Raw genomic sequence first — 72,089 nt, 5'->3', positions numbered from 1 at the left:
ACCAGCTCACTTTGCCTCCTTGCCTGCAGTTCCATTCTCTGCTTTCATCTATGGTGCTCTAAGGGTGGAGGTAAAGCTGGAGGGCTGGGGCCACCTAACTAAGTTTCACCTGCTGGATCAGAGCTAGACAGTATTGGCTCTGCTTCAGCTGTTGGTTGTGTCTGCTGATCAGCACCCTGCTGATCAGCTTCTGTTAGCTCCCCTTCTCCTGAGGAGTCCTTAGCTTGTGGTTGTTCCAGGCTGGCTGCAAGGGGCTCCTCTCCCCCTGAGAAGTCTTCACTATCACTGAGCCCTGGCTGACTCATGACATTTCCTGTGTGGCTGGCAGGCTGCTGCCTGCTTGCGACCCTGCCTGCTGCCAGCTCGGCCACTCTTCCCTGATTGGGCTATCCTTTCAAGGATATTTGCATATATGGCCTGATCGGTCCTCGCTCCCAACATTCTAAACAGTATGTAGTTGCTATTGGGAGTCATTGAATGTGTCCTGATGTAAAATGCACCTTCCAGTCTTCCCCTAAAAGTTCACTCAAGTTGTCAATCTCCCTGTGGGGCCTGGCTTTCCTGAGTGGCTGGCAGGCTTCTGTCTGCTTTCACCCCTCCCTCTAAATAAAATAAAATAAATTAAAAGTAGTTAAATACCATAGTGAAACATGGGTATCAAGCTAGTAATTAATATAGCTGATGATAGTGTGGGAAATGGATTTAATGAAAGGGATTTTATGTACCTTATGTGCCTTCTTCCACTATTATGCACTTTTACTATTCTCAGGAGCTAATGTAGTATTTGTAATGCAACTTGCAAGAAAATGAGACTTGAACCAACAGACCAAAGCAAAATGTATGTTATACATGTAAATCACTGTGAGAAGTAAGATCAAAAGTACTGTGAAGCTTGCTACCAGGTAGATTGCGCTTAATAAGTACCTGCTTGTTTCTTGACACCTGTTCCTTACTGTGTACAGAAACCCCTTTGTGAAACTGTCTATGCAAAATGTTGCAATGAAAGCTAGCTAGATTAGCAAAACCTCTCAAGGCTGAAAGAGGAAACCACAAAGTGGAGAAGGGGTACTGAATGTAACTTTAAGCACATTCCTAGAGAAGGCAGAGCGCTTCTCTCCCACGGAACCCAGAGAAATATTCTCCGCTTGAAGCCCCCAAGGTCGCCAGAAGCGACAACGGGGCTCCTTTACTAAATGTTATATAGACCAAAGTAATGGGAATGAATGAGAAGCCTATGAAAGAGATGTGTGAGAAAGGAAGGAAGATGTTCCTTCCAGAGATAAAACCAAGGACATATAAGATAAAGGAATAGCAATCTGGTAATGCTGTAACTATGCTGTTGACCTAGGTTGTCTCTTCCAATCAGAATACCCTTAGCCACTTGTATCATGAGAGGTGGTCACCCACTTGAGCCAATGGGGGCTACTGTGTTTTCTGAGCCAATAGAATAACTAATATTATAATTTCAATCCAAAGGTATTAATTGCTTTGTACTGCTATTGTAGCTTTGATGAGCGTTGGGCACAAGGGGACCTTTTACTCTTTGTGTAACCATCTTTCCTCCATCATTTAATAAATGGTTATAGATTGCTTCATCCACAGGACTCCGCGTCTGTCCCTTATTATGATTGGCTAAAGGGACATTTGGGACACCAGTTGTATCCAACACAGAAAATCTTTGGCTTATGAGTGGGTTTGAAGGACAGAAGGAAGCAGAGAAGGGTGAGGATATGATGGTTACCAGGAGGAGGGAAAGAGGAAATAATGTGGAGAAGATGATACAGAAGAAAGAAAAAATGAGGTGTCCTTCTCAAGTCCTTCCAGGTTCCACACTGTGCAATTGGGCCCAGCATGGCAACTGGAAACATATAACTAGGCCATAGTTTTCCTGAGTAGAGGCAGTCAGAGTAGGAAAGGAAAGGAAATTGAAGTGGGGAGGAAGAAAAGGAAGGTTAGCTAGGGGTTGGGAAGAATAGAAGGAGGCAGGAAAAAGGAATATGCTATGGGGGTTTTAAAGGAAGAGAAAGAGGAAATCACAGGGGAAATTGTGAGGGAGAAGGAAATGAGATGACTGCCTTGCATCTTGATTTTTAGGGGGGTTTGCCTGAGTATGACTGAAGGAGAATGGTTGGGGAAAGAAACAACCACATCAGTCTCAGCTGCAATAAGGCTGTTCCAGAGGGAGGATTTCCCACTCCTTCTAAGAAAGGTAACTTCCAGCCTAAGATTCACTGGGCCCAAAGGCTCCTAAAGACTCTTTCAACAGGGGACTTGCTAGGTTCTTTTTCCAGCTGGCCCTGCCACCCACTATTGTCTCCTCCCCAGACATCTTCAATTAGACCCTCAGGAGTAGACATGGGCACGAATGGGAAAAAAACCCGAACAGGCTGTTCAGTGTTTGTTCCCAACAACGAACATGAACAGACAAACGGACCCAAACATCCCGTTAACTAACATGTTCGGTGTTCATCAGTGCCAGAGCACCCCCCTTAGCACTTAGAGAGCCCACATTCACAGGTAATGTGCAGAAGGCTCTTCTACAGCCATCACCCAAGTTTGGTCAAGATTGCAGTATGGATCTCAGAGTTATACATTCCCAAATTCGACACCCCCAGGAAACTCCCATTTAATACAATTGGAGCCACACTCTCCAGATCACTTTGGCCCCATGCAGTGGACCTGAAGGTGGGCTGCCTCCCCTCTCATGGGTGGGGGGTCTGGCCAGTGGCCAGCGGCACCCCCCATATGCCCACCAGCCAGGCCTCTGGGCCGGAGGACACTTATCCATTCACGCAGCAAGGTGGTTGATGACTACGGCCGCTAGGACTGGTGGGCTCAGGGAGATAGTGGCAGGCCATCTCCCCTCTCAGGGGGGGGGGTCTGGCCACTCGCTGGCAGCAACCCCATGTGCCCACCCACCAGGCCTCTGAGTGGGCAGACAGTTATCAGCTCATGTAGCAAGTTGGATCGCGACTGCAGCTACCGGGTCTGGTGGGATCGGGGAGGCAGTGGTGGGCTGCCTCCTCTCTTGGGGGTGGGGGGTCTGGCCACTGGCTGGAGGCACCCCCCATGTGCCTGCCCGCCAGGCCTCTGGGTGGGTGGACAATTATCCGCTCATGCAGCAAGTTGGGTGACGCCTGCAGACACCGGGCCTAACAGGCTCAGGGAGGTGGTGGTGGGCTGTCTCCTCTCTTGGGGTGGGGGGGGGTCTGGCCACTTGCCAGTGGCACCTCCATGTGCCCGCACACCAGGCCTCCAGGTGGGCGTACACTTATGCGCTCACGCTGCAAGGTGGATCATGACTGCAGCCACTGGACTGGCGGGCTCAGGGAAGTGGTGGCGGGCCACCTCCCTTCTTGGGGCAGGGGGGTCTGGCCACCCACCGGTGGCACCCCCCCATGTGCCCATCCACCAGGCCTCCAGGTGGGCGGATACTTATCCGCTCATGCAGCAAGGTGGGTGAGGCCTGCGGCCGCCGGGCCTAACAGGCTCAGGAAGGCAGTGGTGGGCCATCTCCTCTCTCGGGGGTGGGGGGTCTGGCTGCTTGTCGACAGCACCCCCCATATGCCCACACACCAGGCCTCTGGGTAGGTGGACACTTATCCGCTCATGCAGCAACGTGGGTGAGGCCTATGGCTACTGGGCTTGGTGGACTCGGGGAAGCGGTGGTGGGCCGTCTCCCCTCTTGGGGGCAGGGGGTCTGGCCACTCAGCAGCAGCAGCACCCCCCATGTGCCCACCTGCCAGGCATCTGTGTGGGCGGACACTTATCCACTCATGCAGCAAGTTGGGTGAGGCCTATGGCCGTTGGGCTTGGTGGGCTCGGGGTGATGGTGGTGGGCTGCCTTCCCTCTCAGGGGCAGGGGGTCAGGCCGCTGGCCAGTGACACCACCCATGTTCCCACCCGCAAGGCCTCCGGGTGGGCAGACACTTATCTGCTCATGCAGGAAGCTGGGTGAGGCCTGCAGCAGCTAGGTCTAAGAGGCATGGGGAGGTGGTGGTAGGCTGCCTCCCATCTTGGGGCAGGGAGTCTGGCCACTTGCTGGCGGCAGCCCCATGTGCCTGCCCACCAGGCCTCCAGGTGGCTGGACACTTATCCATTCATGCAGCAAGGTGGTTGATGACTACGGTAGGTGAGGCCTGCGGTAGGTGAGGCCTGCAGCCGCCAGGCCTAACGGGCTTGGGGAGGCAGTGGTGGGTTGTCTCCTCTCTCGGGGTGAGGGGTCTGGCCGCTTGCCAGTGGCACCCCCATGTGCCTGCACGCCAGGCCTCCGGGTGGGCATACAATTATCCACTCATGCAGCAAGGTGGGTGAGGCCTATGGCTGCCGGGCTTGGCTGGCTCAGGGAAGCTGTGGTGGGCTGCCTCCCCTCTCAGAGGTGGGGGGTCTGGCCACTCACTGGCAGCACCCTCCATGTGCCCACCTGCCAGGCCTCCATGTGGGCAGACACTTATCCACTCATGCAGCAAGGTGGGTGAGGCCTGCGGCCGCCGGGCCTAACAGGCTCAGGGAGACGGTGGTGGGCCACCTCCCCTCTTGGGGGTGGGGGGGTCTGGCTGCTTGCTGGTGGCACCCCCATGTGCCTGCTTGCCAGGCCTCTGGGTGGGCAGACATTTATCCATTCATGCAGGAAGGTGGGTGAGACCTGAGGCCACCAAGCCTGGCAGACTTGGGGAGGCAGTGGCAGGCTGCCTGCCCTCTCACGAGCTGGGGGTCTGGCCACTGGCCGGTGGTACCACCCATGTGCCTGCCCACCAGGCCTCCAGATGGGCGGACACTTATCCACTCATGCAGCAAGGTGGGTGAGGCCTGCACTGGGCCTCGTGGGTTTGAGGAGGCAGTAGCAAGCCACCTCCCCTCTTGGGGGTCTGGCCTCCCCTCTTGGAGGTCTGGCCACACTCCAGTGGCACCCCCATTGTGCCCGCCCACCAGGCCTCTGGGTGGGCAGACACTTATCCACTCATGCAGCAAAGTGGGTGAAGCCTGTGGCCTCTGGGCCTTGCGGGCTCGGGGATGCAGTGGCGAGCTGCATCCCTTCTCGGGGGCGGCAGGTCTGGCCACTCACTGATGGCACCCTGTTGACATAATGAGCCAAGAAGCATGTGTGCATCTTGCTGTTTAGGTCTGTCTGTCACAACTGATGTAAAAGATCTATTTGACAGGTCCTTGGATGATGCAAGAGCGAAGAAACAGCCTTTGTCACCTCACCTGATGTGCAGGGATTGGACACTGGGGGGTGCTATGGATGTATATAAGCCAGCTGTGTCTGGTGTAAGGGTGGAGCTTGTTCCATTAAGTGCTTGGCGAAGCACTTTGACACTGAGAACAAAGTCCTGTATATAAGTCACTGTAAAATAAATGTACATACACTTTTACTACTATAAGTGTGTGGAAGCCTTATTGATAGCTCAGCTACAGTTCTTACCACACTGCGCCAACACCCCCCCCCATGTGCCCACCCACCAGGCCTGTGGGTGGGCGGACACTTATCCGCTCATGCTGCAAGGTGGATCGTGACTGCGGCCACCAGGTGCAAAGACACTTATCCACTCATGCAGTATGGTGGTTGATGACTGCAGCTGCTGGGCCTGGTGGCCTTGGGGAGGCAGTGGTGGGCCACCTCCCCTTGGGGGTGGGGGGATTTGACTGCTCGTTGATGGTATTCCCCATGTGCCCACCTGCCTGGCCATCTGGAGGGTACATTCTGGAAGGTATAAAAGGTGGGTGATGTTGTTGGTCACCACAGACCAAAATGACGCAGCCACAATCTGCTAAGAAAATCCTCCAGCAAGATAAGTCGGTGTACTTGTGCACAGAAACACACAACATGGAGGGTCAGACACCAATATATGTTCACCAGATGGGGTACTTCACAGCATCGGGGCCAATAGTGTTGTCCACTCCTCGCATGGGGTAGAGTCCAGACAAAGCACACCAGCTGGACATGCATAGAGCATAGGACACCCCTGCAGTGTCGAAGCAGATGCTGGCTCCAAGATGACCCACCATCCTGCCTTCACAGAAAGGATGTGAGTTGAGGTGGGACCGATTCCCCCTGGTCAGAGGGGAGAGCCGGTGCAATGGGCATGGGATACTGTGTCGCAATACCATATGTACAACAGCAGCTGTGCTGGCCCTGTTGCTCAGGCAGAACCAGGAGAAACCAACCACGTTCCTGCATTCACAGAAAGCATAGGATGGATGGGACAGATAAGAGAAGTCCCCTCAGGGTCAGTGTGGTTCCACAGAGGGAGAGGGAGAAACAGGGACCATGAAATTTCCAAGGGAGAAAGGGGGACAGGATCGGGAAGCCCCTGAGTCAGTGGTAGCTCGCATCACCCACCTCCCTGTCATCATGGAATGAAGGGGATGGGGCAGTGCAAGTGGTTGGGAAAGGACTTGTGCAGTACCTGAGTGGGAGAGGAGGAAAGAGGGAACACGAAGTGGTCAGGGAGAGGGGGACCAAGGGGTTCCGGCCACAGTAATGAGCTGTAGCTGGAAGATCCTGCGAGAGTGATGGGAAGTGTTGGGGGAAAAAAAGGTTAAAAATAGCTTTAAATCATAGGTGCAATGGATCTTGGATCAATAGAGAGTCAGCACACGAGTTTAGCTTTTAAAAAACATTTACTTCTAAAGGGAAAAGGGTCACAGGTTGCCTACAAAACAAAAACACCTGGAGCTACATTTCTCACTACTGTTTACAACAAAGAGCTGGGATAATGGAATGGAGAATCTTCTTCTTCCTCCTTCTTCTTGACCCTGAAAGGACAGTCACCTGACCTGTTGACCAATAACAGTTTACAAACACTCTCAAGTTTCCCGGGCTTGCAGATTATTGGCTTTGTGCCAGGTTCCCTTTCCAGGTCAATCTAAACAATAGCATGGTAGGTAAACACATTAACCCCATAATGACTGAATCTCAGACCTTGCAACACACATATATTCCAACACCCCTTCTCAAGGTCTAGCATGGAAGTCATTATGCATTCATATTTAACAAACATCATTCAACTTTTCTTTCAGCATTAGGATCAAACATATTCAACATTTCACGAAGATACTCAAACTTAGTTTTAGACAATGGTTTAGTCAGAATATCAGCCACCATTTCTTCAGTACGACAATGTTCAATTTCTATTAGTCCCTTCTGGTACATATCTTTCACAAGTTCACATTTAAGTCCAATAGATCTGCTTCTTGCTTTAGTACTTTCTCCTTGGCATATAGTAATACACGCTTGATTGTCCTCAAACATAACTACAGGTATAGGTTCGTTTATTCCAAAGTCTTTTAGCAGGTTGAAGATCCACTCTAGTTCACTGCAGGCACTCGCCGCTGACACACATTCAGCTTCTGCTGTAGATTGTGCTACAATAGTTTGTTTTCTACTAGTCCAGTCTATCAGTCCATTTCCATAAAAGAATAGATATCCGCTGGTTGATCTGTAGTCACTTGATTCTTCTCCCCAATTGGCATCCATATATCCAACCAGTCTTGGTTTCTCAGATGGCGAGATTCTCAGCTTTAGGTCTGCTGTTCCTTTCAGGTATCTTGCTATTTTCTTTATCGCGTTCCAGTCATGATGATTAGGAGAACTTACTTTTCTGCATAAGATGCTAACAGCAACTGCTATATCAGGTCTTGTGGTTTTGCTCAAGTACAGAAGTTTTCCAATTGCTTCTCTGTATTCACCAATATCCCTAAGTGGTTTTCCATCTCTTTCTCTCAAGTAATCAGGTTCAAGTGGTATACTTGTCGCATTGCAGTTTTTCATGCCAATAGATTCTATAAAGTCCAATGTTTTTCTTTTCTGACTTAGAAGAAAGGTTCCATCTTCAAGTCTTTCTAGCTGTATTCCGAGGTAATGTTGTGCATCTCCAAGTTGCTTCACCTCTACCTCTTTGTTCAGTCCATCAACTATTTCTTTGATGTCTTGTCTGTCTTGGCAAGATATTATCAAGTCATCAACATAAATAAGAATGTACTGGTATTGTCCATTTTTAACTCTGGTGTACAGACATGGTTCAGCTTTTCCTTGCTTGAATCCTTGCTTTTGTAGTAGCCCTGATATTTTGTCATACCAGGCTTTTGCTGCTTGCTTTAAGCCATATAGACCTTTGTTGAGCTTGTACACATGATCTTCCATTCCCTTGATCTGGAATCCTTCAGGTTGCTCCATATAGATTTCCTCAGATAATTCTCCGTTGAGAAAGGCTGTCTTTATATCCAGATGCTCTACTATCATGTTTCTTGATGCTGCAACACTGAGTAGTGTCCTGAACGTTGCATGGTTGATAACTGGTGCAAAAGTCTCAAAGTAGTCAGTTCCATATTCCTGGGAGAATCCTTTAGCTACTAAATGTGCTTTGTATTTCTCAACAGTCCCATCAGCATTGTGCTTGATTTTGAACACCCATTTGCATCCAACGGTCTTCTGTCTGGGGGTAAATTTGTGAGAGTCCATACTTGTTTTGTATTTATGGATTGCAGTTCTTCTTCCATTGCTTCAATCCATTTGTCTCTTTCATCTGCAGGTAGTTTGCATATATCTTTCCAGTTCTTAGGTTCTTGGATAAGTTGCACAGTTTCACAGAATCCATACTTCTTTGGTGGGTTTCCTTTGTTGCTTCTTTCCGATCGTCTCACAGTGGTTGCTGCTTCTGTCTCCTCTGGTCCAGTCCCTGCTTCCCCTTCTGTTTGGGTAATCTCTTGAGAAGGTGGACTTGCCGGTTTCCCGGGTGTCACTGCAGGTAACCAATCGACCAATTCTACAGGAGCTGTTTCTGTATCACTTGGATCAGTTGTCACTGTGGATTCAGTTGCATTAGAAGCATGTAATAAATGGCTCTCATCCACATACACCACGTTCTGTTCTTTGACTCTGTGCTCTTGAGGATTGTAAATTCTGTATCCTCTTCCACCAGTGGCATACCCTACAATTAGTCCAACTTCAGCTCGAGGATCAAGCTTTCCTCTCCTTTCCTTTGGTATAAAAGCATAGGCCTTGGAACCAAATGCTTTGATGTGCTTCAGAGCTGGCTTCTTGCCAAACCAGGCTTCAAATGGAGTAATGCCTGTCACCTTTGAAGGTACTCTGTTGTGTAGACAAACTGCTGTGTTCACAGCTTCGGCCCATAATGCATTGGGTAATCCAGAATGTATAAGCATAGATCTGCACATTTCCTGTATAGTCTGATTCAGTCTCTCAGAACAACCATTTTGTTGTGGAGAGTGATGTATAGTGACTTTATGTTCAATGCCTTCAAATTGCAAAAATTTCTTAAATTCTGCATTGCAATATTCTCCACCACCATCAGTACGTAGGCTTTGAGGAGCTTTTCCAAACTTATTCTTAACTGTAGCAACAAAAGATTTAAATTTCTCAAGCGTTTCATCTTTGCTCTTCATCAGATATACAATGCTATATCTCGTTTTGCTTTCAGTAAAAGTTGCAAAATATCTGTTGCCGCCAAGAGATGGCGCTAGTGGACCAACAAGATCAGAGTATACAGTCTCTAGAAGTTCCTCATTATGAGTAGTGGACTTTCCTGTGTAGCTTGGGCTAGTTCCCTTTGCTTTAAGACAGGTTTCACATTTCTCTTTTGCTTTGTCACAAACAGGAACAAAAATTCCACAGTCCTCTAACAACTTTTCAACACTTTGTATGCCTCTATGGCCTGTTTTTACATGCCATGAATACAAGCACTTCCTGTGATCACAAGCACCTTGGCTAGTTTGATAAATCTGTCCTTCACCAGCATCAGCAGCTTCTGGTCTTTCACTAACATCCACAAAATAATGCAGTCCATTTCTCTCTTCAACAGCAAACTTAACTCCAGATTTCCTTTCAACAATTACACTTCTACTACCCATTCTCTTCTGAAGAACCACCACACAGTCCTTTTCCACAAGTTTCTTAGTTGAGATTAAATTCTCTGCTGCTTCAGGAACAAGTGCCACATCTTGAAGGGTAACATTTACTATTTCCCCTCTTGTTGTGCATAGCTTAATTGGCACCTTTCCAGTTCCTAGCACATTTAGTGGTTGTTTATTTGCTTGGAACAGTCTGGGTTTATCATCAGTATCAAGTTCAGAAAACAATTCACGATATTTGCAAATATGCCAGCAGCTTCCTGAATCGATGAGGAATAATTTCTTATCCTGAATATCTTCATCATCAAAAACTCTTTGTGCACAATCACTCCTGCCATTTCTCTGAAATCTGCCTCTAGACACACTCCCTCTGCTTCTGGCTTTGAAATTCCCCTTTTGGCTATAATCTCTTCTGCCACGAGAAGACGCTCTTTCAACATGAGTCTCTGTACTAGGGTAACGTGCATTTGATTGGCTAGCAATGGCCGCTCCATTATTCATTCGGTTTAATGCACAGTCTCTGGCCATGTGGCTCCTTCCACCACAAGAAAAGCAGTTAGTCTGTCTGCCTCTATATCCATTTCCCAAATTCAAAACAGTCATTCCATCAGACACAGCCTGCAAATTCCTTCCCTCTCTTGAATCCAGTTCCTCTCTTAAACTTGTCAACAATTGCTCCAGTGTTAAATTCTCTTTATGTCTCAAGAGAAGTGCTAAATTTTCATAGCTACTTGGTAAACTTTTCAGCAAGGCAACAACAACATCTCGCTCTTTCGGGGCCTCTCCGAGTTCTTCCAACTCTCTATACAATTTCATAAATCTTTGCAATTGGGCTGGTATAGAATCCCCTTCTTTAATTTTAAAATCAAACAATTCTGTTTTAAGGTAGATTATTTTGGTGCATGTCTGTTTTTCAAAACGCTTCTTTAAAGCTTCAAGCATCTCTTTTGCAGTATCAAAGGTATGCAAGTCCTGGACTTCATAATGAGATACTGAGGTCATAATTAATGTTTTGGCTAGAGCATTTTTCCTGGTAAATTCAAGCTTTATTTGAGGATCATCTGGTATATTTGCAGTTAGAATGTCCTCAGCATTATGCATTTCAAGTTGGCTTTTTAATAATGCCAGCCACCAAGTAAAGTTGTTTTTATTCAAATGGGGCATATTGAGACTTCCTTGGCTAATTTGAAATGGCTTTGGATTACTCACGACTCCCTGGTCAGAGGAACTCATTTTTCAGCTGTGAAGATTCAAGCACACGTGGAGTTAACGATCTCCTTTGTTCTCTCTGCCGTCTCTGCTCCGCTCCGAGGGTAAAGAAAACTTCCAATAGTTCTCAGCTGCAGTTTTCTCAGTGCAGACCAGTTTTAAGAAACTTTTAAAGACAACAAGATCTTTAAAATAGTCTCCTTTTCCCAGTTACAACTGAATGCAGCAAAAAGGTTTGGTAGAGAAAAAATCTGAGCCTTTGTGCCTATCTAGCTTAGTCTCTCTTTAAAGATCCATTTCAAAATTGTTTGCTTGTTTGGCAAAACAAACCACCATAACAAAATCACCAACCAAAATAACCAAAATCAACCATCCTCTCTGCTACCACTTTGTTGGGGGAAAAAAAGGTTAAAAATAGCTTTAAATCATAGGTGCAATGGATCTTGGATCAATAGAGAGTCAGCACACGAGTTTAGCTTTTAAAAAACATTTACTTCTAAAGGGAAAAGGGTCACAGGTTGCCTACAAAACAAAAACACCTGGAGCTACATTTCTCACTACTGTTTACAACAAAGAGCTGGGATAATGGAATGGAGAATCTTCTTCTTCCTCCTTCTTCTTGACCCTGAAAGGACAGTCACCTGACCTGTTGACCAATAACAGTTTACAAACACTCTCAAGTTTCCCGGGCTTGCAGATTATTGGCTTTGTGCCAGGTTCCCTTTCCAGGTCAATCTAAACAGTAGCATGGTAGGTAAACACATTAACCCCATAATGACTGAATCTCAGACCTTGCAACACACATATATTCCAACAGGAAGAACCCAAATCAGTGGCTGCTAGCATCACCCACCTCCCTGCCATCACAGAAAGGAGGGGATGGGACAGTGCAAGTGGTTGGGAAGGGTCATGGCAGTACCTGAGAGGGACCAGGAACTGGAAAGCTCCCAAGCGGGAGGTAGTTGGAAGGGGTCGGAGGGGTCCCAGACAGGGAGAGGAAGAAATAGGGCAGCGACAGCAGCTGCCATCGCACACCTTCCTGCCTTTGCAGAAAGGACGGGAGTCACGGGACACATTCCCACCCAGCTCAAAGGGGTCCAGTCAGTCCCATTGGCAAGGGAGCAACCATGCTGTGCAACTGTGCTGTATCCCTATACAGTACAATCAGATGTGCAATTGCAGCCAAGCTGTCCCTCATGACCAGAGAGGCAGCAGTAACATGATAGTCCCTATGAAGCGGCAGATGACATGACCCGCCATCCTGCCTTTGTGGAAAGAAGAGGATGGGCAGGACAAGAGAGGTCATTCATAAGGGTCTGAGTGGTTCCACAGAGGGAGAGGGAGAAAAAGAGATCAGCAGCCCCAAGAAATGAGGGGGACCAGAGCAGTTCCACACTGCTCAGAGACACCTCACCTATGCAGGCAGTATGGGCACTACTCATAACAGTTTGGGTGGCACCACCAGACACCAACCGCCTTCCCGGCTTCGTGGAAAGCATGGGATGGACTGGACAGCAGAGGTCTCCAAAGGGTTTGTAGAAGGAGAAATGGGGACCGTGTGAGTAATGATGAAATGTGCAGACATGAACCACCTTCCTGCCTTTGTGGAAAGGATGGGAGAGAGAGGTTGCTAGGAATGGTTAGAGTAGAAGCAGCCCCAAGAACTGGGTGCGGTTACCCACCACTCAGATGCCTAACCTAAGCAGGCACTACTCACTACTGAGTACTGCTTTTGCGGAAAGGACAGAAGTCAAGGGACCCATACCCCCCTGCTCAGAGGGCACAGTGGTTGCAATGGATTGGAGCACCATGCGGTTCAAATACATGTGCAACAGCTCCTGAGATGTTGCACAAGTGCTCAAAGGAGGCTGCCACCAGCATCACCCACTTTCCTGCCATCCCAGAAAGGAGGTATCATGATGATCTGGCTGTGCCACGAAGGCCTATCAAGGCATCAGAAGCCTGTTAGCAGTGGGAGTAGGCCTGCCTAAACCTGACCAAAACATGCCAGCCCTCATTCGAGATACTCGCCGAACTCAACGGGCAAGGGTGCGCAGTGGCGGCATGGAGAACCAAGGGGCAAGATGTTTTAGTAGCCTCCGGAAGCCCACGCACTCCATGATGGATAGGGGCAAGCCATGTAGGGCAATCGTCTCTGCCAAGATGCAAAGGCCCGCCTCCTGAGCCCTTAACCTCGCCGTTCTAAGCTGCACTGTCCCAGACCCCAAGGGAACAACCTCCATGAGCGTGGCCTGCCTGAGCGCTCCGCTCCCACCAGCATCACCCTCAGGAGAAGGATTCTTGCTTGGGGTGGATTCCGGTGACCCTCCAACTGATCCCCACTCAGAAGAGCTGGTCGCCCCCTTTCCTCCCCCTACAGATTTTTTTCTGGGTGCAGATGGAGACCACAGGCTTGGGTGGTGCGTCTTCAGGTGCCTAGTCAGGGCCATCGATGACAGGTGCTTCCGGTTTTTGCCCCTGCACACCAGGACATCACAGGCACAGAACCACACCACACAGGGGTCATTAGGAAAGGCCCGAAAGTGCCTCCATATGGAGGCATTGAAACATGGACCACCAACTGTCCCAGGGGAAGGAGGATGAATGGTTACAGGCTGCACTGTGGAGCTGGCCATGGACAACAGAGTGAGGGGTGACCTGCAGGCAGGAACAGGACGGAGAGTTTGGGATGGGGACAGGAGGGATGTTTCATAAAACACAAGCCATTCCTCCAGGGATCCCTCACCCATGGAAAGACCACTTTGGCCTCCTCCACAGCACCCCATGACCACCCGTGGCAGCCACCACAACATGAAGACTCATTGTGCCACCAAACGAGAATTAAGGAGGACTGAAAAAGAGAGAAGACTGTGAGCCCTCAGATGAGGTGCCCACAGAGCTTGGCCCCAGAGCCTGGCAGCAGCCCTGGAAACAGAGGCTGGGGCTAGAGCCCTGGCCCAGCACCCCCACAAGCCTGACCAGATAAGACACTGATACTGATAATAATACTAGTCAGGGTGAGCCCACAGCCGAGGTGCCCACTGAGCTTGACCCCAGGGCCTGACAGCAGCCCTGGAAAAGTAGGCTGAAGCTAGAACCGTAGCCCAGCACACCCAGAAGCCTGATCACCAGATCAGGCACTTATAATGATAAAAATAATAATAGTCAATGTGAGCCCTCAGCCGAGGTGCCCACTGAGCTTGGCCCCAGGGCCTGGCAGCAGCCCTGGAACGAGAGGCTGGGGCTAGAGCCCTAGCCCAGCATACCCAGAAGTCTGACCAGATCAGGCACTGATACTAATAATAGTAATAGTCAGGGTGAGCCCTCAGCCAAGATTCCCACTGAGCTTGGCCCCAGGGCCTGGCAGCAGCCCTGGAACTGGAGGCTGAGGCTAGAGCCCTAGCCCAGCATACCCAGAAGCCTGACCACCAGATCAGGCACGGATGATGATGATGATGATGATCAATGTGAGCCCTCAGCCAAGGTGCCCACAGAGCTTGGCCCCAGAGCCTGGCAGCAGCCTGGAACCAGAGGCTGGGGCTAGAGCCCTAGCCCAGCAAACCCAGAAGCCTGACCAGATCAGGCACTGATACTAATAATAGTAATAGTCATGGTGAGCCCTCAGCCGAGGTGCCCACTGAACTTGGCCCCAGGGCCTGGCAGCAGCCCTGGAACCAGAAGCTGGGGCTAGAGCCCTAGCTCTGCACACCCACAAGCCTGACCAGATCAGGCAATGATATTGATAATAATCAATGTGAGCCCTCAGCCGACGTGCCCACTTAGCTTGGTTCCAGGGCCTGGCAGCAGCCCTGGAACTGAAGGCTGAGGCTAGAGCCCTAGCTCAACACACCCAGATGTCTGACCACCAGATAAAGCACTGATAGTAGTAGTAGTAGTCGTCGTCGTCGTCGTCAGTGTGAGCCCTCAGCCAAGGTGCCCACAGAGCTTGGTCCCAGAGCTTGGCAGCAGCCCTGGAACCAGAAGAGGGGGCTAGAGTACTAGCCCAGCACTCCTAGATACCTGACAAGATCAGGCACTAATAATAATGTGAGCCCTCAGCCGAGGTGCCCACTGAGCTTGGCCCCAGGGCCTGGCAGCAGCCCTGGAACCAGAGGAGGGGGTTAGAGTACTAGCCCAGCACTCCTAGATACCTGACAAGTTCAGGCACTAATAATAATGTGAGCCCTCAGCCGAGGTGCCCACTGAGCTTGGCCCCAGGGCCTGGCAGCAGCCCTGGAACCAGAGGAGGGGGTTAGAGTACTAGCCCAGCACTCCTAGATACCTGACAAGTTCAGGCACTAATAATAATGTGAGCCCTCAGCCGAGGTGCCCACTGAGCTTGGCCCCAGAGCCTGGCAGCAGTCTTGGAACCAGAGGCTGAGGCTAGAGCCCTAGCCCAGCACACCCAGAAGCCTGACCACCAGATTAGGCACTGATATTGATACTAATAATAATCAATGTGAACTCTCAGCTGAGGTGCCCACTGAGCTTGGCCCCAGAGCCTGGCAACAGCTCTGGAACCAGAAGCTGGGGCTAGAGCCCTAGCTCAGCACACCCAGAAGCCTGACCACCAGATCAGGCACTGATATTGATACTAATAATAGTCAGGGTGAGCCCTCAGCCGAGGTGCCCACTGAGCTTGGCCCCAGGGCCTGGCAGCAGCCCTGGAACCAGTGGAGAGATAGATCCCTATCTAACAACGCAATAAAAAAATCCAGCTCCAATGCACTCTCCTTCTCTCTCTCCCAAAAGGCTATCAACAGCTCTGTCCCACTCCAGTGCTTGCTGAAAGTAAAAGCCAGACCTGGGTGTGCAGTGCCCTTTTATAAGCAGAGGTCTCATTGAGAAACTCAGGAGGTCTGTGGTTGGCAGTTAGAACTGCCTAACAGGGTTTGCAGGGATAAGACTGGAGTTCCCATGACCACAGAACACCCCCCTCCGCCCTCCCACCCCCCTGGTGTCTGCTCCCACATTACCGATTGTAACCAATTTGCAGCCCCACACTTGGAAGGAAGACCTGTCCATCAAGCTAAGTTGGGCTTTGATTGGGGTATCTGGGGCAACAGAGGGAGTGCAGACAGAGTTCAGGTCCTTCATTGCCGAGGCAATTGATTGAAGGCGCCTGAGTGTCTGGCTTCCCAAACGGCAGCCGAGTGCAACGAACAAGGCTTGCGACGACCACCTGTTCGGCTGGAGTGACACCTCACGAATGGCCTGTTTGTGAGCTGCCAAGCGGCCTGTTCATTGGTTTTTTCCATTCATAATGCTGTTCGTGCCCATGTCTACTCAGGAGTAAGTGAGCCTCTCCAGGTAAGGGGAAAGACTTAACCTGTGTAGTGAAGAGAATGTATACCCTACCCTCCACCATTATGAAAGCCCTGAAAGTACCCCAGTAGACACCTTTGTGACTTGCCTTGGTTTTGAAGCCTTTCTCCCCAAAGAGAATGGAGAGAGAAATTAAGTTAACCCTCCCCCAAATAATAGAAGCAGCTTTAAGTAATGAATGCCATCAGTCGTCATGGCTAGGCAAACACACCAGACTTCCAGACTTCAAGCCTTAGTGACAGAAAATAAAAGGCGGGGGAAGCGGTAGGCCTCTTTCCAGGGCTGTCTTTGCCTTTGAGGGAGGACTCATTGCATCCCAGCCTAAAAGCAACTAAGGGTGACTTGATACTACACGACTTGTATGATGCACCCAGGATGGGCTGCTTGCTATTGTCAACAGCAGCCACCACTGGAGTAGTGATTAGAGTTTCAGACTAGGGTCTGGGAGATCCAGGTTCAAATCTCTATTCTGCCATGGATGCTCATTGGGTGACCTTGAGTCAGTCACACATACTCAGCCTAACTTGCTTTATAAAGATAAAATGGATACAAGTAGAATGATATAAGCTGTGAGGGTCCCCACTTGGGAGACAGGTGGCATATATATGAAGTAAATAATTAATAAGTATAGATGAAGATGGGGGAAGATAAAAGGTAGATTGGTGGGAAAGTGGAAGGAGAGATGAGATGATGAGAATATGGTGGCTATCAAGAGAAGAGGAAGAGGAAGCTAGTGTGGGAAGGGGGATATAGGTGAAAGTGATGTGCTCATTGTACAGATTCCCCACTGTGCAACTAGGCCCGGCATGGATGGCACCGCATAGCTCAGCCCAGCCCAGCAACTGGCATTGTACGACTGGGTCAGACTTTTCCAAGGAGAGGCTGCCAGGGTGGAAAGGAAAGCTGAAAAAAGGGTTGGCTAGAGGGTGAGAAGGAGAGAAGGCAGCAGGAAAAAGAGTCAGGCTGTGGCAGCTTTCAGGGAAGGGAAAGAGGAAATAGAGAGAGGGAAATTCCCCCACAGCTCACTGTGGGGTCCCCCCCTTCAAATTTAAATAATGGAATATCTAATGTTGCTGCACCTGCAGTTATCTTTGGGTCTTTCAGATATTTCTCATTGTTTTTTCTTTGGTGAGATTGTCTCCTCTGTTAGACTGTAGCCATCATATCCTCTGGTTTTGCTGAACTCATCCTGAGTTGCATTAATAATATTTCTTTTGGCACTCAACAGTCTTGAAAATGACATGGAATAAAAAAAATAGAAGCTTCAACAAGATCTGACTTAGGTTGAAATACATTTTTATTGAAACTTTATAGTCCCAAGAATGGCTATTATATTTGCTGCAATATTAAATATATTTATTAAGAAAAAAATCCTAAACCTTAAAAGGGTTTTACTTCTGCCAGTGTGGATTTTATTCTAGCTCAAATTATAATAGTCATTATATAAGAAATTGCAATGTTTTATGTATTTTCATCCTTCTATGGACTTCTTAAAACAATATTTTGAATTACAAACAACAAATTTCTGCTGATGCTGCACAGTACTGAGAGAAAGCCTCAGCTGTCTATGATGTGCATTTAACAGGTTGAAACCAGAAGGGGCAATTTACATTGATTTCCCTTTCCTACTACAGATTCCCTGCATGTCATTCCTCACGGTCCTCTATCCCCAAGGAGCAGCTTTTTGTGGAGATTAGTAGGCTATGGGGTGGGGGGGGGGTCCATTCTGTCACTGGATCCAGTCTAATGATTACATAATACAATATCCAACATTGCCATTTGTGCCTGTTGTGCCAATTAAGCTGTCCATAACTTGCAATTTCAATTAGCAGTAGAATTACAACTAAGACGTGTACAGTTTGCATGTGCTGCTGGACCAAAGCCACTTGTTGGATACATAGGTGGTAACAGTTGCCAGGAATGCCTTTCACCAGCCTTGCTGGTGAGCCAGCTACAGCAGTTCTTGGGCAGGAAAGATGTTGCCACTGTAGTGCATGCCCTGGTAGTATCTAGATTGGTGGTGGTGGAAAGTGCTGTCAAGTTACAGCTGACTTATGGTGACCCCTGCAGGATTTTTCAAGTGAAGAAAATAACAGAGGTGGTTTGTCATTGCCTACCTCTGCATAGCGACCTTTGTCTTCTTTGGCACTTTTCACACTCAGTTTTTAGTGTGTTTGTACCTGATCCGCATCTCATGTTTGCAAGGTTTTCACACTTTCAAAACAGTCATGGGATGCAGTCCCACTTTTGTACACTGTATCCCCGATTTTTCCTCCTGCGGACATACCACAATGTTTTTTTAAGACTGTTGCCGATTGCCAGCTGGCCCACATTTTGTTAATGTGAACACTTTTGCCCCCTTTTTGCTTCTCTCCCTCCCTCCTTTTCCCTAGGAGCTGATTGGTTTGTGCAGAATTAACCACTCCCACCTTCCTCAGCTCTCTGTACTCCTTGTCCACCATTTTTTTAGTAAAGTGAGGAAAGGGTCATAAGGCTGCTTCTCCGTTGGTTTCCTTCCTCCTGGGTATGCACACACTCTTTTACTATTTTTTCCAAAGCCAGGAATGATTCCTAAGCTTGCTGCTAACTCCCTGCTGGCTTTAAAATCAAGGAAAGGGTTAAATAGCTGCTTTCTCCCTCCTCCCTTAGGGTATGCACACACACTTTTTTTTAAAGACAAGAATGGGTTGCAACGTTGTATCATTGTAATGTTACTGCACTTTCTTCCCAGCTTTAAAAGCCAGGAAAGGATTAAAAGGCTGCTTTTCCCTCTCTCCCAGGCATATTTCAGTCTTTGCCAAGGAGAAAAAAAAACCCAAGCGTTTTGCACAGCCCTTTGGAAACAAAGCCTCAGCTTGCCGGAAGGGGATGAATCTGCAGCATTTTAACCTTTTCCTGGCTTGATTTAAAAAAATAAATAAATGAGAGTGGTACATGTTATCCCCCAGAACTCTGCCACCAATTGCCTCTCCAGTGGGCAAGGGACAGCCCAATCAGCAAAAGGGGGGTGATGTGTTCCAGCATTGCAACGTTGCTACGCATAGTCATTTTTTTTTAAAAGTGTGACATGAATTGCAAAGCCCCGAAAGTCCGAAACTGCACCGAGGCTTCAAAGTGGGTTTGAAATGAAGCACAGAGGCCAAATCTAAACTGCAGTGGACAGTGTGAAATGAATGGGTGCAATGCCAAAGCCACTGCGACTGGGCAAATGCTCGTAAATGGTGGTTTAAACCGTAAGTGCAAAAAGGGCCTTTGAAGGTTTCCTGTCCAATAACCAAGGCCAACCATGCTTAGCTTCTCAAATCTGATGAGACTGGGCTTTCCTGGGCTATCCAGGTCATTAACATCTAGATAGATTACTGCAATGTTCTCTGCATGGGACTGCCTTTGAAGACTATCAAAAGCTACAGTTGGTACAGAATGCTGTGGCTGGGATGCTGATTGGAGTGAGTCATAGGGACCATATCACTCCGGTCTTGTTCCATCTAAACTGGCTCTCAATTTGCTTCCAGGCCCAATTCAAGGAGCTAGTATTCACCTTTAAACACAAATGTGTTGGGGCCAGCATTTTTTAAGGGCTGCCTTCTTCCATATAAACCTTGCTCCATATAAAATTCCATATAAAATTCACTCCAGTCATCTTTGGTGGCCCTGCTTCAGGTGCTCCCACAATCTGAGACTAGATAGGTGGCAGCTCAGAAAAAGGTCTTCTCAGTCATGGCACCAAAACTTGGAACTCCCTCCCCAGAGATATTCATCTATACCCCACTATTACTGTCTTCTGCTAGCTGGTGAAGACTTTTTGGGATTTTTGGCACACTACCAATAACTGTTATTGGCTCTCCTTTCTTTTTTTTGGTATTGAGTGTGTGGGTGTTTACGTAATTATTTTTTATACTATTTTAAATGTTATTTTACATTTAAATTGTTCAAAATATTTTAAATTGTTTAATGTTCACTGCATTGGGGAATGTATTTAGGTAGAAAGGTGGCATAAAAATGTTTTAAATAAAGTAAAATAAAATAGAATTTATGTACCATTCCAGCCATTCCAGAAACCGCCACCACCAAGTGGAAAGGTGAGGTAAAAAATATTTTAAGAAGTAAAGTCAATAAATAGTGAATGACATGTATTGCCCCAGTTACAGGGATCATCTTTGGCAACATTCAGTTAAGCCTTGATCCTTTCCATCTTCATTCTTACCTAATTCTCTTAGAGAATTGAAGATGGGGACTGTAAATAAACCAACTACACAACTTTGAGAGGATATGGTATCCTACACTTTGTCTAACAGCAATGTTTTGTTTTTGTCTTTAGATTGATTCACGTGTTATACAGTAGTTATGTCTGCTATGTGTGCCTTTCTTAGTAAATACTGACACATACTGAAGTAAAAACACATGAACACAAAGCTTCTATTGAATTTGGCTCCCTTGCATATGTCTGTTACATGTTTCCAGAACATGTCCCTCTTTCATAACTTTGCCATGAGAAATATCAGTGTACACACAGCAGACATACCTGTCTGTTAAAGTGGAATTGATCTTCATTGGCAGTTTTACTTGCCAGTATTAAATCTTTTAGCTTTGAAGGTAAGCTACTAATCAAACCAGTCCAAAGGCCTGATCTACAAACACAGCAGAATGAGGTGATAAGATCTGAAGATGGTGGACTGAAGTGCATGACTGCAGATGAGGAATGCAGTTTTTGAATACTCTCTGGTGTAAAAACTGCTTGTAAATGATGATGGTGATAAACTTTCACACATGGAAATGTTCTAACCTAGTCTGTTTTCCACTGAACTACTCTTCTACTTTCAGGGAGTTTTATCATCAGGAGGTTGGAAAGCTGCATTCTTTAAAGGCATAGACTGTTCATATATCTCATAAACTCTTGCATAGTTTGGTCCTGAGACAGATTATAAAGGAAAGAGTTAAACAGCTTTTAAATTCTGGGTGTTTTTTAAAAAAATATTTTCTACTTCACCAACCAAGACAAGCCTACACTGTGCAATTTGAAACTACTGAAGTGAACATATGTTTTGTACAAACATCATTGCATAATTTCTCATGATCATTTGAAGTCACCTCTTTGCAGCAATTAAAAGGCCTTCTCAGCTTAGAATCCAAGGCAACTCCAAAAGAATATTGATTTTCTCTTTACTGAGAAATGTGCTTCACATATTAGGAGCAAAAGCTGCAGACATAACATAATTACCTTTGTTCAGTGGCTTCTCTCTTCTAACATAAACATAGTCATTTTCATTGCTTGAGTGAATATTAAACAGCAAACCTTGTATCTTGCAAAGGACTCTGTTTGCAAGATCCTTTGGTGTATTTAAAGGAAGAACAACAATGAAATGATGCAGCTTTTAAAGTATCAATGGATCAGTTCTATTTGCTCTGTATTAGCAACATAGACAGATAACGAGTAGGCCCTCTAATTTGTTTTCATGCTGAATGGTATTGTGTCCTCTTTGCATCTTAACCATGATGTATTACTTTAGATGCAACCATTCATTTCTCTGCAGACTTAAGACCTTGACTGCCCTCTTTTTTATATTTAGCCATTTCAAACACCCCATATAGCATATCTATATCAAATAGATGATTTTTCCAGGCTGCATACATGTCTTGATTATATTAATGCATTAATTAAAAATGGTGACATCGTTACCTCCAAAGGGCATATCCTTCCTGACCATAAGAACAGACTGGAAAATCTGTTAAATGCAACCATAGTGAGATATTACCTCAGAGAGGTATATCCTGATAGTAATTGTGGAATGGAAAGTATGTTAAAACAAAAGCATCATTTTCTAGCAATGTCATTAGGTCAGCTTTTGTTTTTACACCTGCCATGTTTCAGTTTAATCACCTTTGTAGATGTTTCTTCAGCACTATAGATTGAGACTGGGTATTTTCCCCATCATTGGGTGTTCCTTTCCTCTTGATTTAAATAATAAATGATATGAGTTTTCCCCTAGTTGTTACTTCTTTACTGGGAATCTTTCTCTTGAGTCAGAACTCCTTGTGTAAACATTGTTCTGCGGGCATCCCAGTGTGTTTTAGTAAAGGGAAAAAATCTTACTGGATAGCATTCAAGCTTAGATAACCATTTAATCCAGATTGTAACATTCACAAAAATACTGTCACATGCTTGGAATGATAGTAAATCATTTAATCTATTTTTATTGCTTATATTTTGTAACAAACACTACCACCACCACCACCAACAACAACAACAACAATGTTCAATTTATATACCGCCCTTCAGGACAACTTAATTCCTGCTCAAAGCGGTTAACAGAGTATGTTATCATTATCCACACAACAAAACACCCTGTGATGTGGGTGAGGCTTAGAGAGCTCCAGAAACTGTGACTAGACCAAGGACACCCAGCTGGCTTCAAGTGGAGGAGTAGGGCATCAAACCCAGCTTTCCAGATTAGAGTCCCGTGCTCATAATCACTACACCAAACTGGCTCAAGGTGGAAGACCACCAAGGAAAACTCTGCAGAGGAAGGCAATGGTAAACTGCCTCTGCTCTTCACTTGCCTTGAAAGATTCTTGCTCAGGTCACCATAAGATAGTTGTGATTTGACAGCACACACCCACATTAAGCATTATATTTTGCATAAATATGTAACACCATTCTTTGGTGCACTCCTGAATCTGATTCCGGTTTCCAATGAGTACCTTTTTTAGGCCTGCCATCCCCCTCCCATTGGGGGGTGGGGGTGGAGAGAGATGTATTCACATGCTCCCCCATTCTGCAGAGCTACTTTCAGTGTTTCCTCCCATGTGCTGGAAAATGGCATCATTTTCAAGCTCAAAGGAAAAGCCGTGTGGCTCTTAAGCCAAAAATCACCCATTTGGAGGGTTCAGCATTAGAGATGGCCACAAACCTGAATACGACAAAAAAAACCCCCACAAACCAGCCCGGTTCGTGGTTCACGAACTAGTGGTTCATGAAAACTCATTTCCATGAACTTCCATGAACTGGTGTACTGGTTTGTTTGGTTTGTATTAAAGGGCAATGCCTCTTTCTGTGCCACTGCAAAGCGGCAGGGAAAGGGGCAGTTTAAATGGTCATTTCCCTGAGGAAATGGCCATTTAAAATTTTCCTCCCACTTGCAAGTGGCAGGTCCCTTTAAACTATCAGCTGGCAGGTGGCAGGGGGGATCCCCCTCTCACCGCCTGCCTGCTGATAGTTTAAGCGACCTGCCACTTCCAAGCAGCAGGGCCCTTTAAATGCCCAAACCCCACAAACCCCAGCCTCAGCCTTCCACCCCACCCCTACCCCCACGGCCTGTTGAAGCTGTTTACTGGCAGTGACAGCTGGCTAGATGAGAATGATCTAGCCTGACAGGTACTAAGTCACATGATTGCATGCCAGGTGATACACAAGGATAATTAGACTCAGTCATGGTGAGTCAGCAACTATTCCATGATTGGTTAATTGGTGCAATGTGTGTAATCTCCTGTGATTAAGCAACTGTGTACTTAAAGGTTGTAATGATATTATGTTTTGCCCTCTGTTGGTAACACAAGTCTGGCAGAGCCTTATGCCAGTCAGTCTTGTGATAACTTATAATATAGTCATTGTAAATAAATGTCATACACTTTGGCTGGTGTGTGTGTGTGTGTGTGTGTGTGTGTGTGTGTGTGTGTGCCTCTATAGCGACAGTTTCCTGCAACCTGGCATTGCTGTCCATAGCAAGGAAGACCTCCTTAACACGGCCTGCGGTGGCCATTTGAGGGGTGGGAAGGCCGTTTTTGGCCTCCTCTGTCACTCTGTGGGCCTGCACAGCAGTGGAGGAGGTCAAAAACGGCCTTCCCACCCCTCACAGGAGGAGGGGGAGAAAGCTGCAGGCCTTCAGGGCAGACAGAGCTGTGAATCAAGGTAAGTGTGGGGCTGGGGGTGGGGGATGGAGTGGGGCTGGGGCTGGGGTTTGTGTGCAATTTAATGGGCCCTGCCACTTGCAAGTGGCAGGAAAGGGCCCTTCAAACAATCAAATGCCCCTTTCCCTGCTGGTAATCTGGTTCACAATCTGGTTCACAAACTTGCCCCAGTTTGTAAGAGTTCCTGGTTCCTGGTTCGTGGAAACCCTACGAACCACGAACTGCATGTTTCAATTTTTTTGTAGTTCATGCCCACGTCTATTTGGCATCTCCAGTGTTTCCTTCATGCAATTTTTTTTACTTCAGAGTGGCTGACAGCTCTTCTTTCATGCTGGAAAACATCATTTTCAAGCACATGGAAGGAAATGCCGGGCACATTTACAGCCCAATCCTAAGGGTATGGGCTGCTGCGCTGGCCAGGAGTTGGCATGGCAATGGCACCTCTCAATCGCTCACAGCAGACATTGGCAAATGAGTGGTGCCAGCAGCAGAGGCTGGAAAGGAGCAAAGCAGCTATTGCAGGAGATGGCCTGGCAGGCGGACTGCCACCATCCCCATGTTGGTCAGCTAATGGCCATGGCAGACCCCTGACAGCCATGGGAGTGGCAAGGCATGGTGTAGCAAAGACACGGGCCCGACTGCCACCCCAGCTGGGATCAGAAAGTTAAGCCCCGGGCTCACCCTCTGCTAGGGGCACAGAGGGCAAGCGTAACCAGGGAATACCAGGGGAGGCAGAGAGAGTCCCCCAAAAGTAGCAACGGGGGATGGAGGGAGCCCAGTCATCCGCCAGGTGCTGAGCAGGTAGGGAGCTGGGTCCTGGCCAGGCATCAGCAGTGGAGCAGGCACCCAATCCCCTTGGTCATGGCCCGCCCCACCCCCCTGACAGGTGGAGGGGAAAGTGGGGCTGCAGGGGCAGCACAGGCAATGAGTGTGGGAAGACCTGTGGCACTGCAGCACCTGACCAGGAGGGCCCCCCCACATGCACATGAACACCACCCCATGTCCCTCTCCACTGCCAATGATGAAGTCCAGGGGGATGAGGGAAGGGAAGCTGGACAGGCCAAGATTCCCATGGTCCATTCCTGCCTCTGCAAAGGGCAGCTGGGAGAGTTGTCTGGCCTCACGGAGGAGGAGCCCCCAAGGATTCCAGGATGTTTCTCCAATGATAAGACTGATTCTGGGATATACAATCTCAAAACCAAATCCTGGCCAGTTTGCGCTCAACACAAAATAAAGTTTTTAAAAAATTATTTTCTCCCTTTCAAAGTACAAGTAGGCAAAGCATTATGACACATTACACCAGCAGTCCCCCACACAGAAAAATTAACACAACTCACTTATCATCAGAGAATCACAAAAAACACAATTCCTGTCAAAAACACTTTATTTCTTGAACAGCTTTAGGTTACACAGCAGCAGGGGCACACCAAAGGGCATTCCAGCATTCCACCTCAGAAAAATAACACAACTCACTTAACATCAGAGAATCACAAAAACACAATTCCTGTCAAAAACACTTTATTTCTTGAACAGCTTTAGGTTACACAGCAGGGGGGCACACCAAAGGGCATGGCAGCATTATCTTACACAAAAATAACACAACTCACTTCACATTAAAGAATCACCCCAAAAAATTGCTGTCAAAAGCACTTTATTTCTTTAACTGCTTAGGTTACACAGTAGGAAGGCACAACAGGGCATGAAAGCAGTGTACTACACAAAATAATACAACCCACTTCACCGTTTTTGACAGGAATTGTGTTTTTGTGATTCTCTGATGATAAGTGAGTTGTGTTAATTTTTCTGTGTGGGGGACTGCTGGTGTAATGTGTCATAATGCTTTGCCTACTTGTACTTTGAAAGGGAGAAAATAATTTTTTAAAAACTTTATTTTGTGTTGTTTGTGTTTTATTCTTTGTTGTGCAGTTGGTTCCCATCATAGGGAACAATGGGGCTGGCTGGCCAGCCATCTCTGTAGGTGGTGGGGGAATTTGAGGGAGGGTGTCTGTGGTTCAGGTGCTCTTTCACAGGGACCAGCTGGCACTCTGTGCCCACCATTGTGGCACCCCTGGGCTGTGCAGAATTGCCCAGGGAAAGAGAGTTTAGAAGTTCCCAGCATAGGGAACAAAGGGAGAGGGCTGGCCTTTGCCAGCCTGTTCCTGGGGTTATGGGTGTGGGGCTGGTGGGGGTGGATTTGGGTCTGTGAGGGGCTAATGTGGGGATTTGGGTCTGTGTGTGGCAGCTGGGGGGGAATTGGGTTTGTGTGGGGCTGTAGGGGGTGGACTTTGGGAGCTGAGAGCACCTACTTGGGGAGGCCATGAAATGCCCCCCCCAAGTGGGAGCTGGCTGAGCCTTGGTGGGGGGTGGGAGTAGAGGTGGGAGAAGGGCCCCTGAGGGTTGGGGGGCATTTTGCATGCAAAATGCCACCCCTGGCAAGACAAGCCTGCCTCTTCATTTTTTCCCCATAAGAAATAATGAAGAAGATTAGCAGCAGCAAGCTAAAAAGATGCTCACTTTTTCTTTTCTTAGGCGAGGATAGGGGGACCTGTTTTGGGGGGCCATAACATGGCCCCCCCAAAGTTCAATCAGTCTGAAACTTGGGAAATTGTTCGAGAGGAGTTAGAGGAAGGTTCCCACCAATTTTGGCTTGATTCGGTTGGAAAATGCCTCCCCCAGGCGTCCAGGAAGACGGACGCATTTTCCTTTTTTTTTTTTTATTAAATTTTTATTGGAATTAGAAATATTTTGTCATTTATAACAATCAAATTACTTTAATATTCCAGTTCTAACCCCCTCCCTTTCCCCCCCCGTTTGTTGACTTCCAACAGTTTTCCAACCCTTTGTCTATTCTTCCCCTACTCATTTCAACTTATTTTGTCAATTAAACATATACTTTCACACTCTTCTAAGCTAATCTATTATAACACAGTACTAAGTCAATTTCCCTTCACTTATCAACTAACTAATACATTCCTGGCATGTTATTCAATAGTAATAATACTGGTAATATTCTCAATATCCTGTACTCTAACCTATTCATTCTAATGTCATCAATATGGGACAAACAATTTATCCCTCCCTATACATAACTTGAGTACTCATAAGTGATGAATACATTTATAAGTCAACCAATTTAACTTATACTCTATATGTTACTCTTTACTTCCTCTTATATCTCTTATATCTCTTATCTTTATAACTTAAAGTCAATCAATTTGTCTCATATTCTACACATTCCTAAATATACCTATAAACACAATATACGTTCGACATAAGTCAATCAATTTGACCCATGTTCTGCACATTTCTAAATATCGCTATAACCAAAAATACCTTCAGCATAAGTCAATCAATTTAACCTATATTCTATATGCTACGTCTCATTCCCCCCCTTCTTGTATTCATAAATTTTAATTCTGTTAATTCTCAATTACACCCCTATCTGCCAGCAACATAATTAATTAATTAATTTCTATTCTTATATATCACATAATAACTATTACTTAATACTGTATAGAATAATCAAATAGAATAATTGCTTAGTAATTCTTCTTTAACTCTCCTCCCCCCGGTATAGGCACTTCTCTCTTCTTTTGTTTTTCCTTCAATAATTTTCAAACTGCCACAGTTCTCCTCCCACCTCCCATTTTTTCACCAAATATTGTTTCAGCTTCTCCCAATCTGTGTTAAACTGTCCTGGATCAAGGTCTCTTAGTTTTCTTGTCAGTTTATCCATCTCCGCCATGTACAGCAATTTGTGAATCCAGTCCTCGATAGTTGGCACTTCTTGTACTTTCCACTTTTGTGCATACAAAAGTCTAGCCGCTGCTGTCATGTAAAAAAGCAATGTCCTATGTTGTGCTGGAATATCTTCCATTCCCAAGTTCAGTAGCAGGAGTTCTGGGTTCTTATTAACTTGAAACTGTAAAATCTCACTTATTACTCTTATTATTTCCCCCCAGTACTGCCTGACTACCTCACAAGTCCACCACATATGGTACAAAGATCCTTCATGCTTTTTACATTTCCAGCATTTATTAGACGTGTTCACATTCCCTAGCGCAATTTTCTTTGGTGTCAGGTACCAACGATAGATCATTTTATAGACATTCTCTTTAATGTTAGTGCATGTCGTAATCTTCAAAGTATTTTTCCACAAATATTCCCACGCCTCCATTGTTATTTCTTTATTAAAATTTATAGCCCACTTCACCATTTGCACCTTAACTACCTCTTCTTCAGTATACCATTTTAACAACACTTTATAGATCTTTGAAATTTCCTTTTTGTCTTCTTGTAAAATTACTTCCTCCAAGTCCGAGTTCTCCATTCTTATCCCTCCCTTGGCACAATCCAATTTATAAAGGTCTCTGAGCTGTCTATATTGAAACCAGTCATAGTTTGGAGACAACTCTTCTTGCATCTTTATTCTTAATTTAGAAAATTCTATTCGTGTTATCTCCTTATACGTTAAACACTGTTGTTCATTATCAACAGTTCTCGGATCTATCGCTTCATAAGGAACCACCCAGGAGGGAATTCCTTCTTGTAGGTAATCTCTGTACTTTTTCCATGTTGTGAAGAGGCTTCTCCGAATGTAATGGTGTAAAAACATAGAGTCCGCTTTTACTTTATCATACCATAAGTATGCATGCCATCCAAATATTTTTTTGTATCCCTCTAAGGCCAGCAATTTGCGATTTTTAAGCATCATCCAGTCCTTCAGCCAAACCAAGCAGATTGCCTCATAATAAAGTCTTAGGTTGGGCAGTTGCATTCCGCCTCTCTCTTTCGCGTCCTGTAACACTTTCATTTTCACTCGAGGCTTTTTGCCTGCCCAAACAAAGTCCGATATCTTTCTCTGCCATTTCTCAAACTGCTTGGAATCCCGAATAACTGGTATTGTCTGTAACAAAAACATCACTCTTGGCAGCACATTCATCTTGACTGCTGCAATTCTTCCCAACCATGACAAATTCCATCTATTCCATTTAATCAAGTCTCGCTCTATTTGAGTCCACAATTTCTCATAATTGTTCTTGAATAGATCTATATTCTTTGCAGTCAGTTCAATTCCCAAATATTTCACCTTATTTGTTACTTCACAGTCTGTTATTTCCATAAGTTACTGTTGTTTTTGTTTAGTCATATTTTTACACAGTATCTTTGACTTCTTTTTGTTTACAAAAAAACCTGCCAAATCTCCAAATTCTGTGATTTTTTCTATTACCCTTGGCATGTTTTCAATTGGATCTTCCACAATTAACATTATATCGTCTGCAAATGCTCTGACCTTATAGGAAAAGTCTTTTATCTTTATTCCACGGATTGCATTGTCTTCTCGGATCTGTATCATCAAAATTTCCAAAACCATTATAAACAACAGTGGAGACAACGGGCAACCTTGTCTTGTACCTTTGCCTATAGTCAATTTCTTAGTCACCTCGTCATTCACCACAATTGCTGCACTCTGGTCTCTGTAGATTTCTTTTACTGCTCTGATAAATCTTTCTCCCAACTGTAGCTGTTCCATAGTGGCGAACATAAAATCCCAGTTCAAATTGTCAAATGCTTTTTCAGCGTCCACAAAGAAGAACCCAACCTCCTTATCACAACGCCTATCATAATATTCAATAGCATTTATAACTGTCCTTAAATTGTCTCTGATTTGTCTATTCGGTAAAAAACCAGCTTGTTCTTCCCCAATAACTTCGGATAGCCATCCCTTTACTCTTTCCGCTAAGATCTTCGCAAAGATCTTATAGTCATTGTTAAGTAAGGAAATAGGTCTGTAATTTTTGACGTTAGTCAAGTCCTGTCCTTCTTTAGGGATCAATGATATATTAGCTTCACTCCAAGTATCTGGAATTCTTTGGTCTCTCATAACACCATTGATCACTTCTTTTAGGAATGACACCAGTTCATTGACCATTACCTTATAAAATTTAGCTGTGAGTCCATCAGGCCCTGGCGCCTTACCCAGATTTGTTGACTGTATTGCCTTCCTTATCTCTTCCTCTGTCACTTCACTATTCAATTTATTTCTCCAATCTTCCGAGATCACTGGGAGCCTCATTTTCCCCAGATATGTCGCTATTGAATCTTTATTCGCCTCTTTTTTATTATACAATTTAGCGTAAAGTTTGTAGAAGGCTCTACTAATGGCAGTCTGTTCCAGATATACTTTATTATCCTCACATATTTTATTTATTGTCTTCTTCTCCTTTCTCTTCTTCAATTGCCATGCCAAATATTTCCCAGGTTTATTTGCTCCTTCAAACGACTTTTGATTCATTCTCTTCAGATTCCATTCCAGTTCTTTATTATTCATTGCTGTCAACTGTTCTTGTAAAATTTTAATGTCTTGGTAAACTTTCTTCTTCCCTGGTCTTTTCTTTAGTAGTATTTCTTTGGCTTTTATTTTCTCTGTAATCTCCTGTCTCTTCTCCTCTTGTTTTTTCCTGGCTCTTCCATTTAAGTCCATTAGTATGCCTCTAATTACTGCCTTATAGGTATCCCATACCTTGTTGGTTGGTACTTCTCGATTCATGTTGTATTGTATGAAGAACTTAGTTTCCCTTCTCAACATCTCCAAGTTTTCTCCCTCTTGCAACAAGTCCTCATTTATTCTCCATCCTTTCCTCTTAGTTCTTTTCCCAAACTTCCACATAATTGGATTGTGATCTGAGCCTACCATAGGCATTATTTCCACCTCTTTAGTCCATAACACTAAGTCCTTTGAGGCCCAGATCATGTCGATTCGTGATAAAGTAGAGTGTCTTGCGGAGAAAAATGTGAATTGTCTGCCCTTGGGATTCTGTATTCTCCATACATCTTCCAAAGTTTCCTGCTGCATTAATGCAAAAAAAGTTTTTGGTAGTAGTCCTCTTTTCTTTTGTGCAGTTGCTGATTTCTTGTCCTGCTCCAAATTTGTAACTCCATTGAAGTCTCCTGCAAGAATTATCTGGTCGTAAGAAAGTTCATCTAATTGCTTCCTCAAATCCTCAAAGAAGCTTTCTTTTGCTCCATTAGGTGCATAGATTCCAATCACCAGCACTTTCTTTAAATTCCATGTACATTCCACCGCTAAAAATCTGGCTTCTGGGTCCTTAAACACTAACTTTGGCTGCAGCTCCTCTCTAATATACAAGACCACTCCCCTTTTTTTCTTTTTTGTGGCCGCTGCAAAATGAGTGCCCAATTTGCTCAGTTTTAGATATTTTACATCCTGTTTTCTAATATGAGTCTCTTGTAAACAAACAATGTCACATTTCTGTTTTAATAGCCAGTGAAAAGTACTTTTTCTCTTATTGGGTGAATTAAGTCCATTTACATTCCAAGATATAACCTTACATTCCATATTCATAGCCTTGTTGCTGGTAAGTCCTTTTCATTGTCCCTCATAAACTTTTCCATTTCAGATTCAGATCTGATGTGCTTTTTCACTCCTCCAAACTCAAATGCCAGTCCTTCCGGTAATTCCCATCTATACCTTACTTTCATGTCCTTCAAAATTTGGACTAAGGCTTTATATTTTTTCCGATCAAGCAACACCGATCTAGGTAACTCCTTCATAATAATCACCGTCTTGCCATCAACCTCCAATGGGTCTTGGAATTGCTTGCTCACAATCATTTCTTTCATATTTCTGGTTGTAAATTGCACAATCACGTCTCTTGGTAACTTCCTCTGGGTCGCAAGTCTTGAGTTTATACGATACACCACATCTAGGATAGCCACGATTTCTTCTTCTTCCTTCCCCAGGTATCCAGCTAACACTTCAGCAACTTGCTCTTGAGCTGTCTTTCCCTCCATCTCCGGCAAACCGCGAAACCTTAGCTGCTTTTCCATATACTTGCTCTCCGCAATAGCCATTCTGCCCCTCATCGTCCTCATATCTGTCTGTTGCGTGTCTGAGAGATTCTCCATCGCCTTCTCCACCACGTTAACTTTTTGCTGTGTTGCTTCCATTCCCTTTTTCATTTCTGCCAATTCACTTTTAACTGTCTCTTTAACTTCTTTGATCTCTTTCACCAGCTCCTGCTGGACCTTTAACATTTCCGAAAATCTTTTGTCTAAATTTTCCATAGCCGTCTGCCACTCTTTTTTCGACATCGTGGGGCTTGACTTGCCTCGCTCCCACGAATCTGCTCGTTTCCTTAACTCCGTGGCGCTTGGCTAAGTGTCCCTTTAATTTATTTTAATTCAAATGTCCCGGTTTCAAAAGGAAAAAAAAAGCACTTACAAAATCCAAAATGCCGGGCGTCTTTTCTCTATGGTTTTTCTATATTTTTGTAATCCAATATGGCATACTTCCTCTTCTGCTGAAGCCCGTGCCCTTCCCTCTTCAAAGATGGCGATTGCCCTCTTCCTGTCTGCCTTAGGGCCGTCTCTCTCCAGCAGCTCTATCACAATTACGTACTTCCTGTTTCCTGTCTCCTCACAGCAGCTCTCGCGATGGTAGAAGCTTTCTCACAGTCTATTATCTCCTCACAACCACAGGTATGAACAACAATCCTCCAATTTCTCTAATTACTTCTTTTAGCTTAGTCCTTTTACTAATCTGTTTCTTGCCGAGTCTTCCTCTACTTTTAATCAAACTGTTGCAGTTTAAAAGTCCCCTTTAATGCTTCTTTACTTTAAGTAATTCATCCTGTTTCAAGAGATAGTGATCTTTACCTTTTCAAACGTCTTTCTGGGTTGTAATCACTGCTTCAAACTCAGGTTCTCTTTCACCTTCTTTCCTCCTGTTGATGCTTGGGCATGTAGATCTTATGCCAGCCGTCACTGGCCCCAGAACTGCCGCAGAGATATAGGCCAACCTGTCTTAGGGTGGGACCTCAAGGGACGGGGGAGAATCCGTTGCGCAGAACCCCCCCTCGCCCGAGATCAACGCGCCCTGAGGTACTTGAGCGTTCAAAGCCTGTTCTCCGCCTGAGAACAGGGGACCACGGGCTTGTTTGCCCCCGCTGGTCACTAAAAACGGCAGCCCGGCCAGCTCTGCTCCCAGAGCTGTGTTAGACCTCCATGGATCCCAAACAGGAAGTCGACGGACGCATTTTCCCATTGAAAAACCTGAAACAACCCAAAACGTTTCGGAAATCACTGTTTCAGATTACCCGAAACGTTTCGGGTTTTTTGAAACGTTTCGGGAAAACCCGAAACAACCCAAAACAGGCTGTTTTGGGTTTTTTTCGGGTATCATATACCCGAATTGCACACCCCTAGTGTTAACTCTTTCAATGCACTGAATGAACTCAGAGAGGAGCGCAAAACAGCTTAAGCTGATAGCCGCTCTCAAAGCCAGGGGTTTTTGTTTTCTCTCTCTCTTAACCCCTTCCTCTCCCAATCACTTTGCTTATATTTTTCTCAGGAAGCCACCTTTTCACTCACAACTGTTTGCTTTTCCTTCCTAGGGGAAATATTATCAAGTTTCTTGCCTTAAATTTCTTTTGCTAAAAAGTTAACCTCAAGCTGCAGTATGAAACCTCCATGTGCTTTCCAGACTGCACGCTGCTCGTTTCTCTCCCTAGCTCAAGCAACAAGTACTGAGAGACAACGTTTTTTTAACCCCTGATTTTCCCTGTTTTGACAAACAAGACAGATAAGGATAGGGGGGGCAGGAGGACTGTATTTGGCCGTCAGAGCTGCCTATCAGGGTTTGCAGGGATGAGATTGGAGTGCCCATGGCTACAGAACACCCCCTTCCCCCTCCCTTCCCTGGGTCTCTTCTCCCAACCGGTGAGTATGTTGCTGGCTGCTCCATGGTTGGAAGGAAGCCCTGCTGATCAAGGAAAGCTGGGCTTCCATTCACATTTCCAGGGCGACAGAAGGAGGGCAAACACAGCTCAGGCATTCCTCTGGCTCTGTTTCCCCAGGAATAGATTACTGGTGCCTGAATGTCTGGATCTCCGATCAGATCCCGATGACCCCGATCAAGCCCCCCAACAAACACTGGATCAGTCGCCGTGAACAGAAGCGATCTGCCGGGTCCCGATTACGCGAACACCATTATCGTGGGTATTTTTCTATCATAATGCCCATCTCTATTCTTCATCTCCTCATTTGTGATCAACTCTTTTGCTCATCTAGTAGCATTAGCTGGTTTGATCTTACTGTATGGTTGTCATCATGAATGAAAAGCTGTTTGCTCCAGGAAAATACACACACCGATGTAAACCCCATCATAAAAAGCCTTTTATCACAATCAAGCAGAAAAATAGAGCCATATATGGTGGTCTGAGAAATGGAGGAAGTTTTGTACTATATATTTAGCTTTTCGCCAGGGAACCAGTATTAATAGGTTTTTTTAATATCTCCCAGTTTGGAACCCTAAATTTCAAAGGTGCAAAGCACTGTGGGAATGGGCCATATGGACTTGGCGGGAAATGTCTTTGACCTCTGTCAGCTGTTTGGTAATGATGCTAACATTATGTTTACAAGGTTGTTGTAAAGTCAAAGTCGGACACTGTCCACTAGTTATATGGGTTACTATTGTTGCACTCCTCTACTAAATAGATAACAATAACATTATAATAGAAGAATTACACAGTAAAGTCACTTTTGTAAGTCATTTGCCGAGCGCACTCTTCAAAGACCTTCAAACCATTTGCACACACTTAGCCACAGAGCCCTTCACTAGCTACATGCTGGTGCTGATTTAGTTTGACCATCAACAAAAATCAAATGTAGGGGCTTCCGGTTTGGGATCCATGGAGGTCTAACGCAGCTCTAATCGTGGAGCTGACCGGGCTGCCGTTTAAGTGGCCGGCGGGGCAAATCAAGCCCGCGGCCAACTGTTCTCAGGTGGAGAACAGGCATAGAACGCTCAAGCACCTCAGGGCGCATTGATCTCGGGTGAGGGGGGGTCCTACGCAATGGATCCTCTCCCGACCCTTGAGGTCCCACCCTAAGACAGGTCGGCTATAATCTCTGCGGCAGTCCTGGTGCCAATGCAGTTGGCATAAGATCTACATGCCCAAGCTTCAACAGGGGAAGGAAGAGCGGATGGGAATCTAAGATTGAAACAGCAATTACAACCCAAAGAAAGTGAATGAGAAGGTAAAGATCACTATCTCTTGAAACGGGACAGATTATCTAAAGTAAAGAAGAATTAAAGTAGACTTTTAAACTGCAACAGACTAAGTACAAGGAGGGGAGGACCCGGCAGGAATTATATTAGAAAAAGGACTAAGTTAAACGAAGTTATTAAAGAAATTGGACTATTGTTTTGAATACCTGTGGCTATAAGGAGATATCAGGCTGTGAGAAAGTTTCACCATCGCGAGAACTGCTGTGGGAAGTCGGGAAACAGGAAGTACGTAACAACAATAGAGTTGCTGGAGAGAGGCGGCCCTTGCCAGAGGGCAGTAAGTAGGGAATCGCCATTTTTAAAAGGGGAAGAGCCGCGGCTTCAGCGAAAGAGGAAGTAAGCCATATTGGATTACAAAAATCATAGAGGAACCATAGAGAAAAGACGCCCGACATTTTGGACTCTTTAAAAGTTTTTTTTGGAAAGACCGGGACATTTAAATTAAAAGGACATTAAATTAAGCGCCACGGAGCTAAGGAAGAGAGTGGACTCGTGGGAGCGAGCCAAAGCAAGCCCCACGATGTCGAAAAAAGAGTGGCAATCGGCGATAGAGAATTTGGATAAAAAACTTTTAGAAGTGATTAAAGAGCTCAAGGACATGAAACCGGAGTTGGTGAAAGAAGTTAAAGAGGTTAAAGAGACAGTGAAAAATGAGCTGGCAGAAGTGAAGAAAGGTATGGAAACAATGCAAAATGTCTTGCAGGGAACACAGCAAAGAGTCAAGGTAGTGGAAAGCGCGGTGGAGAACTTAGCAGATATGCAACGAACAGAGATGAGGGTGATGAGGGGGAGAATGGCGGTTGCGGAAAGTAAACACATGGAGAAGCAGCTGAGGTTTCGCGGCTTGCCGGAAGTGGAAGGAAAGACAGCTCAAGAACAGATCACTGAGGTGTTAGCTGAATACCTGGGGAAGGAGGAGGAGGAAGTTGTGGCTATCCTAGATGTGGTATATCGTGTAAATTCAAGAATCGCGACCCAGAGGAAACTACCAAGAGATGTGATTGTGCAATTCACGACCAGAAATATAAAAGAGAAGATTGTGACTAAACAGTTTCAAGATCCATTGGAGATTGATGGCAAGACGATTATTATCATGAAGGAACTACCCAGATCGGTGTTGTTAGATCGAAAAAAATATAAAGCTCTAATTCAGATTCTGAAGGACATGAAAATAAGGTACAGATGGGAACTACCAGAAGGAGTGTCCTTTGAATTTGGAGGAGCGAAAAAGCGCATTAGATCTGAATCAGAGATGGAGCAGTTTATAAGGGACAATGAAAAGGACTTACCAGCAACAAGATTATGAATATGGAGTGCAAAGTTTTATCTTGGAATGTAAATGGACTTAATTCACCGAATAAGAGAAAAAGTATTTTCCACTGGCTATTAAAACAAAAATGTGATATTGTATGTTTGCAAGAGACTCATATTAGAAAACAAGATGCAAAGTATCTAAAATTGAACAAATTGGGCAGTGATTTTGTAGCGGCCTCTAACAAGAAAAAAAGGGGAGTGGTATTGTATATAAAAGAGGAGCTACAGCCAAAATTAGTGATGAAAGATGCGGAAGCCAGATTTTTAGCAGTGGAATGTATATGGAATTTAAAGAGAATATTGGTGATTGGAATCTATGCACCTAACAGAGCAAAAGAAAGCTTCTTTGAGGACTTGAGGAAGCAATTACATGAACTTTCTTATGACCAGATAATTCTTGCAGGAGACTTCAATGGAGTGACAAACTTGGAACTAGATAAAAAGTCAGCAACTGCACAAAAGAAAAGAGGACTATTACCAAAGACGTTTTTTGTATTGACGCAACAGGAAACTTTAGAAGATGTATGGAGAAGACAAAATCCCAAATGCAGACAATATACGTTTTTCTCCGCGAGACACTCTACGCTATCAAGAATCGATATGATCTGGGCCTCAAAAGACTTCGCGCTTTGGACTAAGGATGTGGAAATAATGCCTATGGTAGGCTCAGATCATAATCCAATTATATGGAAGTTGGGGAAAAGGAGTAAAAGGAAAGGATGGAGAATAAATGAGGATTTGCTGCAAGAGGGAGAAAATATGGAGATGTTGAGAAGAGAAACAAAGTTTTTCATACAATATAACATGAATAGAGAAGTACCAACCAACAAGGTATGGGACACCTACAAGGCAGTAATTAGGGGCATATTAATGGACTTAAATGGAAGAGCCAGGGGAAAAAAAGAGGAGAAGAGACAGGAGATCACAGAGAAAATAAAAGCCAAAGAAATACAGTTAAAGAAAAGACCAGGGAAAAAGAAAATCTACCAGGATATTAAAATTCTTCAAGAACAGCTGACAGCAATGAACAACAAAGAATTGGAATGGAATCTTAAGAGAATGAATCAAAAGGCGTTCGAAGGCGCAAATAAACCTGGGAAATATTTGGCATGGCAATTGAAGAAGAGAAAGGAGAAGAAAGTAATAAATAAAATCTGTGAGGACAATAAAGTGTACCTGGAACAGACAGCTATTAGCAGAGCCTTTTATAAATTTTATGCCAAATTGTACAATAAAAAAGAGGTGAATAAAGACTCATTAGCGACATATTTGGAGAAAATGAAGCTCCCAGTAATTTCGGAAGCTTGGAGAGATAAATTGAATAATGAAGTAACGGAGGAAGAAATAAGAAAGGCAATACAGTCAACAAACTTGGGAAAGGCGCCAGGACCGGATGGACTTACAGCCAAATTTTATAAGGTAATGGCTAATGAACTGGCACCATTTCTAAAAGATGTGATTAATGGTGTTTTAAAGGATCAACGGATCCCAGACACTTGGAGTGAAGCTAATATATCACTGATCCCCAAAGAGGGGCAAGATCTGACTAACGTGAAAAACTATAGACCTATATTGTTACTTAATAATGATTATAAAATTTTTGCGAAGATACTGGCGGAAAGAGTGAAGGGATGGCTTTCTGAAGTTATTGAGGAGGAGCAAGCCGGTTTTTTGCCAAATAGACAAATCAAAGACAATTTAAGGGCAGTTATAAATGCTATTGAATACTATGACAAACGTTGTGATAAGGAGGTTGATTTCTTCTTTGTGGACGCTGAAAAAGCATTTGACAATTTGAACTGGGACTTTATGTTTGCCACCATGGAAAAGCTACAAATGGGAGAAAGATTCATAAGAGCAGTAAAGGAAATTTACAGAGACCAGAGTGCCGCAATTGTGGTGAATGACGAGGTGACCAAGAAATTGACTATAGGTAAAGGAACAAGACAAGGTTGCCCATTGTCTCCACTGTTGTTTATTTTGGTTTTGGAAATACTGATGATACAGATACGAGAAGACAATGCAATCCGTGGAATAAAAATAAAGGACTTTTCCTATAAGGTCAGAGCATTTGCGGATGATATAATGCTAATTGTGGAAGATCCAATGGAGAATATGCCAAAAGTAATAGAGAAGATTAAGGAGTTTGGAGATTTGGCAGGATTTTATGTGAACAAAAAGAAGTCAAAGATATTATGTAAAAATATGACTAAACAAAAACAACAACTATTAATGGAAATAACAGACTGCGAAGTAACAAGTAAGGTGAAATATCTGGGAATTGAATTGACTGCAAAGAATATAGATCTATTTAAAAACAACTATGAGAAACTGTGGACTCAGATAGAGCAAGACTTGATTAAATGGAACAGACTGAATTTGTCATGGTTGGGAAGAATTGCAGTAATTAAGATGAATGTGTTGCCAAGAGTGATGTTTCTGTTACAGACAATACCAATTATCCGAGACTCTAAGCAGTTTGAAAAATGGCAGAGGAAAATATCAGATTTTGTTTGGGCAGGCAAAAAGCCTCGAGTGAAAATGAAAGTGTTACAAGATGCAAAAGAAAGAGGCGGAATGCAACTGCCCAACCTAAGACTTTATTATGACGCAATTTGTTTAGTGTGGTTGAAAGATTGGATGATGCTGAAAAACCGGAAATTACTGGCCTTAGAAGGATATAAAAAAATATTCGGATGGCATGCATACTTATGGTATGATAAAGTAAAAGCGGACTCTATGTTCTTACATCATTATATTCGGAGAAGCCTATTCACAACTTGGAAGAAGTACAGAAATTACCTACAAGATGGAATCCCCTCATGGGTGGTTCCATATGAAGTAATAGATCCGAGAACTGTCGATAATGAACAACAGTGTTTAACATACAAGGAGATAACCCGAATGGAATTTTCTAAACCTAAAATAAAGACGCCGGACGAGTTGTCTCCAAGTTATGATTGGTTTCAGTACAGACAGATTAGAGATCTTTATAATTCGGACTGTGTGAAGGGAGGGATAAGAATGGAGAATTCGGAATTAGAACAGGCACTTTTACAAGAGGACAAAAAGGAAATCTCTAAGGTATATAAAGTGCTGTTGAAATGGTATACTGAAGATGAAACAGTCAAAGTGCAAATGGTGAAGTGGGCTATAAACTTTAATAAGGAAATAACAATGGAGGCGTGGGAATACTTGTGGAAGAATACAGTGAAGATGACGACATGCTCCAATATTAAAGAGAATGTCTACAAAATGATTTATCGTTGGTATATGACACCAAAGAAAATTGCGTTAGGGAATTTGAACATGTCTAATAAATGCTGGAAATGTAAAAAGCACGAAGGATCGTTGTACCATATGTGGTGGACCTGTGAGGTAGCTAGGCAGTACTGGGGGGAAATAATAAGAGTGATAAGTGAGATTTTACAATTTCAAGTTAATAAGAACCCAGAACTCCTGCTACTGAACTTGGGAATGGAGGACATTCCAGCACAACACAGGACATTGCTATTTTACATGACAGCAGCGGCTAGACTTTTGTACACGCAAAAGTGGAAAGTGCAAGAAGTGCCAACTATCGAGGACTGGATTTATAAATTGCTGTACATGGCGGAAATGGACAAAATGACAAGAAAACTGAGAGACCTTGATCCAGGACAGTTTAACACGGATTGGGAGAAGCTGAAACAATATTTAGTGAAGAAATGGGAGGTGGGAGGAGAACTGTGGCAGTTTGAAAATTACTGAAATACAATAAAAGTAGAGGGAGGTGACTTTACCGGGGGGTGGAGAGGTAAATGAGAATTTCTAAGCAATTATTTTATTAGACTATTATATATAGCATTAAGTATTTGCAATGAAGGAACTTAAGTAAGGTGGGAAAATATATATTAAGGTATAGATCATGTATTAAATTGATTGAATTGGTTTGGAGGTATATATGGGTCAAATTGGTTGACTATTTTTGGTGGATAGTTGCATAATGGAAGAATAATATAATTATATGATTAAAACAGTATGAAGATAAGATATGTAGAAAAAGTAATATATAGAGTATAAGTTAAATTGGTTGACTTATATTGAATATACTGTTTATAGAAGTATCTAAAATTATACTAAATGAGGATAAATTGTTTGTCCCATATTGAAGATGAGATTATAAGATATAGAGTATCAAAATTAGCCAAATGATTATTATCAAAAGAAAATATGCCAAGAATGTATTATTTAGTTATGTATTATTTAGTTGTTAAAGTAAGTAGGAAGACAGAAGGAGCACTGTGTTATATAGATAAGCTTAGAAGAAAGTGAAAGTTTACGTTTGATAGATAGAATAAATTTAAAATGAGTAAGGGGAAAAGGGACATGGGGTTGGAAAACTGTTGGAAGTCAACAAAAGGGGGGGAAAGGGAGGGGGTTAGAATTGGAAAAATTAAAGGAATTTGATTGTAATGTATAATTCAATGATATCTAATCCAATAAATTTTTTTTTTAAAAAAACAAAAAACAAAAACAAAAATCAAATGTAGAAAGGTCTGCTTAGATGGATACGGGGGATCCACCATGGACTTTGGCTGAAAATCAAGACCTCTTGTCTCCCAGTTGTGTGCTATAAACACAGTAGCATCCTTCCTCCCTAATCTAGAGCACTGAACCACTTAGCTGGCACATAGCTTGCTTAGATACTCTCATACACATTTACATCCCCCCTTTCCTGTTAATTCAAGATACTGGGACTATTTTGTGGAGCAGAGAACTTCAGGAATGTTAAGTGATGGCAGACTACAAGAGGTCTGGAGAGAAAGGGGTTTTCCAGAAGGGGCCGGGATTTTTCACAAACAGGTATCTCAAGCAACTGAGCTCTCTCTCTCTCTCTGCCACTTGTTGTCTTGAAGCAAGTGGCAGGTAGGGGGGAAGAGTAAGGAACCCAAAAGGGATTATGATAGATGGTACCAAGGACTTTAGATCACTGGATCCCATGGTCCAACAGCATAAGAAGCACCAGTGTGTGCTGCATTTTTCTCTTAGCAGTACCTTTGATTCCCACAATAAAAAAAAAAAAACATATGGACTAATACCTCATAGAGATCCAGCTTCATGACCATGAACCAGTTACTCTCTCTCAGCTAAACGTACCTCACAAAATTGTTGTGAGGATAATATGGATGGGCTACTTCCCTGGGGTCCTTGGAGAAAGAATAGGATTAAAATAGTATGAATGATGTCCATCATCCTTAAGCTTTTACATGATGTTCTTTAATCTTAAGCTTTTATATGTCAGTCCAAAAACATCTACTTGGAAATAATGTTCATTATGTGAAAGTTTCGAGCAAGCATACTTAGCACTGTAGACTTCATGAGTTAACAGCTAAGAATCTGCCATTTGGAGATATGCATTATACAACAATACAAAATTTTCACATGCCTGTTAGGAAACCTGACAGTTCAACCATGCAATTGGTTCTCTGTCATAATGCCTTGATATGCACAACAAATCAATTGTATGCATGCTATGAACCATAAAATGCTGAGATTTTATCTCCATATACCATAAGCAATTTGTTTGATATTACTAGACTTTTTATGACTTGTGGTGAGAAATAACTGTTCATTTTACTCTAGCTGTAATGTCTGACAAATTTTGAAAAAGAGTTCAGTTATTTTCCTCACAGGAACAAGTGTAATTCATGATCTTGCCCAGAGGGACATCTCTGAATTTGATTTTGATACATAGTAAAATACTTTCCCTTTCAGTATGACACAGATGGAGGCTGAGAAACAGATATAACATAAGCCTAGTTATGTTTTATTTTTTAATTGGAACTTATTCCAATAGCACTTCAGTAATAGTAATATTTATATAACCATGTTTATAGTGTTTAAAATGCATTGTCTCAACCAGCATTACAATTATTCTGTAAAGTAGGCCAGCATTATTATTGTCTCCATATTTTTCTGAGACTGCCTAGTGAATCTACAGCAGAGATTAGATTTGAAACAAAAGCTTTTTGTTTCATAGGTTAGAGTCTTTGTCATTGTGCTATATTTTATTACTGTTAGCTGCTCAAGGACCACAAAAGTAAGGGAAAACATTGCCCCCCCCCCCAGTTGGAAGAATGAGACAGACACAAAGGATGGAACTAAGGGCCGCTTTATTAAATACAACATCAACACTAAACTGTGGCAAGGCAACTTGCAGTACAGGTCAAGCCACAGGATCACTCCTGGACCTCCACCTTGACATGTTTGGGTGAGCCCCACAGCCCCGGCCATGAGCCATTCTTGGAATGGCCTGGGCCCAGCTGGGCAGGCAAAGGCCCCCCCCCATCAAGCTCCTAAAGCCTTAGCCGTACAGCATGAGGGAAGGACTTGCACCTGGGGTTCCCTGTAGGCAGTCTGCACAGGTGGTGGCAGCCATGAAGCATACCATCCCTCCTGACAGACCCCATTTGCCCACCAATGGGGAATTGCTAAAGGGGTGCTCACCATCCCGCTTCCTATTCCTCAACTTTCTCCTGCCAACGCAAAAGGCCAAGCCTCAGCTTAGGCCCCCACACCCCACAGGTGGTCTAGAGCCAACCTGAGCCCTTGCTGCAGAGCATCTAAGAGGATGTCATTGCCAGCTACTGACAGGTGAAACCCATAATCCCCGTAAAGGATGGCAAATGTGGCCCTAATCCTAGGATGAAGCAGGTAAATTCCTAGTCCTTCCCCCAATACTTTTTAATGAGGCTGACAAAGTCGGGGTTCTTGGCCCCCAGCCAATGCACACTGCATGGCCCTCTGGGGAGAATGATCATTTGCGGGGAGGAACCACTCCTTCCCATAACCATGTGCGGGGGAAAACCCTTCCTCTCCCAAATAACATGCATGGAAGAGGACCATTCCTTCCCCCAAACCAAGCTACCGGGGAGGATCCATCCATCCTCATCAATGCATGCGGGGGAGGACCCTTCCTTCCCCCAAACCAGGTGGCAACAACCGTGCCCATCCACTCAGCCCAAGCTGGGACATGCCGTCAAGCTGACAAGGTGGGCTGATCAGCACTCACTACTGTATCCCCAGTGGATCCATCACAGCCTTGGATGCCCACCTTAGCAAACGGAACCTAAGAAAGACGCAATTAGTATGATGTTCAAAGGGAAGCAGGGAAACGTACTTTCCTTCCTTCTTTTTATTATATTGTTAATCTTATTAAATTTGAAAACTACACCTAAGACTAAACCACAACAAGGAAAACTTGACCTGTAAACAGAATAAGCAACAGGAATTATGCCAGTTATGGTCTACCTTCCTTCTATATATTGTCAAAGGCTTTCACGGCTGGAGAACGATGGTTGTTGTGGATTTTCCGGGCTGTATAGCCGTGGTCTTGGCATTGTAGTTCCTGACGTTTCACCAGCAGCTGTGGCTGGCATCTTCAGAGGTGTAGCACCAAAAGACAGAGATCTCTCAGTGTCACAGTGAGAGATCTGTGACACTGAGAGATCTCTGTCTTTTGGTGCTACATCTCTGAAGATGCCAGCCACAGCTGCTGGCGAAACGTCAGGAACTACAATGCCAAGACCACGGCCATACAGCCCGGAAAATCCACAACAACCTACCTTCCTTCTCCTGATCTTTTCCTTGTCGTGTTCATCTAGATCATCCTTATCCTTCTTCTCCAGCTCCCAGAAAAGAAGGGTGAAGAGTGAAGACATCTACATACTCCCTTTTTACTATCTTATCCCTGGTAGCCTGGGTAAGATGGTCACCAAGGGGCAAAGGAAGCACCCTATAAGGGACTTGCCCATAAGCTCCATAAGGAAGAAAGCCCCAAGGTGGATATGTACCACATTGCCAACCCATAGAAGGCACTCCAAGGGTTTGGCTACCACCAGACCCCCACATTATTTGATGATTCCCTAGTGCCAACTGGGTGCTCGGTGCAACTGCTGCCTGAACTGGCCACCCCATTTGCCCCGGTGCCTGCCAAGATGAACTGTTGTTGCTAAAAGTGTAGGAAGGAGCCATGGTACCCAGGGACCCGGAGGCAGCGGCCTGACCCCAGGGTCTCCATGGACAGGTGCATGCGTGCTGTGACAGGGCGGACTTACCCTCCAACACACTGGGTTCAACCGCCACAGTGACCTAACCACCATCCATTTGACCTTCCAATTCAGCTACCAGCACAGCATCCTCCTCAGCATCATGTGCTTCACAGCTAGGACTAGCCCCCTCCTCAACCGGACCTGCCAAGGACTCAAGGGCAGAAAGACATTTCAGGATCTCTGCCCAGAACGCTGATTTAGATGCCACCCTCACCAGCCTAGCATGCTTACCCACACCTATCATATGGGCTGATGCCCCTTTGGCCCTACCTAACGCCTCCAGCCACTTCAAAATCTCTGAGCTGAAATTGGCATCCTCTTCGTCCTCTGAAGAGGAGAAAGCGGGGGAGGGGTGCTTAGGAGGCTGCTTCTTGGCAGGCTGTTTGCCCTTAGTTGTTGTGCCCTTTCTAGATGCCATCTCACAACAAGCCAATTGCAAATAGCAAACCCATGTTGAATTCAATCTAAATATTTATTTACTTATGCTTTGCTGTTACTGCTTTAATTTATATATATATATTTATTTATACACTGCTCATTCTCCTATCCACAGTAGCCCTGAAGCACTGATAAGGACAAAATTGTAGGGCCTTAATGTGGGAACAAAATGCTCCCCCTTACAAAATGGCAGCTACTATATGAAAACATGACCCAAGTCTAGCCAAACCACCAGGCCCACTGGATATCCAACTAAAATGGCTGCCAATCGCCAAAATGGTGGCTGCTAAAGAACATGCACCAAAAGGCCTGATGGGCTAACTACTAGGCCAAACCCTGTCACCAAGCCTCAGAGGTCTTAACTGTTAGCCAGTATACGCAGGGGTTCCCTCCCAACAATCCAGACAAAGGGGGGGTATACAAGCCCAACAAGCCGACCATACACCACTCTCCTACCACCCAGCCCAATTTCTGCAATGCTCCCTATGCTACCACGGCACACAAACTGCTCTCTGAGGGGGAAAGCTCTCCTCTCCTTCAGGCTGTGCACTGGGTGGGCTACTGTCACTGGGCACCACACAGTCCAGCTAAATGCCATCTCCATTGCCCGGCTATCGCCACCACCGAAACCCCCACGAAGCCAAGCAGCAGCCAAAGCCTCCACTCCAAATGACACTGCTCAACTCGCTGGGCTGTTCCTCTGTGAATCAAACAGAACAGGAGCTCCAACAAGTGCATCCTGCTCTGTCTGATCTCACGGAGTAACTGAAGACGCAAGGGCAGAGGTGGGGCTGACCGTCTGCCTCCTTCTCCTTCCGAGGAAGCAATTTTCAGCCCCCGGCTAAAGTCGTGGCGCGGCAGCCACGTCAAAGCCTCATTCTATTCTATGCCAACAGCTGGAGGCTCAAGAGCCACTTGGAGGTTGTGCTCCATCACTTCCAGATAGAACACCATCCAGGAAAGTTGTTTGCCTCGACTAGGCATAAATCCAGTCACGGCCATTCAGGACAGGAATAGTGTTGTTCCAGCCCTCTCTGAGTCTGAATAAGGCTCTGGGTGCCATTGGCAGGGAGAGTAATTGCCTGGTCAATGAGGGGGCAGTTAAAGACAGTTGTGTTGTGTCTTTATTGCTCAACATCAGGATAAACATTAAAGAGACAACATATTTTTAAACAGAAACACAGTTACTGTCTTTGCCCCACATCTTTTTCCAGCCTCATCCTCATCCATGCAAAGTCTCTGACCAGCTGAGCACAGTCATGTTAGCTTTCAGGACTGGGCCTCTGCAGCATTTTTGAAAGAAGAAAATCCCAGCCTTAAATGGTGGCAGGATCCCCACTGCAGACACAGGGACACCATCACATCTTGCTGAGCCCTGTGTGTGACACTGTAACGATTCTTAAGAGAACTGCAGCACAGTTTATCTGTGAAAAAAGAGAAACTTCTATGCCATCTGACTTGCCAATCACAAAAACCTTTTAACCCTTCTGTGGAAGAGACTATAAAGTTATTGTTGTTTTGTTAAAAGAAGGTGTCCAAAGGGGAAGGAAGTTCAGATCACCTCAGAAACCACTGCTGCCGTTCTTAAAGTCACCAGGTAACTTCAGTGACCTGCCCAACTATCTCAATCTAGCCTTACTGACCACTCACAATCAAACATTTATTAAATGCAACCCTTCACGAGTCAATCAGTGAGGACTTCGGATTCTGTTGCTGGTCTGAGATAAAAGTTTAGGACTGGCTATGTGAGATCTACTGGCACTTTACCCTTGATTAGCCTTCATTTGTCCTTGCTCTGGGTCTATAGTCGGGAGCAGCCTTCATAACAGGCAAAGAAAAAAAAGGCACAGTCATTGAGGGGGTTGATGGGAATCACAAGTTAAAAAGGAATACAACCATCACATTCACTCATTATTATTACTGTCCCTCTAACCATTACATATTTACTAAAAGGGAGCCTTCCAGCAGTTGTAGACAGCTTCCTTATCAAAGCAGGTGCTGAAAAATGAGAGGAATAAGTATCCATGCTACATGCCTATAATAATATTCGAGATTTTTGGTTTATCTTGCATTATAGTTATACCCTGGCTGAGATACCAATTATTTAGAGAAGAATGGCTGGTCTGCCTTCTACAAAAAGAAAGGAAATAAAATGGGAAACAATCCATTATTGTATTCACACTACAAGGGAATAGGAAGGAGTCTTTGGGCCAAGCTACAAGTGACGAATGACACTTGAACGGCAAGTGGATTGAGTGGAGCGCAAGTGAACAGGGAGAAATACACTTGCCGTTCAAGTGTCATTCGTCACTTGTAGCTTTGCCCTTTGATTACACAGCCTCTGTCATGACCCAACTAGCTTTGGTATGCAAGGGTTTTGCTGTTCAGTTCATGAGAGGGAGGAGACAGTTTCTTCTTCAAGGGCATACAGAGATTCAGGCTACCTAATTCTCCAAAGGATGGTTCACTTCTTCACATTTGGTGGGATAGTAGGTTAAAGACTAATATGTTGCATCTTGGCATGTTTTTGAGGTGCAATACTATTGAAATCAGGAAATCAAATCATAGACATTTTTGAACTACCTCTAAAATAAATTATTTGAACAAAGATTATTTGATGGACATGATGTTTTGCAAGTTTGTCAGAAGTGATTTTAAATGTATTATTCAAGTTTTAAAAACGGTCTGTTGAAAAACAAATTTGTTAAATCAAGACTCTTGGGTTTTGCTTGAACATTTCAGTTTTAAGACAACCCTATCGAAGGACCTGGGGAAAGGCAAAAATGTGTAAAGCTAATAATTATAAAGCACTGCATTGTCTGAATATGGCTTGTACATAGTTCACATTTGTTTTCTGCTTGTCACTGAATTGTAACATTTGCTCCATATTCTAAAATAAATTGGCATTTTAAAATGAGATTAAATTGCTTTCACATAAAGTAATGTTTCATTTGACATCCTTTCAGAAATGTCTGAAAGGATGTGTAACATTGGCAATAACTCTATTGTACACCAGAGAGTTGAACAGATTTGTTTCCCTCCCCAGAGAACTGCAACCTTGTTGACTTTCTTCATGGATAAATTTCATATAATCTAGTGATTTTACAAAGGCTGTTTCTTGTTCATTTTTTTAAAAAATAGACAAGTAATATATAATGCGACAGTTCTGAATGCAATCGAATTTTCTTCTAGTTCCAGAATTGTAAGACAGCTGGTCATTCCACTCCATCTCAGGTATCTGAAGATATATCTCCCTACCAGAAACCATAAATACTCACAGTATCTTCTTTTGTTAACTATTTTGCAGATAAAAACATTTGCATGGGTCATGATGATACTACAGTTATAACAGTTCATTCTCAGAACATTATTAGAATGCAGTATGATCATGATGATGTGCATTACTCAGGCTTGATGAAATGAACATACCTTTTCTGTCTTTCATAGCTAATGATATCTTGGCCTGAGGGTAAGGGTATGCCTTGCAGAACCCCAAAGCCAAAAGTTTACACAATAATTGCTGTTTTGAGTAGTTACTAGGAACATGTTGTCCAGAGTCTGAGGCTCAGCCCCTGGACTTACCAGGAAGAGGGGGTGGGAGACAGTTGGGGGACAACTACCCACCCACCCCAACAGACACCCAGGGCCAGCGTGGACCAGCAATAGAAGGGGGAAAGAGGCATCCCAGCCACAGGAGAGCAGAGCAGCTGCCAAGCCCCAGAGGGACAGGTGGGGCAGGTGAAAGCCAGCTAGCCCCACCCCATAGTGGGAGACCAGGGGGCAGGGCAGGGAGAGTGAGGAAGACCATTAGAAGGGAAATAGACCTGAAGGAGAAGGTACAGGGAGCAGGGGCAGCCAGCCAACAAGCCAGCCAGCAACCTTAACGGCAGGGGAGGAAAAGCAGCAGCACAGACAGCTCAGGACCATGCCCCAGCCTCCAGGCAAGCTAGAGGGGATTAGCCAGGACCAGGAAAAGCTGGAAACAAAGCCATCCCAGGTGTGGCGACCTGAGGCACTCAGCCGGGAAAGCTTGGCAGCCAGTCAGGAAAGCACAGTTGTGGCTGATCAGGGCAGCCAGCAGAGAAAACCCAGGTGTGGCTGCCTGAGACATTGAGGGCCATGGCTAGAGTGCAGAGGGGGGCGTGGCTGGCAGGAGGAGCTGGGAACAGGGGAAAGGATATAAGGAGAATTCAGCCACAAGGCATGGTGGGTTGTGTAGGAGTATGGTGGAGTGGAAGGGAGAGAGAGAACGAGAACGAGAACGAGAACGAGAACGAGAACGAGAACGAGAACGAGAACGAGAACGAGAACGAGAACGAGAACGAGAACGAGAACGAGAACGAGAGAGCAGAGGAGAGGAGGTGGAGGAAAGAAGATGAAGAGAAGTAGTAAGACTGATAACTGGATGGAGACAGTTGTCGTGGAAGGCAATCGGGACTATGTCAGGTTGAAGGGACCTGCGGGTGGACTGAGAGGGTGTGAGAGTGAAGTATACCCCCCCTTCTTCCACAGAGCGGGATCCCACCTATTCCCTGAAGGTCCTTTAAGGCTGAAGTCAGGCATGCCGGTGTCTCACAGGCAGAATTTGACACATGTATCTAGATTTTTTTGTTGTTTTTGTATCTGGGGCTGTTGAGTGAGATTATTGGGATTGGGTCATTTTCTGGTGGGGTGTTGCCAGGTCAGACTCAAAATTCATTAGGTTTTTTCCCTTCTCATGATTTTCATGGCCATTCTTTTCAATGTGGTGCAGCTGTTTTTGCACTAAATGGCACTAAAATTGCACAGAAACCCTCTGAGCCATTGACTCATTAAGTTTTCAGCACACACAAACAAGGGGGATGAAGTTAATGGACCCCAAACTAGGTGAGTGCTAGCAGTACAGTCATTGCCCCCCCCCCCCAGTCAGAAGAATGAGACAGACACAAGTCTTTGGAATTAAGGGCCACTTTATTAAATACAACATAAACTCTAAACTGCGGCAAGGCAAACTGGTGGTACAAGTCAAGCCATGGGGTCACTCCAGGACCTCCGCCTTGACCTGTCTGGGTGAGTCCCACTGCCCCGGGCATGAGCCATTCTTGAAATGGTGTCAGCCTGGCGGCCAGGCAAAGAGTTCCCTGCGTCAAGCTCCTAAAGCCTCAGCCGTACAGCATGAGGGAAGGACTTGCACCTGGGGTTCCCTGGAGGCAGTTTGCACAGCCGGTGGTAGCCATGAAGCATGCCATCCCTCCTGACAGACCCCATTTCCCACACCTGGGGAATTGCCAAAGGGATGCTCACCAGCCCACTCCCTATTCCCCAACTTTCTTCTGCCAACATGAAATGGCCAAGCCTCAGCTTAGGCCCTTGTGCCCCACAGGTGGCCACTTTATTAAACACGTCAACTCTAAAACTGCAGCAAGGGCTAACTGGTGGTACAGGTCAAGCTACGGGGTCACTCTCTGACCTCCGCCTTGACCTGTCTGGGTGAGCCCCACTGCCCCGAGTGTAAGCCATTCTTGGAATGGCCTTGGCCTGGCCAGCCAGGCAAAGGGTTCCCCCATCAAGCTCCTCAAACCTCAGCCGAACAGTATGAGGGAAGGACTTGCACCTGGGGTTCCCTGAAGGTGGTCTGACAGGTGTTTGTAGTCATAAAGCATACCATCCCTCCTGACAGACCCCATTTCCCCACCAATGGGGAATTGCCACAAGGGGGCTCACTGGCCCGCTCCCTATTCTCCAACTTTATCCTGCCAAGGACAGCCTAACAGGCACCACTCAACCAAATGCCTCAAACCCCTGCTGCAGTACGAAGTAGGCGAAAAATCCATCACCGCTTAGCCAATTAGGACAATGGGAAAAAATTCCTACAGGGTGAGGAGGATGAGCCGATCACACGGAGCGACTGAAGCCAGTGGGGGGTGGAGACGCCTTCTACAGCATCTGTCTCCACTCCCCAGCAGTTCCCGGATGCCTGAGAAGGAGGGAGGTCTGTCTCTTCCTCCTTCTGTGGGGGCAAACTTCGGCCCCCAGCTAAGCCTCTATGAGGCAGCTGGGAAGGTGCCACCTTGCCCCCCCCCCAGTTGGAAGAATGAGACAGACCAAGTCTTTGGAATTAAGGACCGCTTTATTAAATACAATATAAACTCTAAACTGTGGCAAGGCAAACTGGCGGTACAAGTCAAGCCATGGGGTCACTCCAGGAACTCTGCCTTGACCTGTCTGGACGAGCCCCACTGTCCCAGGCATGAACCATTCTTGAAATGGTGTCAGCCCAGCCAGCCAGGCAAAGGGTTCCCCGCCTCAAGCTCCTAAAGCCTCAGCCGTACAGCATGAGGGAAGGACTTGCACCTGGGGTTCCCTGAAGGCGGTCTGACAGGTGGTGGTAGCTGTAAAGCATACCATCCCTCCTCACAGACCCCATTTCCCCCAATGGGGAATTGCCACAAGGGTGCTCACCGGCCCGCTCCCTATTCCCCAACTTTCTCCTGCCAATACTAAGGGCCAAGCCTCTGCTTAGGCCCTCATGCCCCACAGGTGGCCTAGCACCACCCAAGCCTTGCCGCAGGTTCTGGGAAAAGGTGCCATCACCAGTTGCCGGCAAAAGCGGTCCTGAATGGATGAATATTAAGGCCCTCTCCAACTCCACTGCAGGTGAATCAGGCACAAGCACCTCGAAAACTGGGCCTACCATGTAGCCCCAACGGGCGGGAGAGAACCACTCTTCTCATCCTACCCTGCCCCCTTTTGGGAAAAAAACGTTCCCTCAAAACAAAACGCGGGGGAGGACTCTTCATGAAATCAATGCGGGGAGGACCATTCCTTCCCCTCATAGAAACACGGGGAGGACCCTTCCTTCCCCTAACCAGGAATGTGGGAAGGACCATTCCTTTCCCAAAACACCAGGGAGGACCATTCCATCCCTAAAACAGTTGCCACGGGGAGGACCATTCCTGCCCCCAAACCAAAGTGCAGGGGAGGACCATTCCATCCCCAAAACCAACGGCTCAAACACAGCCTTCTTGACCAGCCATCATCTGGCTCCTTCTTCTGGCATCAGTCACACCTAGGAAAGCTCCATTAGTATTAGGCATTATCAGTGCACCCTGGCCAATACAGAAGGGGCCCTCCTACAGAAAAGCATCACCCCCCAAGGAAAACTCCTATGATCTGGGGGGGGGGTGCATCTCTGCCCGAACATAACAGCTTCTTGAACAATAGTACCAACCAACTAATAAAACCATTCCAACCTTTCACATGGGCACAGCGCCCAGCCCTTACCGGGAACTTAAAACCGGCCAACAATCGGCCGCGGACTGCTGGGCTGGATCCCCATGGTGCCCCAGCCCAACTAGAACTTATAACCCTAAATCAATTACCCTCAGCCTCTCTGGGCTGGTTCCCCTTTCCAGTTCCCTACTGGCCACCTCCCCCACCAGTTCACCTACCACCTCCTCCCTGCTTGGATCCAGGGCAGGCAGCATAGGGGTGGTTGCCAGCACAAGAGAGACATTTATGCCTGTATTTACAGGCTTTCCTATTACAGGCCCCTTTTGCTGTGAAATCCCAGCAAAGCAACCGGAGTTGTGACTGCTGACCCTCAGGGGCACGAGCCCCTGCCGACACAGAGGTGCAGTGAATCAAGTGCCCACTGTCTGCTCTATCACCTGAATTTGGCTTTGGGGGGACATCACCTGCAGCCACAGCTGCTGATTAATCTGATCCCAGGGTAGCTGCGGGTTAAGAGCAGCCCTCATCCTGAATTCTTCATCGTACCGCAGCCATGCAGCACCAATGAAGTCAGTGCACCCATGATAGATGATATTGAGATATTGGAATAGAGACACTGCCCGTAAAGGCTGAGCTCTACCCCAAACCCCAGCATATACCAAAAACCCCAGGAGCCAATTATGCCAGTTGTGCTCAACTTTTCTTCGCTTAATTTTTTCTTTGTCCCTCTCATCTAGGTCATCCTTATCCTTCTTTTCTAATTCACGAAATAGAAGGGTGAAAACATCCATGTATTCTCCTTTGACTATCTTATCCCTGGTGGCCTGGGTAAGATGATCCCTAAGGGGCAGGGCTGTATCCCCAAAGGGGAGTGCCCTGTATGGGACCTGACCATAAGCACTGTAAGGCATGAAGCTCCATGTAGGGTACGTTCCATACTGCCAGTTCACAGGCGGCACACCAAAGGCATGAGGATCAGCAAACCCCCAAGGTTGATAAAGGGTCCCTGCTGCAGGCTGGTTGCTAGTTGAACCAGACGCCGAACTCGGCCACCCTATTTGTCCTGGCATTGGCCAAGCAGAAGTGTAAGAGGAATAAGAAGGTGTTGAGGGACCAAGAGACCCAGAGGCAGCGGCCTGGCCCCAGGGTCCCCGTGGCCAACTGTACACCTGCTGAGGCAGGTCCGACTCACCCTTTGGCACACCAGGTTCGACAGCCACTGCCACTTGCCTGCCTTCCGCTTGTCCCTCTGGTTCAACCTCACAAACCACCTCTACTTCCGCCTCACGCGTCTCAGGACCAGTGCTAGCTCCAGCATCCAAGGAACCTGTAGCAGACTCAAAGGCAAACAAGAGATTCAATATCTCCCTGCAGAAAGCTGACTTGGATGCTGCCCTCACCGGTCTACTATGCTTGCTCATGTACTCAGATGGAGCTGTGGCACCTTTCAGCCTTTCCAAGGCCTCCAAACGCTTCAATATTTCCAAATTGAAGCTACTGTTCCCCCCCACCACCATCTTCAGAGGAGGAGAGTGCTGGTGGGGCTGTCTTGGGAGGCTGCTTCTTAGCAGGCTGCTTCCCCTTGGACTGGCCTTTTCCCTTTGTCAGGTCTGTTGCCCACAGTCCCTCCATCTTCACTTGATTTGCAATCATCCTCTGTATATGTGTGTGTGTGTAGTTTTTCACACAGGCCGTCCAGCTCCTGGGAAGACAGCACGCTTATCTCAGATGGCTCGCCACAGAGGCCTTGAGACGGTTCCTGCCTACTCTCCCACTGACTATGCCCAGCTGGTGGGCACTGAGGGTGGGGGGCTCACAGGGAGGGACTGGAACTTTGTAGCAAGCACTCCATACATCATTCTCAGCAAGAGTTTTGTGTACAGCCAGATGCTTTATTTTGCTTCTGTGTAATCTATGGACATATATACGCTTTAGTTATGGTTTCCCAATAAAAACCTTGATTCAAGAGAGCTTGGATTTCTTGCTGCAAGGGGGGAATCGGCTTCAATGTATCCTGTTTTCCATAGCCTGACACCCTTCCTAGATGCCATCCCAATCCTTCTTTTACTTATATATTTACTACTCAACTTACCAGGTATTTATCAACATATAAAGAGAGTATTAAACAGTCTCCCTGGTTATCAGGGCTAATGCAACCAAAGCACTGCAAGGCAAACAAAGATATTGCAATAGCTTACCACTATTGTTAAGAGAAACAACCTATAGGGCCCCCAATGTACCGGCCAGTGCCAGAAACCAACTGCCCCTTAAAATGGCTGCCCCTCTAAAAGTCAATGGCTGCCCCCTGCAAGTCAAAGTGCGCACCCAAAATTGCCACCCGTAAAATGCTGCCCGCGGCCTGAAAACGAGGCCCAATAGTACGAGAGTCTAGCCACTGAACAGCTGGCGTGTGTGCCAAAATGCCCTCTGAACTGATCAACAACCCAGACAGGAGCCTAGCGAGAACAGAGGGAGAGAAGGATCAGTAATTCCACCCCCCTCACCCGGCAGAACCGCCCCCCCAAAGGGACAAATCGGTGCTAAAGCACCAGCCAAACTGTTACCCTGCAGGGGATAGCTGCCAGGACGCTTGCAAAGCTGACGAGGCTGTCGCCGCCGATGCCTCGCTTGTCCTGGAAGTCCTCCAAGTGAGGGACACAGCAGGAGCTCCAAAATGCGCCTCCTACTCCGTCCGATCGCACGGAGCAACTGAAGTCGGTTGGGGTGGAGACGCCTTCTATAGCGTCTGTCTCCACCCCCACCCCCCGGCAGTTCCCGGATGCCTGGGACGGAGGGAGGTCTGTCTCTTCCTCCTTCCGTGGGGACAAACTTCGGCCCCCAGCTAAGCCTCTATGAGGCAGCTGGGAAGGTGTCGCCTTTCACTGACTGCTATGGCAGGAAACTGAAAGCCGTTAGTGGTGGGTTGGTGCCCAAGCAGAAGAGCAGAGCACCACCACCTTTTCCCAGGCAGTGACATTTGGGAAAGAAATCCTGCTTTATGTTTACTTTTTTCTTCTTCTTTTACTGCAATAGTGGCAATAAAATGATTAATGGCCTATATGTCCTGTTGCTGCGGTCCTTTAAAAAAAATTTTTTTTTTAAATTAGTTTTTTCATTAGGGGTAGGGGGAAAGGGGAAAACAAGAAACAAAAGTATCATACATTCTGCTTGAAACAGCACTCTATTTATGTTTTCCACACTGCTCATCACTTAACTGTGATTTACTAGTAAGAAGTTACAATATTGCCTTCATATAATTACTACATTCAAATCTTTATATTTGTTTCTCATCCAGTTGTAAAAGGGGGTCCATGGTACAGCAAAGTCTTCTTCCAGTTGTCCTTTCATTAGTAAAGTTAGTTTGTCTAGTTCCGTATTCTCTATTATCTTCGCTATTAGTTCCTCCTGCTGGGGTATTACTGGTTGTTTCTAATAAAACACTAGTAGAATTCTTGCCGCTGTCACTAGGTGTATAATAAAATATTTCTGATCTTTATCCAAGTCTTCTGGTACACAGTTTAACAAAAATATTTCAAGTTTCAATGGAATTGCAATCTGTAAAATTGTTTGTAAAAGTCTATAAACCATTATCCAAAATTTATGTACCTCTTTGCAAGACAACTACATATGATAAAATGTTCCTTTATGTTTCCTGCACTTCCAGCAGTTATTAGATATATTTTTATACATTTTAGCAAGTCTATCTGGTGTCAAATACCATCTATAGAATATCTTATATAAATTCTCTTTAAACGCCACTGACTTAGTTATTTTAACATTCTCTTTCCATATCTTATTCCATTGCATTGGATCAATACTATATCCTAAATTTTGTGTCCATTTATTCTTATATTCTTCTACCCCCTCCTTTTCTTCTTCATTTGCATTAGAAATACATATATCTTTTAAATCAGTTTTTCATCCGAGTCACATAACAGTTTTTCAAAAGTATTTTGCTCTAAATGGAAACCTCCCAATTTTTTATCTTTATTGTACCTGGATTCTATCTGGGTCCTTGACCACCAATCTAAATTGAGGCCTTTTGTTTGTTAAAAACAAAAGAGGATTTTGTTAAAAACAAAATCCTCTTTTGTTTTTAATCTTCCTTTATCATCTAATAAGTCTTTATATTTAACCATCATGTTTACTGAGAAAATATTTGGTTGTGAAAATGCTTCTAAAGGTGATACCCATTGTGGAGTTTTAGAGTAAATTAGTGGTATAATTCTTTCCCATACTGATGTCTAGGGATGTGCATTTCAGCTTTCTGAAAGCCGAAAGAAAGCCGAAACAAAAGTGTTTCGGCTTCTTTCAGGTTAGCCGAAACGTTTCGGGCTAAGCTGAAACGTTTCGGCTAGCCGAAAGAAAAAAAGCCGGGGGGAACACAGCAGGGGGGGGACACCAAAGGGCATGGAAGCAGTATCTTACACAAAAATAACACAACTCACTTCACATTAAAGAATCACCCCAAAAAATTGCTGTCAAAAGCACTTTATTTCTGTAACTGCTTTAGGTTACACAGTAGGAAGGCACAACAGAGCAGGAAAGCAGTGTACTACACAAAAATAACACAACTCACTTCACATCAGAGAATCACACAAGCACAATTGCTGTCAAAAACGGTGAAGTGGGTTGTATTATTTTTTGTAGTACATTGCTATCATGCCCTGTTGTGCCCTCCTACTGTGTAACCTAAAGCTGTTCAAGAAATCAAGTGCTTTTGACAGGAATTGTGTTTTTGTGATTCTCTGATGTTAAGTGAGTTGCGTTATTTTTGTGTAAGATAGTGCTGCCATGCCCTTTGGTGTTCCCCCCTGCTGTGTAACCTAAAGCTGTTCAAGAAATAAAGTGTTTTTGACAGGAATCGTGCTTTGTGATTCTCTGATGTTAAGTGAGTTGTGTTATTTTTCTTTGTGGGGGACTGCTGGTGTAATGTGTCATTATGCTTTGCCTACTTGTACTTTGGAAGGGAGAAAATAATTTTTTAAAAACTTTATTTTGTGTTGTTCTTGTTTTATTCTTTGTTGTGCAGTTGGTTCCCATCATAGGGAACAATGGGGCTGGCTGGCCAGCCATCTCTGTAGGTGGTGGGGGAATTTGAGGGAGGGTGTCTGTGGTTCAGGTGCTCTTTCACAGGGACCAGCTGGCACTCAGAAGTGTGCCCACCATTGTGGCACCCCTGGGCTGTGCAGAATTGCCCAGGGAAAGAGAGTTTAGAAGTTCCCAGCATAGGGAACAAAGGGAGAGGGCTGGCCTTTGCCAGCCTGTTCCTGGGGTTATGGGTGTGGGGCAGGTGGGGGTGGATTTGGGTCTGTGAGGGGCTAATGTGGGGATTTGGGTCTGTGTGTGGCAGCTGGGGGGGAATTGGGTTTGTGTGGGGCTGTAAGGGGTGGACTTTAGGGGCTGAGAGGACCTACTTGGGGAGGCCATGAAATGGGCCCCCCAAGTGGGAGCAGTCTGAGCCTTGGTGGGGGGTGGGAGGAAGGGTGGGAGAAGGGTCCCAGAGGGCTGGGGGGCATTTTGCATGCAAAATGCCACCCCTGGCAAGACAAGCCTCCCCCAGCTGTCAGTGGTAGAGATTAGAGCACCTACTTGGGGAGGCCATGAAATGGCCCCCCCAAGTGGGAGCAGGCTGAGCCTTGGTGGGGGTGGGAGGAGGGGTGGGAGAAGGGCCCCTGAGGGCTGGGGGGCATTTTGCATGCAAAATGCCACCCCTGGCAAGACAAGCCTCCCCCAGCTGTCAGTGGTAGAGATGAGAGCAGAGCACCTACTTGGGGAGGCCATGAAATGCCCCCCCCCAAGTGGGAGCAGGCTGAGCCTTGGTGGGGGGTGGGAGGAAGGGTGGGAGAAGGGCCCTTGAGGGTAAGGGGGCATTTTGCATGCAAAATGCCACCCCTGGCAAAGGAAGCCTGCTTCTTCATTTTTCCCCATAGGAAATAATGAAGAAGATGAGCAGCAGCATGCTAACAATATGCTGCTCCTTTGCTTTCTTATGGGAGGATAGGGGGACCTGCTTTGGGGGGCCATAACATGGCCCCCCCAAAGTCCAATCGGTCTGAAACTTGGGGGATTTGTAGAGAGGGATTAGAGGAAGGTCCCCACCAATTTTGGGCTGATTCGGTGGGAAAATGCCTCCCCCAGACGTCCGGGAAGACGCCGGAGGCATTTTCCCATTGAAAAAGCCGAAAGCCGAAAGCCGAAAGTAAGCCGAAAGACGAAAGACGAAACGGCTGGCCGTTTCGGCTTTCGGCTTATATGAAAGAGAATCCTCTTTCGGCTTTCTGCTTTCGGCTTTAGCCGAAAATTTTTGGCTTGCACACCCCTACTGATGTCCCTTCGTTTTCCCATACCATAGAAAAGCATGCCATCCTAGCTGCAAATCATGCCCTTCTATTACCAAAAGTCTTTGATTTTCTAGGAGTATCCACTCTCTCGTCCATACTAAGTAACACACTTTATGATACATTTTCCAGTCCAGTAAATCAAAGCTTGCATTTTCTTTCATATCTTGAAGAGTTTTCAATTTAATTCTTGGTTTTTTCCCTTGCCAAATAAATTTAGACACTGCCTTATTTAACTCTTCAAAAAAGGATTTGTTAATACATTTCGGGATAGTTTGGTACAGAAATATAATTCGTGGTAATATATTCATTTTTTAAAAAAAAAATTATTAATTTTTCATAAACAAACAACATATTAAACGGTGAATGTAGTAAAAATAACAGATTATTAATTTTGTGATAGTACAATATTAGTGATCAGTTCCTATTAAACTTGATAGATTAGTTATACTAGCAGTATAACGATTGCTTAGTTTTTCAAAAGATACTAGAAGCCAGATTAAATAACTGAGTAATACAATTAGCAACAGTGCAACATTTAGTAGGGCTTAAAAATTTGTGACTATCTCTAGTCCTATGAAAAAGGAATTTCTAAATTCTTACAAAAAACCTTTAAAAAGAAATCTATCTATCTATCTATCTATAAAATAACAGTGAAAATTTTACCCCCTACCCACCACCCATCTAAAAGGCTATATATTATTAATAATGATATGTTTATACCTCCCTCCCCCCTTTTCACCCCACAAAAACTATTGAACTCAAATTAACAACAAATTGCAAGCGATTTACATACCAAATGCTAAACCTAAAAATATGATATATGTACAGCCTCTGAGAGACCCTATGGGAAGTATCCTCCTTTGGATCTGTTGAACAAAAGTACAACGTCAAGGGGCTGTCATTGTCAAGAGAAAACTGGCTCCCCCCCCCCCAAACCTCAATACTGCTGGGTAGCACAAACTGCTTGTTACATTTTAAACTATGATTTCTAAGTTTTGATTGCTCCCCCTTCCCCACTTATACAGCTTTTAAGGAAAGAAAAAAAATCAGTGTTTCTTGACTCTGGAATGCTTTCTATTTTGTGGCTCAGTTGTTTCTAACTGGAATTTTGCTTCCTTTATGAGGAGTAGGTGGCTGAATGAGTTTTTGTAATATATTCATTTTGACGGTTGCAATTCTTCCCAACAGTGAGAAGTGAAGTCCTTTCCATCTTTCTAGATCTTTTTTAATCTCTTGAAGCAACTTCCCATAGTTATCTTTCATTAACGAGCTACATTTTGATGTTAAGTACACCCCTAAATATTTTACTTTCTTCTCTAGATGAAATCCAGTCAATCTAATTAATTCCATATTTGGGGGCATTATCATATTTTTAGTTATCACTTTTGTTTTCTGGTAATTAATCTTCATTCCGGTCATCAAGCCATATTCTTTAAGATGACACATTAGTTGCTCTATTGATTCTAAAGTCTCCTCAAGTATGAATAATAAATCATCTACAAAAGCTTGTACTTTATATTTATGGCCCTTAACGGTGGCTCCTTTGATTGTCACATCACTCCTCACCATTCTCATCAATATTTCCAACATCAGAATAAATATTAATGGTGAGAGGGGGCAGCCCTATCTTGTTCCTTTTTCAATCCAAATTGTTTCCATCCAATCAACATTAATAACTACTTTTGCTTTTTGCTTCTTATATATAGCTTCAGTTGCTTTTATGAATTCCATCTCTTTCATTTGTTGAATAAAAAATTGCCAATTGACATTGTCAAAAGCTTTTTCAGCATCCAAAAACACCATAGCCACCTGTTTTTCAGAATGTACTTCATAGTATTCCAACAGATTTAAGGCAGTTCTAATGTTATTTCTCAGTTGTCTTTTAGGGAAGAATCCAGTCTGGTCTGGGTGTATTATATCAGGTAGTATTTTTTTCAATCTTGTGGCTAGTAGTGTAGCAAATATTTTATAGTCACAGTTAAGAAGGGATATAGGTCGATAATTCCTGATATCTTTTGCATCTGTTCCCTGTTGGTGTATTATTGATATTGTTGCATCCATCCGTGATTCAGGCAGAGATGTTTCTTGCACTGCTGTGATGATCATACTTATAAATGGCAAAAGAATCACATCTTCCAGTGCTTTGTAGTACTCTGCTGGGAGCCCATCTGATCCTGGTGCTTTCCCATTATTCTACTTTTGTATGGCTTCCACTATTTCCATTACCATGAACGGTTCATTCAGCTTCTTCCTTTTTTTCCTCTGATAGCGTAGGTAGATCATGTTTTTGTAAATATTGTATTTGCTTTTCTATTGGTACTCCAACTTTACCATACAATTTTTTGTAGGTTTCCACAATCTTCTTAAGTTCTTTGTGTTATTTCATTTCCTGCCTCATAGGCTATAAATAAGTCTTTTCTCCTCTTTCTTTCTGAGTTTGTAGGCTAACCATCTCCCTGATTTATTTCCATGTTCAAAATAATTTTGTTTAGCAAATTTAATATTCTGTGCAATTTCTTCCATCAATAACAAATTTATTTGATTCTGGAGTGCTTTAATGTTACCTTTTAAAGTTGTATTTGAAGGATCTCTTTTTATGTCTTTTCCCTTCTTCTCTAAGCTTCCCAATATTTCTTTGTAGCGATATTGCTTCTCTCGTTTCCATTTAGCTGTATATCTTATTGCCAAACCTCTAAAGTATGCTTTACTTGCATCCCAAACAATATTCATGTGTGCTTCAGGTTTTGTATTTTGCTGGAAATGTTTCATTTATTCCTTAACCTCTTGCAAAAAATTTTTATTCTGCAATATCTCCGTCTAAATTTTTTTGGTACCTCTGCTATTTTCACCATTAAGGGGTTATGATCAGCATATGTCCTGGGAAGTATAGCCACATCTTTAAGTTCTTGTAGTAGGCTTGCAGAAATCCAACACATATCTATTCTGGACCAAGCTTTGTGATATATATTGATGAAGGCTTTCACAGCTGGAGAACAATGGTTGTTGTGGATTTTCCAGGCTGTATAACCGTGGTCTTGGCATTGTAGTTCCTGACGTTTCGCCAGCAGCTGTGGCTGGCATCTTCAGAGGGGTAGCACCAAAAGACAGAGATCTCTCAGTGTCACAGTGTGGAAAAGATGTTGGCAGGTCATTTATATCTACTCAGGAGGGTTGGGGTTGAGCTGAGTCATCCTGTAAGAGTTTCCCAGGGTGTGGAATGCTAATGGCGGGAGGCTTCACTGTATCCTGAGGAGGTTCTTTTGCATATGGATTGGTGCTTGATGTGCTAATCTTCTCTGCAGGGCTATTGTCGGGTATAGAGTATTTTGTTAGCCTGGTGTTTTTCAGGACTGGAAACCATGCTCTATTCATTCTTAAAGTCTCTTCTTTCCTGTTGAAATTGTGCTTATGCTTGTGAATTTCAATGGCTTCCCTGTGCAGTCTGACAAAGTAGTTGGAAGTGTTGTCAAGTATTTTAGTGTCCTGGAATAGGATACTGTGTCCTGTTTGAGTTAGGCTATGTTCAGCCACTGCTGATTTTTCAGGATGGCCAAGTCTGCAGTGTCTTTCATGTTCTTTTATTCTTGTCTGGATGCTACACTTTGTGGTCCCAATGTAAACTTGTCCACAGCTGCAGGATATACGGTATACTCCTGAAGAGGTAAGGGGGTCTCTACTGTCTTTTGCTGAATGTAGCATCTGTTGTATTTTTCTGGTGGGTCTGAATACTGTTTGTAAGCTGTGCTTTTTCATAAGCTTTCCCATCTGATCAGTGATTCCTTTGATATATGGCAAAAACACTTTTCCTGTGGAAGACTGTTTTTCCTTAGTTGTTTGATTTGTCCTTGGTTTACTTGCTCTTCTTATTTCATTTCTGGAGTAGCCATTTGCTTGAAGTGCATGGTTTAGATTATTAATTTCCTCATTGAGAAAGTGCGGTTCACATATCCGTCATGCACGGTCTACTAATGTTTTTATTATGCCTCTTTTCTGTTGAGGGTGGTGATTGGAGTTTTTGTGTAAGTACCGATCCGTGTGAGTTGGTTTCCTGTAGACCTTGTGACCTAACTGAAAGTTTGCTTTGCGGATGACCAAGGTATCTAGAAATGGAAGGTTTCCAGTCCTGAAAAACACCAGGCTAACAAAACACTCTATACCTGACAATAGCCCTGCAGAGAAGATTAGCTCATCAAGCACCAATCCATATGCAAAAGAACCTCTTCAGGATACAGTGAAGCCTCCCTCCATTAGCATTCCACACCCTGGGAAACTCTTACAGGATGACTCAGCCCAACCCCAACCCTCCTGAGTAGATATAAATGACCTGCCAACATCTTTTCCACACTGTGACACTGAGAGATCTCTGTCTTTGGTGCTACACCTCTGAAGATGCCAGCCACAACTGCTGGCGAAACGTCAGGAACTATAGTGCCAAGACCATGGCTATACAGCCCGGAAAATCCACAACAACCAAGCTTTGTGATAGTCTGAATAAAATGCATAGTCTCTTCCTGATGGATTTCTTGTTCTCCAGGCATCAATCAGTTTATATTCTACTGCTAATCTAAGAAAGGATCTTGGGAGTAGTCCTTTTGAGCTCTTACATTTCTTTGTCATTTTCCTGTCAAGGTCTTGGTCGAGCAAAGCATTAAAATCTCCTATTAGACATATGTCCATATAATCAAATCTTGCCAGCACATCAGTTAGATTCTGATAAAAAATTTCCTGGTGATCATTTGGTGCATATATCATTGCAAGTAAGATCTTCTTTTCCCCAATCGAGATCTCATCCAATAGTATTCTACCATCTTCAGCTGTGTAACTCAAGTTTGGTTTCAATTCTTCCCTTATATAGGGTACTATGCCCCTTTTTTTAACCAAGTCCTCTGTAACAAATGTAGATTCAAGTTTTTTTACTTATTAAATAATGTTGATCTCTCTTTCTTATATGGGTTTCCTGTAGGCAAATAATGTCCACATTTAACATTTTTAATTTTTTTAAGGTTTTTCTTTTTCCTGGTGAGTTTAATCCATTAATGTTGGTTGCGAAAATTCTTATAGGCTTTCCTTCCATTATGCTCATTCTTAGTTACTATCTTCTTTACTTCTTCTTGTTGTTCTCTGCATTTTCGGTTTAGAACTTGCAGCTTTTGATGATGACGATCCAGCCTCTTCCTCTGATGCCATTGAGTAGTCTTGCGTTGAGGTTCCTTCATCTTTTTCTGATCCATTTTGTATGTTCAATGTCCTTTTCTTGCCCTCTCCTTCCTTACGTTTCTTCCTACATCTTTTCAGGAAGTTCTCCATCTTGTGGATCGAGTCAATTTTGAATCTCTGTCCTTCATAATTAAAGCTAACCCCCTTCGGGTTTAGCCATCAAAAGGAGATTAAATCTTCCCTTAATTTGTCTGTTAATGGCTTATATTCCTTTCCCTTTTGCCTTATTTTCCATGGCACTTCTTTCAGCACTGTTATCTCTCTGTCCTGTTTCTTAAAAGATACGATCCCTTATTGCTCGTCTTGCAAACTTGATGCATACTTCTCTTGGTACATTGTTCTTTTTTGCATAAGTTGAATTGACTCTATATTAAATCAATTTCCTTAGCAATCTCCTCTGGTGGTTCTTCTAAAAATTCAGCCAAAGCTTCTTCCATTTCCATTCTATGATCTTCTCCTTTCCGCTCTAAAACATTCTGAAACCTTAAAAAGTATGAGTCTCTTTCCATTTCCAATGCCATAAAGGAGTTCCAAGTAATATTTTGCTGGGAGGCTATTTCTTCTGATTTCTGCATGGCTTCTTCACTCTTTCTCTCCACTGTTTTAATTTTCTCAGCTATTTCTTGAGTTGTCTGTTTATCTTCAGCTAGTTGTGTTTGGAAATCATTCATTTTTTTCTTTTAGCTCTCCCACTTCTGTATTCAAATTTTTTATTTTTTCTACAACTTGAACAAGTGTATTTTGGATTTTATCATTCCTGTTTGAAACATAGTTTGCAAATTGCTTTGCAGATCTGATGTAGATTCCTGGGCCATCGATATTATTGTTTTCGTCTGTGCTGGAGAGATTGGGAGTGTGGCCTGAGCTAATACTTTTTTTCTGGATTTACTCATCACCTCTAAATACCAACTACAAACAAGTAGTTATAATTATACTAATTACTTATATATATTCTTTCCCCTTAACATTAAGGCCTTATATATTAAAACACCAAATTATTTTTTCACATTCCACCACTCTTACAATCCTTGGCTTTCTTAACTATGCAATGTTTAGATACTCTCTTTAGTCAAACCTCCATCAGTTCTTTCCTCTGTTTCCCCCAGAAAAACATAGCATACCCAACATTTAACAAAGTTTAAAGTTCAGTATCTTCTTTTTTCCACTCTGTGCAAAATTAATCCAGCAGGAGGCAGTAAAAGATCACACAAAATCCCTCTAAGCAAGTTCTACAGTAGTTTTCCACAATAGCTCAAATTCTTAAAGGGAAAAAAGAACTTCTTATGTAGTATCCCGTCATTTTATAATCCAAAACAAACATTTTAAATAGGAAAAAAAAAACAGGGTCTTGGGACATTCTTTAGGACAAATAAAAAGAGCAAAAGGAAAGGAAAAAGCCCAGCAAGAAGGAATGCAATATCAGTTAAAAATCTCCAAGTACACAACAGTCTAAATCCTTACTGAAAAGTTTCTTCCCTTTCCGGATCCCCCCACCCCTGCAAAAAAAGAAGGACTGCAAGAAACAACTTCCAAAAAGTAAGTAATGGGATGCTCCAAGATATCCCAAAATAGAACTTAACACATGAAAAAAAAAGGATAAGTCTCTATACAACCGCTTAATGTGGGGGGGGGGACCTCCCCCTTTTATCTCTTCTCGAGTAAAAGTGATTTATAGTCTCTTAACTGTGTCTTTTAGTACCTTCGGCAAAATTTAGCCAGTAAATCACAGCTAAAATTTAGCTTAGCTTAGCACTTAACTTACAGCTCAGATGCAGATCTCATCTCAAGCAGGGTGAAAGATTGAAAGTTACACTGTTAAGTCCCAGCTGTCTTTCGGCTTAGCAGCCATTATGGCCTCTGTTCTTCACCTTGGCTTAGGAAACCCCCGAGTCTGCCCCCGTCAACTGCCACTGATAGAAGTGAGTCCTGAGGATTAATTCCTTTGCTTCAACATTCTCCAGATGTATTAGAGATATAAATCTCCCAGACGAATGCAGTTCAGCCAGTCTCTGGGGAGAGCTACCCCGAGGCTTGACTGATCTCGCCGCTATGTCGGTCAGACTCCCCTGTTGCCAAGGTCCTTTTTAATAGGGCAAAAAAGTTTCCGTGTCCAGTCCTTGCATGTGATGAGGTGCAATATCTAATTATATTTTACACACAATGTTCTGCACCAAACAGGGTATCTGTTCTCTCAATTTTGCCATTCACCACTCAGTCACAGACTCAACACCACATCTGAGTCTTCCCACAAAAAATAAACAGCCCCCCAAACACACCTCCACATCTTTTCCAACTTTTTTTGTGCACATGAACTGCACATTAACCTTCAGTTGCATGGCAGAGCCTGATGATATTCCACCCCCAAGTCTTCCACAGAGAATAATGTAAGAACTATAGTTCTTTGCAAGTGTGAAGGAACCTTGTTTAGGGGCTCATAGAATTGGGTCCATTGGTCCAATTTGCTTGAAATTTTTAGGGGGTGATCTTTAGTGGATAGGTAGCAGTAGCTGCACTGCAATTTTAGTGTTATTTGGCTGGAAAACAACCACTCCATCTCCCCCTGGAAAAGCCCCCCAGAGAGAATAATGAAACCCAAGTAATTCTGCAGAATTTGAGTCTGGTGGCACCTTAGATGCCAAAAAGATGTTTGGGGAATTAGCATTTGAGAGTCAAGCCTCCCTTCTTCAGATACCCAAACATTCTGGAATCCCAGAACCCCCCAGGCCTGGACCTAGGCTACACCTAGGGTGGGCTTATGCCCTGTCAAATGGTTCTCAGAAAATTTAACAAAAGGAAATAATGTGCCACTCAGGTGGGATACAGGAGATCTGGACTGGGTACTTTGGAGTTTTAATGTTTGTGTTTGTGACATCTCAAGAATAACAAAAGGGACAGGAGGAAGAGAGGATGAGGGGTGATTGATTATTATGATGGTCCATGGCGACACTTCCAGAGGGAAGAAAGGGCAGAGGGGAAGAACAGATGAAATCTGCATTTTATGACCGCCCATTGCTGGATAGGTGGAAGCAATTATCTTGATTGTGGGATTACCAGGAGATCATGAAGTGCCTTTTGTTCCTGGCATATCCATATCAAGAGGCCCATCTGGAAAATGGTTCATGATGAGAAGCAGATATGCTGGGGCTTCCACAGGAAAAATAGTTGTCATTTTAAAACTGTCTCTGGGAAAATGGCTTCTCTCTCTTTCATTGCTAGTCCTGGGTCCTGCAGGAATTTCAGCAGGGCCTGGCATCTTGGCAAGCAGGCCGATTTATCTGGGTGCAGTGTGGCCATTTCAGCACTTTTGCAGAGGGGGGCTGCTTGTGGGTGCTGGCTCAGGAGCTGCTCTGCCAGTTCCTTGGCTCTCCCTTCTTCGTGCATTGCATTGGCCTCAACACCCAGTTATGCACTGTTCCCACATAAAGTCCATGCCCAAATTATAATGAAGGGGGCTCTAGGCAACAGTATTGCTATTGTTACTATTTGGTTAGTTCTTCATTATCTTGTTTCAGTTTTGAATCATATTAGAAACTGCATTGAGAAGACTTCCAGAGAGGTGGCTAACAAACTAAATTAGATATATATAATATAATCACATATATATAATTTAATCACATCAGATACCCAAAATTTTGTCACATGTTGGCTGGTAAAAATAATGAGCACAAAAATAAAAATGTATGGTTAAACTATTCCACAGTTATTACTCAATTCTTAATGTCTTTCAAATACATGAATATTTAAATAACCTATTTAGTCACCCTTGTTACATATTAATTCATTATTGGTTGAACCTTAGGCAGACTATCTCATTAGGGTAATTTGAAACACAGTTTTCATTAGTTAATATTCCCTCTCTGCCTGCTGAATATGTAAATGAAATCTTATACGAAATTGTCAGAATTGTCTTAACAATATTTAATTTGTCAGGCATACAAGCAGTTATATTTGACTCATTGTTTTCTGAAAATCTTTCTACATTTGTGTTTTACATTTCATTTCACACAAAGGTTTAGCTATTTTGATTCTATTACCTACATTTCCCCACTATGGCTGGAAATGCCTTTTTGTACTATTATAATCTTAAGTAGTTGACTCACTTCACTGACCTGTTAGGGTTAGGTCCATGTTGGGAAATTCCTGGAAATTTGGGGGTGGAACCTGGCATGAGTGGGGTTTGGCGTAGAGAGGGACCTCAGCTGGGTATAGTGCCATATAATCCACCTTTGAAGGCAGTCATTTTCTCCAGGGGAATGGAATTTTGTCACCTGGAGAGCTGGTATAATTCCGGGAGATCTCCAGCCACTACCTGGAGACTGAAAACCCTAGATGATTGAGGTCAGCTTACAAAAATTGCATTGAATTTCTTGTACTGTACATCTGTACCATAAATACCTATAAATCAGCAAACTTTCATTCTTATCCACAATGCAATTCTATGGTTAACTTATACTGAATACCAAGTAAACCTTTTACGCTGGTTTATCTTGAAGATATGGCTGCATCAGAGGCAGTACATTAGTGTAACATTACTGCAGGGTCCTTGTAACAGTATGCTGTTTCATCAGTGTTGCTACTGCAACTCCTTGGCATGGGACCATACTGGCAAACCTTCAGGGGCATGTGGGAGAGAAGGTGGAATGGAACTGGTTTCTTCTTTTCCCACAGAGATGAGCCCCTCTTCCAGTTTGCTCAGTCTGTTCTCTTACTGCTGGCAAAGGTTAAAATAACAATAATAATTAAGTGCTGCCAAGTTGCAACAGACTTACAGTGACAAGGTTTTCAAGGCAAGAGATGAACAGGTGCATAACAACCCTTGACTTCCTTGGTGGTCTCCCATTCAAGTACTAAGCATGGCTAACCCTGTTTGGTTTCTAAGCTCTGACGAGCTCAAGCTAGTCAGAGCTATTCAAGCTGTTAAAAGTTAAAATACTCTAACTGAAATAAATAAAGAGGATCCCTCCCAGAACATGCAGCTCTGGAACAGTATCTGATTCTGCTGTACAGCCAGTCACAGCTCAGCAATACCAGTGCATCTAACTGTTTTCCTATGTGGCTATCAACCCATATGTCCTAAGAGAATTAATTTGTAGGTTGCTTCAGACACACTTATGTGACCCATAAAACCTAGCATGAGAAACAGTGATGGGAAATAGTCTTTTTGGTACTCTATTTTCTATCATGTAGCCATTAAAGACACAGAAATACAAGAAGGTGGGCAACCTATTAATGCTTCAAAAATTCATCATTTGTGCTGTTTGGTAAAAATGTAACTGTATCTGACAAAGGGAGCTTTGACTCTTGAAAACTCATATCCTAGAAATCTAATTGGTCTTTAAAATGCTATTGGGCTCAAATCATGCTCTTCTACTGCAGACCAACATGGCTACCCACCTGAAATGGTTTCACAACTGTGATTTGTTACCGAGGATGGGAGTGTTAGTTAGGCCACCCCTCCCACTAGCAAAGGGGAGGGGGCTCAGGCAGCAGCACACTGAAAGTGAGCAGGCCCCCCCTTGCCTGCCTAGCCATTCCTGATTGGCCAGCTAGGCCCTGCTCTGGGACAGGCTCCCACCTGCTCACACAAGAGCTGCCCAAGCTCTGGGCTGAGCCACAGCCTGAAGCCTCTGCTGCCCACCCTCACCCTGTGGTCCCATAAACCAGACTGCCAGTGATTCAGTGAGTCGTAGCTTTGTTACAGAGGATGGTGGTGTTAGTTAGGCCACCCCTCTCATTATTCTCCTCTTCTGTCTGTAGGATGTAACCATGACTGTAAGGAGAACCTAGAGAACCCTCCATTCTGCTACTTTAATTCCAGCAAACAGGAAGGGGAAAGCTTCTAAGGGCACACAATCTCATGGGTCGCTTTTGGTTTGACTCAGGTAAGCAGCAGGCAGATGTAATAACCTAATGAGTTAACAATACAGGTAATACAAAAAGTGCCAGAAGATTAGGATCTGGAAGGCCCAGGTTCAGACACCCGCTTTGCCATGGAAGTTTTTTCGGTGACTGTGGGCCTGTCATTCTCTCTAAGCCTCACCTTTCTCACAGGGTCATTGTTGTGAGGAAAAAATAGAGGAGGGAAGAACTATGTTTTAAGGTCCCCACTGGAGGGCAAAGTGGGTATAAATATATGACTAGATCAGATAAAGATTAGGAAGGCATGTCTGGATGAGAGAGGGCTATTTAAGGAGATTGCCAGTTCCTAAGGTAGCCAACTAACTCTCCTTTACCAGGGAGGACTATAAAGTGTTTTAAGTCAGACTTAGATTTTGTATTGGCAACTGCGTACTCCATTGTGCTTATAAGATTTAGGTGCTCATGTGGGAAATTTCTAAGTTCCAGCACTGAGATATACATTTCTTGGAAAATAATCTTGACTGGTGTATATTCCAACCCTGCCCACCCATGTGCAGCAATACAGAAAACAGCTCCACATATATTTTAAATGTGTTATAGTTACTTTTGGGAAAAAAATGGCTTGCCAAATGTCATACCAAAAATGTTGCAGTTGTTAGCCTTCTCTTTTTTCCTTCTTAGCTAGTGTAACCTCCTTTTTCACTCTCTGTCTGTTGTGGTGGGGGAAGAGAGAGTGCAGGGAAGAGTGGCTTCCCTATACAAAATTATTTTCAAGTACCCCTTTATGAGTGCTTCAGCCACCACAAGAGCACTAGTAGCTCAGTTTGTGAATCACTACACTAAAGAAACACAAAGAAAGACTCCACTTTTCAACTCCAGAGCTAACAGTCTAATTAGAGTGGAGCCAAATAAAGGAAGCGACATAAAAATCTGGCACCAGCAAGCATTTATAGCACATAATAAGCACATTTTATTTGTCTGATGAAAGCCAAAAAAGAAAAAAAAGGTTGATGCACACCATCTACTGACAACACATGCAGTGTTTGTACATATGCATCCAAAGATATTTCTGCTATGAATATCCAGTAAAAAAGTCTTCAAAGAGTAAGAGCAGAAAATAGGTCAAGAACAGTAGAAGTATAATGAGGGTGAATAACATTCTTTGGACTGGTAATTATGTAATGTTCTTTAACTATAAACCATTTTTTTAAACTTTATTACCAAGGGCCTTATCAACCCATGATTAAAAGTACCACTGTTAATTTGGAAAACAAATTATTTTGTTTTTCGGCTGCCTACCAACTGAATAAAAAACAATGTGACTAGGGCATGGTTAAACATGATAAATTTCTAAAGCTAGGAGTTCTTTCTTTTATTGACAACTGCTTTTACTTTTCAGTCCATATGTTGCACAAACCACCAGAAAATTGCATGTGCAAGTGCTACAATGTAGTACCAAGGAAATATGATGGGATGAATGAATGACTGTAGAATGTACACTATTGCATAGGTGCAAAAACTGACCAGAGCTTATGATTTTATGGGAATACTCAATGCCTGGGGGGGGGGGAGTGTAATCATTTATAAGGTTGCACTGATTTCCACCAATTCCCCCTCCCCTTGCAGAGTTGAGTGGGGCAGGCTGGCACATGAGGATCAGGATGTCAGAAAGCCCTGGAGAAAATGCTGATAGTCAGTACCAGTGAGTATCACTACCAAAAAAGAAAAGAAAAGTCCTGGGAGCACCTGGGGACAATGTCAGGATAAACACGTTCCACTTCCTATGTAGCAAATTTCTTAATAATAATAATAATCTTTGCCTATATGAATGGATATTCACTCTTTTTACTCATTACCTTCTAGTTTATGGACTTTTTAAAAGAAGATATTAGTACTGAATTCAAGAGAACAATGGCACATGCAAATGTCTACTGTCTACTTCTTACAACTCAAAAAGCTGATTCCCCATGGATGTTTTGCATTGTCATGCCTTCCAAACCAGAGATTTTTGTCTTCTTTTTTTGAACATCCACATGATATTGTCATGCAATGGTCTACCTTCTACCTTTCCTCTGCTTCACTGTGATTTTTCCCACTCCTGCTTTGGTACAATCTTTCTAGAAAGAATGTTGTCAAATTGGGTTTGCAATTGACATGAGTGGGAAGGAGCAGACTTTCAGACCTTTCAACCCATATCAAAGCATCATG

The sequence above is a fragment of the Eublepharis macularius genome, chromosome 3, assembly GCF_028583425.1.
Source record: "Eublepharis macularius isolate TG4126 chromosome 3, MPM_Emac_v1.0, whole genome shotgun sequence".
In the NCBI taxonomy this organism is placed as follows: Eukaryota; Metazoa; Chordata; class Lepidosauria; order Squamata; family Eublepharidae; genus Eublepharis; species Eublepharis macularius.
The sequence above is the reverse complement of the archived record's forward strand: the minus strand, read 5'-3'. Positions refer to the sequence as shown.